This window comes from Xiphias gladius, chromosome 3 (assembly GCF_016859285.1).
Source record: "Xiphias gladius isolate SHS-SW01 ecotype Sanya breed wild chromosome 3, ASM1685928v1, whole genome shotgun sequence".
Lineage (NCBI taxonomy): Eukaryota > Metazoa > Chordata > Actinopteri > Istiophoriformes > Xiphiidae > Xiphias > Xiphias gladius.
The window spans coordinates 18,342,834-18,413,069 of NC_053402.1; the positions used below are offsets into that span (position 1 = coordinate 18,342,834).

Here is a 70,236-nt window from a genome sequence, read left to right on the forward strand (position 1 = left end):
GATTATTTTATGGGATATCTTTCTTTTTTAGTATGTTAGATACTTTGAGGTAAGAGGTAAAGTCCAGAAAATTTACAATACAATGATTACATTGGGCGACAGGAAAAAACTGAAGAATTAGCACGTAGGCTTTTCCAAAATTCACACACGAATTTAATTCCAAAAGCCACATTTTTGTCTCTAATATTACACAAGAAGAAAAACATACTAGATAATGTGTACGAGCCAGTGGAGGTTGGTTAAAGGGATGGTAATGTAATGGGGCTTCTCACGCAGCGTTACCAGCCCATAGTCACTAAATTCTGCTCATTAAAATGACAAACCCAAACACACAGTTACTCAGGCGTGATCTTCAGCTGTGTGTGGCATCTGGCCCTGATGCACCTCCGCCCCCAACTCCCCAGAGCATCACACACAAATACACACGCGCACACACACACACACACACACACACACACACACACACACACACACATACTGACACACGTGCATGCTCACACACACACACACACACACACAGGCTAACCCCAATCAAATTTTAAAACAATCAGCATTCCTTTCATTTCCAATTTAGTCACCTGCCACAGCCTCCTATTAGTGTCCACTATGATACATTATTAGAGGTTTATAAATGAGGACACTGTCTTCCTCCTCTTCAGTCTGAAGGAGTTTTCTACATTTTCCCCAGTCAGCCTCTCACTCCATCCGTCAGCCTCTTCCATCCTGATTATCAGGAGACACCAATTTCAAAGAGACATCTTAATAGTGATGTCAACGTATTAATTAGAAGTGTTAATGAGCTAAAAGCAACCCAAATTAAATTAATGCAGCAATAGACAGAGAGCGAAATTAGCTTCAATTTCTGTAAATGATTCTGAAGTGTGCACAACATATCAGCCTGTCTGAACATTCCCATCCCCCAAAGCTAATCAAGAGCTACATAGCAATTAGCTGCTTAATTAAAGAAACACTCTGCTCGGAAAATCCGGCACAATTAAGTAATGGCTGTTATAGCATGAAGACAGACTGTATTTTTCTTCTGGAGGAAAAAATAGAAAACAACATATTCTACCCCTAATGGCCTGCAGGGGATTGAGCGAGCCAAAATGTGCCAAGATGGAGAGGTTTCTATCTCACGCTTCAATGGGGATCTTTGCTCCAGCTGGAAGCCTTGTGACTCAATGACGGCAAGGCAGATCAAACTGCCGTGCCCAGGGTTGCTAAGACATCTGAATTGGCAGCGACTGGGGTGACTGTGTCCTAATCACCAGCTCTGTTTTAGCGGCTCAATGGCTTCCAGTTGGACAAAGGAGCTCCAGACTATTGACACTTTGCACATATTTCAGCAGTGGACCTGTTACTGATCCCTGTGGTTGTGGACAGAGTTGTCCTTCAGTCCCTGCTCCCTGCTAGCGTGGCTGGAATATACCACAGTGAAGACTAAACAGTCTCAGAGCCAGAGGAGAGTGATTGTAGCTTTATACTTAAAGTTAAAATGTCTCCATGGTTAAATTGGATTCATTTATCATTCAAAAATGATGTAAACATATCGCTAACACAAAGTAGATGCCTAATTAGAAGACTATGTGCCAATTAGTGCCTGAAATTGAAATCTCCAGTATGTGAGAATCCAAAGATTTGTTTGTGGAGGATGTAATCAAAGGACTCTATAGCTAAGGTCATTTAAATGGCTCGTTTCCCATGATGAATTGCAAATGTATATTTTGGCAGCTCAAAGAAGGCAAGAGTTCAGTTTGAATTTGCTGACAACCAGTCCACACACGGATGACAAACAGTGAAACTTTGTAGCAGCGGGCAGGTGTTATTTAACTGAGACTGCGTCCCAATCCCATATACTAACTGTTTATAGTACTATACTAATTACTATAGTACACTGTTACAGTTATGCCATTGTCATTCTAAAGATTCTTACTTTTTTTTGTTTGTTGTCATATATTTCTGGAGTTGTCTCACCACTGGTCGCAATTTCTTTTAATATTTTGCAGCTGTGAGTAGCTCCTCCATTTCCTTTGTGCATTGCATTGTGAGACAATAGTTTAACAATCTAGCATTTTTTATTCTGCATACTGCCGTTTCTGGGTAATCTTTATTTTGTCACTTTGTCAGTGTGAACATACTATAAAACCTGCATAAAATTCACGTCAAGTATGGAATTGGGATAGAAGGACTAGAGGGACCAACAAATGCGGGTAGTGTCCAAATTCACGGATGTTTTTATTCCACTGAAGAGTAACAGCTTTCAGAGCCTCCTAAGTGACTGTAACATCAGATCTCACATCTAACTAACAAAAAAAACCACACGTTCAAGTAAGGAACTCCATGTCACTCATTTATTTTCTGGTATAAACGGTGCCTGAGTGAGTGGTGAGCTGTGATTAACAGCCTTTTTCGGAGGTGGAGTCCAGGGACTGTGGTGTAAACGCCGTCCTTCAGCAGGTGTAGGCCACAGCAGAGCATATGCCGTCAGGTAACCAGGCTGGTTTGCTCTACAGAGACTCCACTGTTATCATTTCCCTTGGCCTGCTTCTGCTGGGAACCAGTGTCACTCACAAACACCATCTGCCGGAAAACAGGTCCGCCTGCTAAGAGCATTTATCAGCGGGTCAAGGAGTGGAGCCGTCTTCTCACAAAAAAGCCCCGCACACCTGCTTGTAAAACAAAGGGAGACAGCACTTTGCATTACTTTTATTGCTCCTAATTTCTTCTTTAGGAATCAGCCATGTAAACATAAAACAGTAGAAGCACCAGGCACAAGAGATAGCTCAGACCCACCAGTGCTCCGGGATACTTTTCCCTTTGCTGAAGAGAGGGGAAAAGACACCTGAAGTGTTTGACGCTAAATTAGCTTTTCAAAGACAATAATTAGACTTCTCCCCCTAAAGGTAAATTACCTGCTAACCAAGTGAACTGTGTTCTAATTATAGGATCTTGCCTCTGAGCCACTGCCAAGGATCCTTGTTCGTAGCAAGAGGATGTAGAACACATTTTAAAAAATACATGCTGAGGTGGTAAAGCCCACAGAATACAGAGTGAAAACATGTTCTGTGCTCCAGTAGCTCTGTAACATGGAGCTGGAAAACTGACGGATCACTTGTGCAACCTTTAGAGGATTTAAACAAGATAATTTCATACGGCGACCAGATGGAGCTTATCGTTCCTTATGTGCATTTTGACAGAGGAGGTTGACTGAGCAACACGGGATGGGTGACAACTAGGTACTTATCTGTGCTTTGCATATTTTGCCGTTGATGTCATGACACTGTAAATTGATTTGTAGGACGCACAGTCAGTGAAAGGACATTGAAAATTTACACTCACCGTGTAACAAAACCCATCATTTCTGCGATGGGGAGTCTTCCGTTGGCCTTTAGGTCCAGGTGATCTCTCATTGTTCTGCTGGTTTAAGTACCGAGCCTCCCGCAAGGCGGCAGTGTGGCTGTGGATCGCTGCAAAGCCACGGCGAAGGGCCACACATTTGAATTCATCACCAGTGCTGATAGTCTGCCACTAATTAATATGTAAATTTAACATTGTTTGTTTGCTGCTGTGTCAAACTTTGATGTGAGAAGCAGCTTCCAGGTTAACAGAGATTTAGTGGAGATTAGGGGCTGGAGACCTGCCACATATCCCAGCCAGCCTGTAATCTAATATTTTATTTAAATACATCTACTAATACTGTACGTCTCCACAGCTTAGAACCTGGGAGACGGGCTAATGATATTTTATTAAGCCAGAGTAATTGAGGATCCCATCAAAATATGTAATTAAACACTTAAGCATAATTATCCAACACAGTAGGAACCCGAATGAATTAATTAAAAAAACGTCAATACATCAATTTATTTGAATTCCTTTGTCCCTTTTATACTTTTAATAATTAACATTTTAATTGCCTTAATTTGTGATGAGTTTAAAAAAAAAATTCACACTTTATTCAACACCAGCAATAAAGCAAGAAATCTGAGCTCACAGCAATGTGTTTGCAGGAAAATGATGATGAATGTTAAAACATACAGCTCATTGCAGCTGAGAGAAGAAAAAAAACGCTAAAATGTCTTTTTTTTTTTTTTTTGGTGGAGTAAAAGTGGGGGTGTGATGGGGTGTATATCCATCTCTGTTTCTGTGTGTGTGTGTGTGTGTGTGTGTGTGTGTGTCTTTGCTTGCTTGCTTGTCTGGGTATATGTTCATTATCAGCAGGCTGCCTGGGTTTGATGCATACCTGGAGAGCAACTTAATATCCTCGGGCCACTACTACATGTCAGGCCATGAGAAAGATACACACGCAAGACAGAGGAACATCTCTGGCCCCGGTGGAGCCATTTACCTTTCTCCAAGTAGGTTCAAGATATTAATTAAGATAAATCTACCTCAATTCACACATCCTGCCATCTGCCTATTTATCAGAATTATGTTAATCATTTCTGTAGGGCAGAAGAATTATTACCCATTTTGTACGTAATTCATATTAACATTCAGAACTAAATGATTTTGCATTCTGCTCCATATGGACTCCTTACACCATGACATCTTTTCAGCATACAGTGGTAAAACACAGGACACGTTCATAATGCTCGCATAGAGCGCACGACAGCGCTTTCCCTGCGGTACTCCCAAAAACAATATGGAAATGTATCCATTCTAATCATATAAAGACTCTCAGGATTTATCCGTCATAATGCACCTCGTGCATTTGAACAGCTTTAAACACAACAGCAATCTTGCGATGATCCGTTCCGTCGCGGTGGCTGCGGTTTGAAGTGATTCAAGGTTGCTTTTTCCTTTCTTTTTTTTTTTTTTTTTTCTTTTGGCCAATAGATGAGCTAGTTAATTAAACTCTGAGGAGATAATTAAGATGAGACGGCTGCTTGAATCATTCCGGTCATTCTGCCATTATCCGGGGCAGGCCGACAGGTGGCAGAGGCCTGCATCAGGTGACTGCTCAGCCAACAGCTCGCACCATATCGCGGTATGTGCACATTTCATAGCATCCCCTGGTGCAAGACACTCCTGAACACCCACGTGTCAAGCAAATCTACAGTAGATCTACTGAGTAGTTGGACTTTATCTCAACTTTGAGTCTGTGGCTGTGCGGGTGCTGATGGCTGATGGAACGTCGGGGTCAGAGTCGGGGGGCTACAAGGAGACTGCCAGGGCTAAAACGGGCCAGATCATACTCCTGCACAAGCCAAGGACTAATGAGGGTGAGAACAGGGCCAGGCAATGCTATGTGATTTAATTTAGATCTGGAGGGAGATCTTGACCCATGGTGGCCTACGTCTAAGTGACATTTACCCAAGAGAAACACACTGCAGCTGAAGCTTATTAACCTTTTATAGATCTAAGCACTGTCGTCTGTCTTAATTGGCAATTGGATTATTAAATAGACCAAATTCAGAGTGATTTGATCCAACAAGGTCTACGATGTGAAGGCTATTTGGAAAGGTCCAGTCGGTGACAATGTGTGCATCCGATTCCATGTAAGAGGTTCAATCTTCTCTGGGTAAATTCTCTGGTAAGATTTTCAGTCAGTTAAACACTTTGAGGCAAGCGTAATTGAAGGCAAGTCATTAGGTTAACTGTGAATTACAATAGTATAGCACAGGGTTGTCAATAGTACAGAGCTTGACTCGGTTCCTAGAAAATATAAGTCAGAGCAAAAACCAGTCATTAAAAAAAGATGATAGAATGATAGAAACTGTCTTGACCTCTTAAAACTGGATCCTTATAAAGTTATTCTTTGCATTGCAAATGTTTCGTTAGTGCAACAAAAAGTAATTCCTGACTTTCAAAAGAAAAACACCGTTTTCGGTTTACTTTTTTCCATTCTAGACCAATTTACAGGGACTTAGACGAAGGAAAAAATAAAATTTTAATCAGGTAAATAATATAAAGGATGAAAGTGTTACTGTAAATATACTGTCTTCTTTTGCAGGTAGCGTGATCACATACAGAATTGTTTATGGAAGTAATTTGTATCGACTCAACTTAAGTCTACACCAGGTTAAAAAGTAAGTGCAAAAGTAATATGAGCACACAAAGTTCCTAACAACGAGAAGTACACATACGTCAGAACTGAGGACTAACCACTGAAATCTATTTACAAAATGAATACTACACAGATTTTTCCATTTAAGTTTTTAATTCTTTTTTAGATTAATGTGCTGTACTTGATGTCATCATAGTTTACGAGTCGCACTTTCCAAAAGTGGTCTTTTTTTTCGTAAAAGCACATTTTTAAAAAGCCTTTAAAAATATTTCTGCATTGATCACGAATATTATGGCGAGTACCACTTAGCATGGATTACCGACGTGTGCGTACACTGATGCAGAGGGGTGACGTGCCTGACGTTGAGGCACGTGTGCATATTTTGAATACTGCATCCTTTTGTATACTGTGGCATCACTAGCTAATTCAAAGCTTAATAATGACCTAAACTGGGACAATCACAGGGTAATTGGAAGAGGAAAGGGTGATTTCTTGGCAGTGTATTATCTTTGCACCAGAGAGAAGTAACCAAAAGGTGTCTTAGTCAACCCATTTTTTTGTCGAGCAGTATGATGCATTTTTTTTTCTTGAACCAAGGGAGTGTGAAATCAGTAAACTCCACCCACTGGAGATTGATGTTTTACATTTGTATAGACACAAGTGTGTTGTGTCATTTGATTCTGCATCACATCATATGTTTTGCAGCAGCAGTGTTTGTTTTTTGATCTGCAAATAGCAGACTATACAACTCCAGATGTCACCTCAGAGTAACTTACTTTATGTATTATTCTGTATTTAGACTGAATTTTGAGAAACCCGCAGAAGCTCTGTGCTCGACTCATCTTAAGTTGCAGGGGGAAAAAAACTTGATCTAGGTTTTCATCATCAGTCTAAATGTGATTATTATTGGTTGAGACACAGTATATTTACTCTAATGCGTCTAATGTAAAATAAAGAAGATGAAGCAGCTGGGCCAAATACCATCACTGCAACAGATTTTCCCAGCAGCTCTAAAACTTGTGTCTGTTTTCTGGTGTTGGTATTCATTCAGCACAAGACGGCCACTTTTATGGACTTCTTACAGTCAGTTAAGATGACCGACAAGCACTGGGAACATTAGTTCTGTGCCACAAGTCCCATACATCAACTGTCTTGTGACGAGTAAGGGAGGGGATCAACATATTCTAAACGAGCAGGCATAATCCCACTGAATGTGGAGTTAAGCCATTTCATAATTAGCAGATTTTCTAATGTATGCCAAGCTTTAATGACCTTTGCAAATGAGACTGGTTGTTTGAATTTCCATCCTTCACATCATTTTATCCCTGCCATATCTGCCTGATAGAATGAGTGCACCAGTTGATGATATGCATAAGCTTAATGAACAAGTGCAGACACTTCTGAATGGAAACTGATGGGCTCAAGCCAGCGAGATTGGAAATGCATTTCCACACCTTGCATATCATCATCATGACCATAAGTGGTGTCTCTCTGACCCATTAACAATGCATTTCAAGCCTTTTCCTTCAATTAGGCACACTTCTCAGTCAGATTTCTCTCATCAAAATGCTATTAGTATACTATGGTATAAAAATATACAAGAATTCTATCACAACATTTTAAATTTAGCAGTGCAGATGACAATCAAAAAGAGCACAGTATGGTCTTCATAGCAAGTTAATATGTTTTTCTGAAGGGCTCCTGTGTAGATATCTAACCTGAAACTGAAACTGTCATATGTCAAGCTTTAAAAGTAGCTGTAATCAATATTTCCATATGAACAAAGGTTCATGTGACTACATATAATGTGAACAAGGACACTCCTAGCGACAAACCCCACAGACAATTCTTCCCAATTCTGCAGTTTCTTGCAGCGCTATAGAGCTTTTCAGCGTCTTCCAGCATATTGTTTTGGTTTTTCAGTCCAAAACACTATCACGGCTCTCAACAGCATTGTTTTAACAACAACAGGCAAAAAAAAAAAAAAAAAAAAAAGCTGTGATAAGCCTTTCGCAGCTGAAGAGCCAGATATTTCTAATATTTTGGAGGAGACCAAAAACCGAGATACTTACATCCACCAGGTGGACACAAACATAACTCAGTCACAAATGAATGCTTATGTTGCTCCATATCTGCAGGATGTGTCGGCAACTGTTTGCTAACAAGCTCGCCAGGCTTAAAAAGGTACATCTTGTTTATGCTTTCCCCAAGTGGCCAAAAAATTGCCAATTATTGCAGGTTTAAACACAAGCTATGAAATCCTGTTAAAGGGTAACTTAAGCCCCAGCTCTGAGCCTAACTCAACCCACACTATAATTTTGAAAAATGCCAAAAAGTGGGCAAGGGGCTGAGGCGAGGGTTGGGGTGCATGGATGTGTGGGGCAGGAGTTGCTCAGTGACCACAAGGCACCTGTGCTAGAGATCTTTGGAGGTGGAGGTCTTTTCCACTCCAGAATCCACTGAATTAAACATCAGTGTGGTGGAGGACCATGCTTGGTTTCAAGCCCTGTCAATTCAAGCCGTTGGCCCCAGACCCAGTAAAGACGGCGCTCTCGGAGTCGAGCATGGGGTTAGAATAGCACTCTCATGAAAAATGCAGATTGCAAATGTACATAGCACTGTGTTGCTATCGAGGGATGTGCTGCCGTCCAAAATTGAAAGATACTAAGTAGAGGGTTAGCAAAAACAAAACGTAAACTCCTGTGAATGAGGAATGAGAGTCTCGATCAGTATATATTTGAAAATGAGCGCCGTTTCACTGAATGCCACTCAAGCACAGGTGCCGGGGCAGGTGGGCCGCCCACCTCTGATTAGAGGGCATAAAAATTCTTTTTTTAGTACATAAATTTCATGACGTAGCCAAGTCCCAAATGGTTGACTCTATGTCATCGTTGGCCTCACAAGGTTCAGAATGATTAAAAAACAGTAGATGGCGTATTGAGCCATCTTTAACCCATGAAATGCCGATAGCATAACTTTGGACTGAACAATGGAATGAAATGTCAATATCAACACCAGCATTGATGTGTTTTATCACAGTACATTCATGTAATTTAGTTTACAGCTCAAAAAACATGTTTTAAGTTGTCAATAATTTCATTATTAATATTCTAGGTAAATCGCACACATTAAAGTTGCTATTTGTAACTTACTGCACACAGAAACTACAACGGAAACGGCAACGCATGTTGTTGTTGGTTGGCAGGGAACATGTCACGGGTTGACCAGGTAACATGAATTACTCCTGCATTGATGATGTTTTTCGAAACAGATGCAACCTTACAAACCAAATCACAACTTTCTCTGTTATTTGTTTCACCACAAATTAGTCCACAGTGGCAATACCATTCCACAGTATTTATGATTTCTATGTAGCCATGAATGTTAATACTGTTAAATCAAGGCTATGAAGTATAATCAGCAATGAGCTGTGTGTATGTCCGTACCTTTGAGCAGGACTGCAACTGATCCCACAGACATCCAGTAGCTTGAGATAAGCTGAGCTCACCTTTCAGGAAACCTCCAAACCGCACCTAAAGACACAAAAAGGTGTTGATAGGTTTGTTTAAGGCTGGATAATTAGCAAAATGAACCCAACCACCTGACAGCGAAAGAAAGATTTTAGATACACAGTCAGCAAACGTACCGGAAAGTTAGGGCCTAAAGTAACAGCATTTTCTTCTGGACAGAGAAGTTCCAGGATATTTAACTTGGTGGCTCACAAAAAAAAGAGAGTTTAATCAAATGACACCATTGATGTATTTAACGTTCCACAGTCACGCTGCCTAACTCTGCCCGCGTCAGATGCCTGTAAGAAGCCACGTGGTGGGCTCTGCTAAAAGCCACCAACATTCAGTGTGGCTTTAATGCTATCAAAGTCTAATCTGTCTGGGATTTCATGTGTGTTAACACAGCTATAAATGCAGAGAGCAAACACTTCAACAGCACTACATAAATGTCTCAATATATTAACTAGACAATAAACAACCTATTCAATTCCAGGGATTTGCATGAGAAACGTGAGCATTAGCGAACAGAGACAAGTCTTCTGCCTTTCTGCTGAGCGGTAGGATGGCTTCAAACATGATCCTTTGTCAGACGGGATGGGAGACACAGACTCACAAGCCTCTCGCTTTTGGCAGATCTGGGCTCACAATGCCATAGATTAGTACCAGCCTGACCACAGAGCTGAAATAAGCTAATTGCTTAATTAGCTGACCCAATTCCATAAGCTTCTTTTGGCATATTAACCAGAGCTATGTAACAAATAGTTATGTTTCACAGAGGCGGTGTTTGTTTATGGAATTACAATAATGAGTATCAAATACAAAACATACGGTCAATGGCACTCCTTTTATGGACTCTTTGCTTTAGAAAATCAAAGCATCATTTGATTTCAGCAGCATCGAGCTACTTTTATTTACGTAAAGATGAATTCAGCCATTGTCTGATCCACATGCAAATGATACTAGTACTCATTTGTATTTAACATCAATTTTACATCTGCAATCCATCTATTTTTTTATGTGCAATGCCCCCGCCCCTTTTTTTTCCTGTTAAACAATTAAGATGCTTCCGGGAACAGTTTGACCGCCCTCTCAATATTTCTGGACATTTGAGCAACGAGGGACAAACAAGAGAAGGGAGAAAAAAATCTTATTAGATTGAATGATGACTGAAATGGATTAATTTACATTTTCTGCATGCATACTTTACATACATGATCTTTGCTCAGCACAGGGAGGTCTGGGCAAAAGAGCACTATTTGTATGAGATGAACTCATCTATATGCTAATTCATTGGCATGTAGACCTGCTTCATTTCTTCCATTCAGGACTGTTTACCTATTAGCTCTTATAAATGCAAAGGGAATTGGAATATTAAAACCAAAAAGCTAAGGAATACAGAGCATTAGCAGTACATCACCTGTTATTATATTTATATTAAGGTGGCATTTCTGGCCTTTGTTTAAGCTCTAACCACGAGCCAACTTCCAAGACACTTATTACAAATAAAATAAGCCAACTCTTTCACTTAAGTGAGACTTGTTGCCCCTGACGAAGGCACGGTGGGTTCTCAAAAGTCCTTTAGAGGACTAGAGAAGACTACACCCTGCTGAAAACCAGATGAGCTCCCCTAATTCAAATGAGGAATGATCTGATGCTCAAAGACGGAAAACAACTTCGACTGTTTAGCATTTCACGAGTCGATTTCAAGGTTTAAAGGTGCTATAAATGTTCTTTTGTGCGGCAGGACACAATTCATAATCTAGCAGAGACTTTGCTGTTGCACAGGGCCACTAACATGGCCTTATAAGGAGATGTTTGACAGATGAAGTTACAAGTGATGCCTAAATGCTAATGTAATTTCATATGAACCAGGCTGAAAGAGATGCAATCAACCACTCCTGATTCAGACGACTGTTGTGTTTAAGAGGATGACAACCCCCTTTCTTATTGTCTATGTAATTCACCAAAATTGCCACTTACAGCCGCTAAGAGCAGGACGTTTCATCTCCAAGCTTCCTCTGGTCTTTGCTACTCATCCCATTTCTACTTCCTCCAAAAGTGCCACCACTTCATTAACCTTGCCAGGCATGAGATAAGAGAGGCAGTGCATCAAAGCTGCCTGCCCACAGAGAGAACAGAGCCCTGCATGTCTCCACTACACAGCAGCAATCACACACACTGGCAGATACACAGTCCACAACTCATCCAACACACAGAAAAGACCTTTTGTGTTCCAGACTGTCATTCAGAAATGTTTTTTTTGTGTGTGTGTGTGTGTGTGTGAGTGCGTTTGCGTGTGTGCACGTGTGCGTGCGTAGGACATCATTAGTTTTAAATATAATTCTAAGTGGGGTGAAAACATTTGCTTGTTCTAAAAGGTTTTAAGGGAGTTTGATTGGGAAGGAATGCAAAATAATTGGTCTGGGTCAGACTCTTCATTGCCTCAGACACTGCAGAGACTTATTTATGGTGTCTCATAGCACTGTTATAAGAGGAGTTCAGGTACACAGCGCTGTCGTCGCTATGACCTATACACTTAAAACTGTGAAAATGAGAAAATTAAACAAGAAAAGCATCAAAGCCAACTTCAGCCCAATGAGTAACAACTCCTGACTTCCTCAAAGCATGAAAGTAGATGGTAGGAAATGTATTAACTGAGTCACAATATTGTTTTACTTGCACCACATACAAATCTCTCTGGTGCATTTAATCCCTCTACCCACAGTTTCTCGGAAAGGAGGATATAAATTATTTTCCTTTGGTGGAAACTGCAAATCCCTGTCTGGATTCTGTTAAAAGGCTTAAAATGTCACTAAATGCCAAGGCTGAGACTCCTGCTAACACGTAGGTCTTTAAGACAAGATGTTAAAGCGTTGAAAGTTACCTGAAATTGATGAGGTTAATATTCTTATCGCAAACTGAGGCTTCTGTGAAAGTGGATATTGAAAATAGCCAGGTAACCCTTCATATTAGAGGCTATCACAAGGATTAGCAGCATAAACACCAATTACACATTTAATTGTTTATTGTCAGTAGGTATTTAGAAAACATGCTACAGTGCACAAATTAAAAGGATTGGTACATAGAGGGGGGAAATGTACCACAATATAATATCATCCTAACTATGTATTTGAGAGAAGACGAGAAAATGTCCCCAAAATAACAAGTCAAACCGCTGAATGCCGGACAGTAAATGAGTAATTTACCATGAATATCCTTCTCTATCCCTTTATGACCATATGAATTTCCAAACCGTGTTATACTAGCATGGAAGGGTCTGTCACTGAAATTTGAAATAGAGGACAAAGGGCCACTGAGCAAATAGGTTTTTTAGACACCATCCTCTGAGTTCTCTGCCAATGTGAATCAGAGGTAAAATACAGTGCATTAAGTCGACCTCTGAGGCAGCGCAGAGGAGGGTAGAGTGAGACATTCTGCTATCTATTAAGACTTGCGTTATGTATATATTGTGTTTTGAAGGAATTTTACTGATCCACAAAACCAGCAGGAAAAGGATAAGAGTGAGTCCCTAAGACCATGTGGTAAGCAACCGCAGTGCAGATTCTCAGGCAAGTTGAAAGTTGCTGTGCCGTTAAGGAGAAAGTCTGGCAGAATCCTGCATGCCCGCTGATAACATGGTTGGATTAAGGATGTTTAAGGGAAGTGAAAATTATTCATTTGAGATGGATGAAAGCTGCACTTGTCAAGTCTACCAGTCATGCACTTTATACATTTCATTTCCACTAGCCAGCATGCATAATTTCCCCTCAATGCAAATTTCTACACACTGAGAATTGTGAGCATATTTACCCCGCTCCCTTAACACATTCTGTGACACAGAAAATGGATCATCTCTATTGAACAGGGAACAAAACAATGCAATTTTGTTTGCAGAGGTGTGAGAATCTAATTTTGTGCAGGAAGATAAAGTCACAAGACTCAGCCGAATACAAACAATAGCTTTCATTTGAAATCATGCCTGAATCAAAAGAGAGACAATGTTTGGTTCCCTGCTCATCAGAATGACATCTATGGAAATGATTTTAGCAAACGCCCAATTATCCAAACAGACTTCATGTTATGAGTGTAATTACTGGTTTTAAGTCACATAAGTCTCGGCCTCACTGTTGGTCTAAGAGCCTTGTAACTGAGTATGTGCTGTATATCTGTCTCTCTATACAAATATTATGATCTCTCTGATGAGAATTAAGTCTCCAGCCTGGATGGCCAATAAATTAGAGGCACGCTTCTCGTTTACTCATCAGAGCTAATGAGCCTGATAAAATTACCTCGAGGATGATAATTACAGGCTAGTGGCAGAGACTCTGGCAGGGACTGGAATAAGACGACACACACACACACGCACGCGCTCACACGCGCACACACACACACACACACGCACACACACACACACACACTACAATCTGAATTGTGTGTGTGTAAGTGGCAGCGTACAACAGCTAACCTAAAACATCACAAAGCACTCGTGTTTTATTAATAGAAAAAAAAAAACAAAAAAAAAAACAGACTGGTGTGCCCAATCAAAGATTATACATTATACGTTTTCATTCCGGCAGCCTAACCAATTTAGCTAATGAGACATATACAAAACCTATAGTTTTGACATCATCACAGTTTAAAAAAAAAAAAAAAAAAATCTACAGGATTAACATAATGTAAGGTGCTACACAATATTACAATTTCCACCTTTCTGTCAGAGCAGTTCAAACAGATTTTACCACCCTTTCATAAAGATTAAGCACTTCATGGGTAATGGCATATTTTAATGAACGATGGCAGCCTGGACACAAGAGCTCACCTCAGAGGATTCCATTTCATCACACATTCACAGGATGAATTGTTTTACTTATGAATATTAATGTCTCTCTAATTTGAGGCTGTTGTTAATGCTTGTCGCTAGGAGCTTGGCAAATCAGGTCCCATTCCTGTTAAAACCATGTATTAGACACCCCCCTGACACTAAGCCCTCGCCTTTGATTCTTAATTGCAGAAGTGCAAGCATTTGCAGTAGATGGGGCGCAAAGCTTTAATTAACTCTAATATCACACATTCAGTCTCGACTGTCACCCACATCACGCATGGCATTTTGTACCAATATCATACCCAACTCTGCTCAGCTAGAAAGATTGTGTTCCAAGTTCATGATCACAATTTCATGCATCTCAAAATGAGGGATGTGTGGTTTCTAAGTAGCTGCAATATATTGACGCCAGTGAATTATCTTGATGCCGCCTTTAAAAAAGCTTTATTAAAAGCATACATGGATGCAGCTCTGATCACTCGCTCAGCCCCGACGCAAAAAGGAGTCGCAGCATTGTTGGCTTCCCGGTGAAGGCAACGTCTGATCTTGGCAGTCGTTGAATCAACAGTCTCTGGTGAAGCTTGGGAACATGGGAAGTGAGGTGATAAAAAGTTCTGGGACGTGCGGAAAAGGGAGGCGTTATCCGGTAAATAATTCAACCTCTCACACCGCACTAATCTTCCAAAGGATTTATTGGACAACAGATTTCAAGTTTAAAAAATATAAATAGGATACAAGCACATACCATTCCATAACATTTCTAAAATGCAACATTACAATACGTGCCTTACAGATACCGTCAATGCCATTTCCACACGTGAGCGACTCCACACGTCGTTTGAACGTTTTAATGGCCCAGGTACAGAGCAATTCTGATGCAGATATTAGTAAAGAGTAATGTTTAATTAAACCAGGTTGGAAGATAAAGAGCTCAATACAACCTATAGTTTATAAGCCTTCCCCGGCCATAAGCTACTGCTCTACCTAATCCTCTTTCACATAACATTATTGCATCAGCACAGCTGAACATTTTTGCAGCATTTATAAAATTAGCAAAGAAATTAACTGTCTGTACTGTGGCAAATTGGATTTCCAAGTTCTTGCCTTGCGATACAGCATACCCAGGCTGCCACCTACAGTACAGTGAGAGAGAGGAACTACACTCTGCAACAAGGCGGTTTAACACGTGTGGCTCTCCATTTTACACTCCACAGCAATTCAAACTTAATTGTCAAGGCTTTTTTTTTTCCCTCCCGCTAATATCCTTACAGGAAATTTGTTAAAATCCATTATTAAATAAATACTGAAATAATGTCATTTTGGATCAAGACTGTCGAAGGATTACACATTCTCCTAATTCCTGCTTGCCTGTGGAAAAGCCAGTGCTCCTTTAGTAATTTACACATCATGATAGTTGATTTCAACTCCCAACATCCAATTTTTTGACCACGTGCATTTTAATTTGCGAAACTTATAAATTAGATACCTCATTCCAATCATTCAATAAATTAACAATATCTTTACATTGCATGCATATCCATAAATGGCGGCATTTTCGTGTGACTACTCCAGTGCCGTTTAAAATCAATTTAAGGAAAACATTCAGAGCAGCGTTTGCCACGTAATTAAACAACTTTTTTTTAACCGTGAAAAAACAATTGAGAAAAAAAACAAGACACCCATTGTGAAAAAAAAAAAACAATATATAGGAGAAATTTCTCACTCCACTTCAACACCACCAAACTAAGAGCTGAAGGTGAATCTTGAACAAAAATAAGATTTTAGCTTAACAATTGAGTTTGAAATTTTTTGAAAAAACAGCAAGAAACAAAGACTGCAGACAAAACAAAACACATGATTTGACCCATTATGCTTCGTAATTTGACATCTTCTCCTTTTCATTAGCACGCTATGTACTGCAGTACTTAAATATAAAAACCTTAAAATGTTTATAAGAAATCTCAATACAATTAGAAGATAATGAAGTTTAGTTAAAAAAAAAAAAAAAATCCCTTGAGGATCATTCCACTTGTCTTTTACTTCTTCGTCTGAACAATTTTGAGATGGAGGATTTCCTCTTATTTTTGGCTTTTACTCCTATTCACCAACAAAAATGTATATTAGACTGAGATTCAGATTGGAAAGCCAAATCTAAAAGAAAGACATTTTAGTCAATACTTACCAAGATTTTTCATCATTTCATTCAACTGCTGATCCTCCTCCACTTCCCTGAAATTGATCAAAACAGAACTTTAGTTACCCATTTAGTCTTCCTTGTATGGGATTCAGATTGTTATATGAAACAGTATTGCTCTATATTAGTGATCACACTTGTAAAGTAAAAAAATGGATTATAAGACGCATCATGTTACCTCAGCCTGTCTTCATCCAGACCCTCCACAATCGCATTCCTGCCGTCCACAATCTCCATCAGTCTCTGCATCAACAACGTCTCCCGCTGATGCTCCTCTCTGGACTTTAAGTGATCTTTAATACCAAGTTGACAAATGACTTCAGTGTTCATTGGGGGAAAAAAAAAAAGGAAGTAGCAGAGCTGAAGCTGAACCTGTGATGTCTTACCTGGCTTCTCCAGCAGCCTGCGAAGTTCCCCCTCCACACCTGGCTGCTGCTGTTCCAGCTCCTGAGTTCTGGCTCTGAGATATGCATCATTAATTACATGCAAAAATAAGCAAACGTAGTTTATCAGTTTATCAAGTTTTGACAGTAATAAGTTATTTTATATAACTAAAAATAAAGTGGCTTTGGCACAACATCAACACAGTGTGTAGTAAAATACTTTCCAAGAGAATCATTTACACCCAAAACTCAGCTGTGTTAAGCTATAAAAACAGCTGCACTCACATGTACACAAGCTCTGATTCCTTCCTAATGTACGTCTGCTTCTTTCGAATCAGGTTGAACCAGTCAACCATCAGTGGGTCCATCAATATATCTCCCTCTCCCTCTGAAAAACATTACAAAATCTTTTTAAAATGTGTTAGTAACACACTGGATGGCACTGATATACAACTTGTGACCCCTGATAATCTTCGATATTGGTTAATATGAAAGCAACAGTGTGTAAATATATTGTGGAGATTCATGAATCAATCGTGATCAGTTGATTTAAAGTATTAAACAACGCATATAATGCCAGGAGAGAGTCTAGAAATTTCTAAAAACATATGCATTTATTATCTATCATCGGATTTGTGAGTAAATTAAATTCTGCAGTTTTGTGCTCTTCTGATGTTAAACAACGCAGCGACTGAGGTCAAAGAGAAAGCTGTAGAATAACTGTTTACATTTACACTGTACTGTTCTTTGTGTTCCCTCAATATAACAATCAAGATGCCTCGTCTCATCCACGATCACGGCTCCTTTTGTGTTCACCAGATCAGCTCTTTGTTTTCACAAGACTGTATTCGTTACACAATAATAAAATTAGGTGCAACAACAAATTTGGTTTTTGAGTAATTTGGCTGGTGGAGGTGAGCTGGAGGGTGACTCACCTCCTGGGACCATGTCAACACTCCTCTGAAGGGGCTGTAGCAGCTCGTCATACACAGCTCTGAACACAGCTCTTATAATCATAAATCTGACACTTCAACTTCACTGTCAATATTACTGTCGTACGCAGCAGAACAAAGATATCTTCAACAGTTGGCGTCATCAGTCATCCCTGCTGTTGTATATACTTCCAAATAGAACAAAAACTTCCTTTATTTTGGAACTTGTGAATATTTCGATTAATCAATTACCAAAAATAGTCTGTCGTCTAATCCCCTAAATCAGTTTTCGTACAAAAATGCCAAACATTCTCTGGTTTTGGTTTTTCAAATGTGAGGATTTGTTGCTTTTCTTGTCATATATGAAAGTAAACTGAATATTTTGGGGGGTTTAAATCAGGTTGTCACACAAAAACAAACATTTTTTAAATGTCCCTTTGGGTTCTTGGAAATTACAGTTATTAAACTTTGTACTAAATTCTGACAAAAACAAAACAAAAAAAAAAACGATAATGAAAATAACTTAGTTGCAGCCGTTCATTAAACACAGAGGCCCCAACATTAGCCGTTCCCCCTTAGTGACCAATCCATCAAAACACACACCAGAGCCACATTTACAATAAGGACTGATCTGGACTGTGACGGAGGACAAGGCCGCCAACATCCTGCCAACACCAGAACAAACCTGATTTTATTCTGCATTTAACCTGAGCGCCAGGGTTTCGTTTTTTAACGCCAGCACATTCCAGTTGACAAGGAAGATGATCTCCTAGGTGGTGTGCATTTGATGTCAAATTCTGGCCAAGTGATTGCATGCTCAGGCTTCCTGGGTGGCACGCAGAGGAAAAAAGAAAAAGGAAAGGGGAAAAAAAAAAAAGTACACAATCGACCAGAATATATATTACTATACCCAAGTCATGTTGACCTTGAGGAAAGCAATCAGGCCCCCTCCTCCCACTCCCTTAAAAGAGAAGCAACATCCCTGTGGGCTGTCTGTGTCTCTCACCTCATTTGGCTGCAGAAACAGTAATAGAAATGGCAGGTAAATCCCCTGCACGCACGCACACACGCACGCACACACACACACGCACAAACCTCCAGCTGACGGCGAGTAAATGTGTCTGTGTGTGTCCTGTATGAAGCAACCAGGACACAACTCTGCACAAGAGATACTGAAGCAGCTGAGGGATTTGGCAGTTCGCACAAATACAATAACGTATCAAAGTTTACGGTGCGGTTATTCACTGCAAGGGAGCAAAATTGACCATTGACATCATCTCCTGCCTCAGAATAAGTGAGTGGTTTGAAGGACTGTTTAGTTTCTAAACTGAAAAGCTTGTTCCTGATTTGTCCACATTCGACTTTATTTCTATCTCTAAACAAGGAAAACGAAGGAAGTGGGAGAAAGTGTTGAGTTGTGGGCGAAGAGTGACAGGAAAAGTAAAAGTACCTTCCTCACAGCTGCGGAGCTTCTTCTCCAGCTCCACACCCTCCTTCTCCAACTGTGCCAAGTTTGTCTCAATATCATTCAGCTCCCTCTCAATCTGCTCCACCCGGATATGATAAGACTTCACCTGATATAAAACAAAGAACTTAAGACTCAGTCAATTAAAGATCAATTTAATTAAAAAAAAATCCTGACTTTGGCAACTTAAATGTAAAGACGGTTGTCCATTTTTTTGCAGAGAGTGTAATGAAAGCATATTTGTAGAGCTGTTAATTAATCTCTTAAGAGACTTAATGGAGGGAACTTACAGAGGGTGACCTCATTTCAGTCCTGGAGGCGTTGGTGGGTGACAAATACTTTCCCTTTTTAGCACCTAAGAGTTAGATAAAATAGGATTAGATAGTACTTTCATGGCAGCTTTTCAGAAAAGCATTGTCACATACGACTTCACCTGATTTATTTTCAGTTAAAAAAAAAAAATTACTGCTCATATGAAATCAACAAGATGGCTGTGGTGGGACATGTGTGTTTGGCTTTGCTGATAAAATTAAAAAAAAACAAACAAAAAAAAAAAACCGAACCAACCTAACGGGTTTCCGTGATTGGCTGGAGCGGTCGTTGAAAAACTTATAGTTTCCACAGCTGGCCGCGTGGGTGGCGATTTCACAGGCGAGTGACTCCCATGTGTAAGACCTAAGGGAGGGACAGGAAGGTTTACATGCCGTAGATCTGCAGCAAGTTCAATCTGTTAATGCCCTTCTTTTCTGTTTTGTTTTTTTTTTTTTGCTTAAAAACAGAAATAAATCTGCAAGAATCACCATAACACAGGGCAGCATGTCTGTGTGGAAATCAGTGTGCCTGGATGTGGCTCCGGGGATTTTTAGCCATGCTACTTGGGACTCAGACTGAAATCTCTCAGTAACTATCGGATGGGTTGCCACATTTTGTACAGACATGCATGGTCCATTGACCCTTTCCTCCTGCGCCACCTTGAGGTTCACAATTTGAGTGAAATGTCTCAACAACTACTGGATGGATTGCCAAAATAAAAGCCAGTCATTCATGTCCTCTTTAGGATGATTTGTAATGTCTTTGATGATGACCCATCATCAGGTCAAAATTTCGGTTTGTCCATTGCTCTGGTTTATGCCCAAATGCCTGCAAAACCGACGACATTCCCATCAGTCTCAGCTGTACTTTGTGTTTAGTACTAATTAACACTAACTACTAATTGCTATCACACTAAACAAAACGGGTGAACATTATACCAGCTAAACATCTTGACATCAGCATGTTAGTACTGTAACTGTGAGCATGCTGATACAAACAGACATTGCTGGTAGACAAATGTCTCTTACAATAATGTGACTTACCCAGGTTTCCAGAGGCAGACTGAGGTTTCTTTGGGGAGACTTCCATGAAGTTCGCGGGCTCAAACAGAGGAAAGCTTACTGGAGGTACTGCACGGGACGAGGGAGGCCTCGTTGTAACGACGGAGACATTAGAGGACATGAATCCAGGCTTATGTTGCTCAGTGGAGGCTTCAGCCTCAGCATCTCTGTAAGAAAGTCACAGTGAAATGAGCCTTTAACTGTGTGACCATTTAAAAAAAAAAAAAAAAGTTAGAGTACAGCTTATCTGACACAGATGTAACAGGCAACAGGATGATCATAAAGAATGGAAATATAGGAAAAAAAGGCCTCACCTTTTTATTTTGAAATGGAAAAAGGTGGGGAGAACAATGGAGGGATCATCAGCCGAGGTTAGAAATGAGAGAGTCTAGTGTTAAGAGTAGGAAAAGTTCAGGCCTGGCACTCCTTGGGGCTTGTTAGGATGGGGGACAGAGCTAGCGGCTGCAATCTGAGCCAGTCAACAACAACAGAGATGGACGAAGCTTGATGTTTCTGCAGTCTGGAGAGCGAACAGGCTGAATGGTCAGGGATGTTGAAAGGCAAAATCTTTCAAGACATTTCTTTCTCCACCTGTGTGACCTCCCCGCTCCCAGCTGAGTGAGTTATGAAGTAATACTGATGATTACGATGACTGAGGATACTTACTTTAGACCTAGCCCGCTTCTCACAGGTTTGAGCTTTGATTGCCCCTGTTGGCAGAATGGATCTGCAGAAAAAAAACAGACAGAAAAACTTAAGTGAAAACATAATGAAAATAAAAGTTATTACCAGCTTTGACAGCATGGCTGGCATTGTTTCACCTTGTGAGTCTGTGTCTGCGTGTGTGTGTGTGTGTGTGTGTCTCTCATCATGGCCAAATGTGGTCCTGGAGACACTTACTGTAACTGGAACTACAACAGAGGCAGTGTTAAGTACTTTATCTGGTGTTTGTTTGTCTCGCTGTCTGTCTGCTGACAGATTTTGTCACCGCGATAGCGTCCCAGCCGTGCAAGATGCAGTCAGGAAACCTTACAGGTGTGTAGCTGAGATCGAAAAGGAGTCCTGAGGGCTGAAGGCTGAGTTCATAGATGGGTGTCAACGTGTTAACGGGCTCCACGGCTGGTGTGATCCCATAACAAAATGGTCTCTAGTTTTGATTTTTTTCCATTATCGATCATTCTGTTGATTGTTTTTTTGTTATTCAATTAATCATTTAAAATGTCAAAAAAAAAAAAAAAAAAAAACTCCTTTGTTTAAGTGTATCACAAGCTTTGAGACCCAGGAATTTGTTTTGTCTCAACAGTCCACTACACAAAGATATTCAAATTTTAAAGTAAAATAAAAAACAGAGGAAAGCAGCAAATTCTCAAATGGATAAATGCACAAACTCACTGTAAAATTGACAAAAAGGTGGTCCTGCTCTCCAAGACAAGTTGGAGTAATGTCCATATGTGGCCCATATATTAGCAAGCCACAGAATTACTTTCCATCATTGGGAGGCTTCTATCAATGCCGATAATATGGTGACGATTTATGTTGAAAAACAACGGTAATTATATTTCTGTCTGAAAAGCTTCTGACTGTCAGGCTGTTGCACCCGTGCAGGCAAATCCATCCCAGGAGAGTGACAGTTCAACTATTAAGGTTCGTTACAAGTGCGAGACAGAAATTAACATGCCAGCTAACAGCATGCTAGATAGATGCCTGGCTGTATAAATGGGGCAAAAATGACAAAAGGGCTTTGTTTTCTATGAATGCATTCTGAGACAGACGGAGAGAATTGTGTGTAGGGGGGGGCGGCTACATGTCAAATAATGGATCAAGAAAAACTGAAATGAATTTACTAGCACTTGCCTTTGGCGGTTGTGTGTACAGTTGTTGGCCTCGTGTTGTCTTTGTTGATGGCCTTCAGACATGGCGATTCCTTATTGTTTGTCTGGCTGGTGGAAGGCTGCCTTGCCCCGTTTCCTGCTGGGCCTTGGCTGCATTTATCCTCTCTCAAACCGGCGCTGTCAGCTGAACTTGGCAGGCCTCCAAACCTACAAACAGAGAAAGCCCTCACCCTCAGCCTTAATAACAAAAGTCATTACAAAACCGCACAGTGGGAAAGACTGGAAATATCCAATACTGCAAAGAAGAATCGATTTGAGTACAAAGCTCACCGTCTTTCTGCTGAACGGACGGTGAACGGTCGTTTGTTATTATTGTTGCGGTTTTCTTCTGCTAGTTTCTTTCCAATTGTGGTCCTGGCTCTGCTCTTCTCATCGTGAGGACTCAGCTGGACCTCTGGCCTTCCTAAAACACTTGAGGACTCTGCGGGCTTGCCTTTGTCTGCTGAGGCCTTTGCGACCGGCGGTGCGGCCTGAAAAAACCTCTGCCGGGCCGCCTGCGTCTTCTGGGCTGAGGCCGTCCAGGACTGAGGAGGTGGAGTAGGACTGGCTGGCTTCAGAACGATATTCTGTGGGGGGGCTGACGGGGCAGAAGAGGGGTGTGGTGCACGCTGGGCCTGGTTGGCACCATTTGATTGCACAGCTGAACTGGTGGGTCCGTTTTTGATCCCAACCTCAGAGGAGGAAGGTTTGCAAATGCTCTGGTGGGCGTTACAGATAAAAGTGTCTGGACTCTTCCCAGGTTTGTAGCCTCCTACATGAAGCACGCTGGAGCATTCACTACATCTGGTGGAAGTTTATTAACATGAAATGGTTAATGAAACAAACACGACACACGACAGGAACGTATCAATGAATACCGATCAAATTCTTACTTGAAACAGCTTCTGTGGTAGAGCTTGCCTTCCACAAAGTGCCTCTGAACCAGATGAACGTGGCTCTTGCATGCAACACATTTGCTACTGAGAGTCCCGTTTTTGTTGGCATTCTCTGCCAAAACCGACTTCTGTGAAAGAAGGCTAAAACTCAGGGAAGACTCTATCCAAAAACGTATTAAACTCACCATTTTACATTTACCTCACCCACTGAAAATAAGCAAAATGCTCTTTATTCTAAAATAGGGTAATCAGAAAAGTAATAGCCTAGGACCAAAAAGATGTATTATAAAACAGAGCCATCATTTCGAATGCATGATAACGATTATGACATTATTACTGACCTGAGCAGCGGCTCTGGCCAACTTGGGTGAGGTCTGGGCTGTGAGAGTGGAAGGTAAAGGATTGTCAAGGGCGGTTTTAGACACAAAGGTCTTGGCAACCACCGGGAGATTTTTCTTCTCGGACGGCTCCTCCTTGGAGCCCTCTGCTGGCCTTTTTACACCTCCCACTGAGGAGAGGTAAAACAACTTAAGTGTCAAACATCACCAGGTAGTACAGGACAGAAACGGTATACCTCAGCCTAAAAAGAAATGTATAAGGAAAAGGTCTGAATTAAAAAAAAAAAAAATGTTATGGTTAGGGGGATGGACAACTCAATCTTAGCTACACAGTTTCTACGGATATTTGACACTGCCATTTTCTCACTTGGGGGCCGTCCCTTGAAGTAGTTGTAGTACTGGGAGACGTAGGTGAGGATGCTCAGCCTGTCTGGGACCCTTAAAGCCACCATGTCGTCTGCATCTAACAAGGCTGGGATCCCCAGCTTCTCCTCTGCAACCTGAAAAGCCTTGAGAAAAAAAAAAAAAAAAAAACAACAGTTTAACAAACGGCCTTCGACTCCTGCCGTGACAACACTTAATGGTAGTGTATGATGGGCCAAGCAAACGGATCCAAAGCGTTTTTACTATATAAGAAAAATCATGGCATTCACCGGCCACACAGACTCTTACAATTACGGCGTGTGTTAAAATGTCAGACAATAGAATTTACTTTAAATAGAGTATTCTGTGGCTGGGCAAAGAGGGGTCTGGAAAGGGTCGTGTAATGAATAGCAAACTTCCTGTGAGCTTGTAGGGATAAGAACGAGGATGGAGGGAGTAGGATGTCAGGGCATTGTTTAGGATCAGCCTGGATATGCTTATTCAAATTAAAGCAAAGCCTTACTGAATACTAAAGTCTCTTGATGTAAAGGAGATCACATTAAAAAAAAATAAATAAAGAATGTGTGGATCTGTGAGGGGTGTTCTCGTCTGCAAACTAACCACAAACATTTTCTTATTTTAAGATCTCGTGAAATAACAAAACACCTGTAGGTAACATGACACTATTCATGAAATATAGAAGGGTGTAAATTACCACACCGGTCACATTCTCATGTTCCAGGTCAGGGAGCATCTTCAACAGCTGATCATGACTTAAACCTGATCAAATGCATTATTCTCTCGCCACAAATCTAGTTTAAAGTTCTTCTTGATTAACCTTTAAAACAAGTGTCTAGCAACAGTGTCTTCCAGCGAAATGTCACCGTGTGAATCAAGCGGCAGATGACAGCAAGCCTCATTCAAAATGAATAGCCTGGAGAGCCTCTCCCCCGAGCTCCGGTTGGCTGCCGACACCGCCAGGCTCATCCAAAGACAACGAGGGAGCCGTGCAGAGTGCACGCCGTAGCACTCCTGCAGGGCCCGTGATCCTCAGGAGGAGGCTGGTGAAATGGAAGACGACTAAATAATGGAAAGGTCCCGGCCTTGCTGCTCGGGTCGTGTGTGGGGGTCAACTAAATTAATTAGGTCAAGTGGACAGAGGGGGAGTACAGACGCAGAGTTCTTGAAGTTTGAGGAGAGTCCGGAGTTGACAGGGAGACGTCGCTTTTGCTTACAATGCTGCGCTGGTACAATGTTGAAAAAGATGAATATTTAACCATCAAGTCAAGAACACGTACTGTGTGTGTGTGTGTGTGTGTGTGTGTGTGTGTGTGTGTGTGCGCGTTGCTAGATGTGCCTTTGTGTGTCTGGGGTTAATGAAGTGGATGTTTTTGCTCCATCAGATCTTGCATCCGGAGTGTGAAGTCTGTTCCGCTCGATGCCACCCAGATCCAACAACTTGACATCTTACCAATCTGTTGTTTTCCAACACATCCTCCTTTCTGAGTGAGTCATAGTCTCTGGGGAAACGGGAATACAATGAACAGAGAGAGGGAGAGAGAGATGTCAGACATGTCGGCGAAAAACCTCATCTAACTTAGGATCAGGACTCTGAGGGGTTATATTAGTAAAAACATGTTGTCATTTTTGCAGGCGATCGTCGTCCCGGTACATGTTAGGTTTCCTCAGAAATAACAGCAGAACTCCAAACTAAACGTAAACTAAAAAGGGGTTAAAACATGATTAGAGTGAAGTCCCTTTCAGGACAGTACCGAGTACAAAAGACAGATGTAAACTCTTGAAGGAAACTACAGGATCTTTCTGTAAGTTAGGAGGGGGCCAGGTTTCACTTGACCCAAACGCTAAAAGCAGTTCAGGCGCTCAGCCAGAGCGAAACACTTACATTAGGTCCGGTCTGTGCTTGTGTAGAAGCGCGCAGAAAGCCAATCCGCTCCTGAATGAGGTCGTCATGTTGGTGATGGCCACATCTCGGTAGCCCTCGCACTGCACTTTACACCACTGCTCCAAAGCCCTGATGGCGGCCATGCCTCCCGCTGCCGCTCGCTCGCCAACGGGCAGAGGGTGTCAGCGCGGAGGAGCCGGGGGCAAGAGGCGTGCAAGACACGGGGACTCTGAGAAGACACGGCAGCCGCGTCCCGTTCCCTCCCTTTTCTGCCCGAGTGGGTCGCGTCGAGTTTCCGCGGGACGGGCGCGCGTTTCTCCGCTCGTCACGCTAATTGACGCCGACCGTTGATTCGTCCTCCACAACCGCTGAGTAAGACTCAGCCGGAAAGGGTTTAACAACGGTCCGTCTGACACGTTCAGAGTTCAGGTGTCAGCCCCAGAGAGTAGATCCTGCAAAAAAAAAAAAAACGAACCGGTGCAGAGTCCTGACAGGGACCACCTACACATACATTTAAATGCAAAGGTCCATAGAAGACGATTCTATGCTGTGATAGGAACATTATTGAATTAAAATTGTCATTTGATATATTAAAGTTACAGATTAAAAGTTTGAGAGCAAAGTCAAATCCAAAATGTGGCCATGACAAAATGTAAATCCACTGAATCTTCAAACTGAAACCTATTTTGTCTGATTCTACATCATCACCCAGCATGGAAGGTACAAGTCCAGTTGGTCCACACTGCTGGGTTTTTGTTTCTATCCAAGAAGGCTACTATAACATGTTCTTTAGAGCGCCTTCTAACGCTGAAAAAACAACCCTCACATGTGACCTTTAAGCAAAATGAAGGTCTACTGTAATTACAGTTACGTCCATTTGGACTCACACAACAACATTTAATTTCCCAAAAATCCAGATGGCTACGTCAGACAGGAGGATTTAAAAATCAGAAGCAAAAACTACAAGGAGCAATAATATATAGTTAGGTCCATAATTATTTGGACAGTGATACATTTTCGTAATTTTGCCACAATGGATTGGAAACGACGCCATCAAGATGTGATTGAAGTTTAGACTTTCGGCTTTAATTCAAGGGGGTTTCACAAAAATCTCACATCAACTGTTCAGGAGTTACGGTCATTTTTATACATAGTCCCTGATATTCAGAGGATCAAAAGTAGTTGGACAATTGATCAGTTTCATGGCCAGGTGGGGCCTGTGCCGTCGATATTTCATGACAAATTAAGCAAATAAAAGGCCTGGAGCTGATTCAGAGTGTTGAATTTGCATTTCATAGCTGATATGTGGTCCAAAGAGCTGTCGATGCTGTCATTGGGCTGAAAAAACAAAACAACCCTGACAAGATAGCAGAACTTTAGGACCGGCAAAATCAACAATTTGGTACATCCTTAAAAAGAAGGAACGAACTGGCGAGCTCAGCGACGCCAAAAGGCCTGGAAGACCACAGAAGACAACTAAAGTGGATGATCGATGATGGATCATGTGAAGGGGTTTTTTCTTTCCTTGTTTGAAGAAAAAACCCCTTCACAACATCCAGCCAGGTCTAGAACACTCTCGAGGAGGTAGACGTATCCTTGTCAAAGTCTACAATCAAGAGACACCTTCATGAATGTAAATACAAAGGGTTTTACCAAGAGGTGCAAACCACTGGTAACGCTCAAGAACAGAAAGGCCAGATTAGGCTTTGGCAGAAATCAATCTAAAAAAGCTGCTCAGTGCTGGAACAAGATTCTTTGGCTGGATGAAAACCAAAGATTAACTTGTACCAGAATGATGGGGAGAGAAGAGTATGGAGAAGGACAGGAACGGCTAAAGAGCCAAAGTATACCACATCATCCGTCCAACATGGTGGAGACAGTGTTATGGCATGGGCATGTATGTCTGCCAATGGAACTGGGTCACCGGTATTTATTGAATACGTGACCAGAATTAGCAGGACGAAGTCTGAAGTGTACAGGGCTACACTATCTGCTCAGATTCAGCCGAATGCTGCTCGACTGATAGGACGGTGCTTCACAGTACAGATGGATAATGACCCAAAACCTGGGTCATTATCCAGCAAAAGCAACCCAAAAAGCAAAAGCAATATTCTTCAATGGCCAAGTCAGTCACTTGACCTCAACCCAACTGAGCATGTTTTCCACTTACTGAAGACAAAACTGAGGGCAGAAAGACCCACAAACAAGGAGCAGCTGAGGGCAGCTGCAGTAAAGGCCTGGCAAAGCAGCTCAAGGGAGGAAACTCAGCATTTGGGGATGTCCATGGGTTCCAGACTTCAGGCAGTCATTGACTGCAAAGGATGTTCATCCGATTATTACAAATAATCCTTGTATTTAGAATTATGTTGGTATGTCCAGTTACTTTTGAGCCTCTGAAAATGAGGGACAATTTATGAAAATTGCCTGCAATTTCCTAAACAGTTAATGTGATCATTTTGTTAAACCCCTTGAAATAAAGCCGAAAGTCTACACTTCAATCACATCTTGATGGCGTCGTTTCAAATCCACTGTGGCGGTGTACAGAGGCAAAAATGATCAAAATTGTGTCACTGTCCAAATACTTATGGACCTAACTATATATTATTGCTCCTTATAGTTTGTGCTTCTGATTATTACATCCTCCTGTCTGAAGTAGCCATCTGGATTTTTGGGAAATTAAATGTTGTAGCGTGCACATGGTTAAAGTCAAACGTCAAACCGAAAGGGAACAAATGCCTCTGTACATTTTATTCTTTTTTGTTTGGTTTTATTTTATATTACATTACTTCTGGTGGAGCATAGAGACTTATTAGACAATTGGTCTGGTTTACTAATGAGCCACTGTGTTGGAATCTGACAAAGGGTGGTGCTGTGATTTCTGTATTGAAATGGTCTGTTGGAATCTCATCTGAGCAGAAAACCATGAGTTGTCATTTCTTTATAGCTTATGTGGACATTTACGATAATATTTTGAATTCAAAGATTCGTGAACTTCATCTTTTTGGGGTTCCAGTGGGGGGAGGCTCTAGGATTTCTGAGGTAATTAAGCATCACAACACTTTGCTATCTCAGCCAGCGTAACAGAATCTATGACATGCTTTTTTTTTAAAATCTCGGTCATCATTGTGTGGGGCCTAATTGGGGCCTAATTGAGGCCAGCTATTGTCACATAAGGATTCTGACCTAATTAGACCATATAATGGTGTCCCACAACATTTTTAGGGAAAACCTGTGACTTGATTTCTCAGCATCTTTCATTTAGTTAACTAATTATGAAGAATTACACCAACTCATTCCAACCTAACAAGAAGCAAAATAAGTAAAATCTTCAAAATGTGCCTCTCTGACCCATTTTGAAACACAGACCTCATCAGTGACTGTTAAACCTTTGACATGGGGAGCGCATTTGGTGTGGGAGTTGAACTTTAGCCTTTGAAATGTGATCGACCCACACTGGCCTCATTTACTAAAATGGGTTACAAATACTGTGGCCATGAACTGTTTATTGACTGTCACAACAACAGGCCTCAGAAAATTGAACCGGAGCAACACAGCTTTAAAAAGTCTCCGCGTATTGCAGACAAAAAATGAGAGCTGTGTGATGACATAACAGGAAAAAAAAAAAAAAAAAATGCATGCAGTTGTTGCATTTTAAAAACTCAGACTGTGTGTTGCCTTGTACCATCTCATCTGTCCTGTCTGAGGACGCCTTGACGCCCAGAAGAGGGCAGTGTCACTCTGCACTGTTTAAAACCTGTTTCGTCACTCACTCCAAACCTTGGGTCAAACGCCTTGAACGACGCACACTCATAAACACCTCCAGTATCAATCCCTTGCTATAGTATGGATGCATGTAGGGACGCTTTGTGTACAAGTTAAAAATAGAATTAAGCCAGCGCACCACCTGCAGACCATGTACATAGTTAAGAACAAACAGTTGGTGTTATGGAAATAAGCAGTTTAATTAACCATTACTTGTATCATCTTATACTATTGTCATTATCAAATGACAGTATAAATGTTATAGTTATATAACATCAGAAGATTAATCATTAGGTTTTCACGTTGTATCATGTTGTATTTTGTTTTCACTGGGTAAAGTATGATGTAAAATTCTGTATGTCGTTGCTAAAGACGCGCCCACGCGATTAGGCAATACTTCCAGACACACAGCTATGTTTTCTTAATAGGTTCAAATGTGTACTCTCACATCACTCAGATTAATTTTGTGCGGTGTCTTGATGTGGCAGTTGATGCGGCCTGCATATCCTGAATCTGGCAAAGCAAAAGTGGTTGTTTGGCCAAAACCGGATCAATGACGTTTCAAAGCAAAACTACAATTGTTCGACGCTGAGTCACATTTATTGACCTCAGCTTTGAAAATCACCATCACCTAAATCAGCTGTCTTCTCTTTAGATTCTTAGCTCTTTGAAGAGTCTGTGTCACTATCAGTGAAAACCAAATGGCTGCGTACAGACTGCGTGTCTGTGCGTCCGTACACAGTTTCAGAAAAAAAACAGACATTTATCATGTAATCTATAGAGTGGAGACTCGCTCTTCATGATTTCATTTTTCAGCTATTTCCATTGTTTCCTGTGAGGACGTGTGGCTGCATGCAGACATCCTGCCTGTCGGTGAGGGTAACCTGAGAGGTCAGGGATAAGCTTTACGTTAGTGAAATCATTTCAAAATTGCTTGAGTGCATACCTTTTCAGCTGCGCCCTGGTAGACTGAAATGATAGGATGGCAACATTTGTCATTTGTCACTGTTATGCTCTCTTAAAGACCCCGGACACAGAAGGTGTATTCAGAGTAAACAACACATTTAAGATGTGATGAAAATCCCAATCAGAATGTAAAGAGACTTTTAAAAACCACATGCCTGTGATGTTAACTAATTAATTTAATTAATGTGGAGTGTAAATACTTTTTACAGTTATACATTTTTTTTGATACATGTTCACCACCCAAACTTCAAAAGAACTTTAAAAGTTCTATTTAAATAAAATGTCCCGAAGATATTAGCTGGAATGTACCATGAAGGCTAAATTTAGAATAGCGACAAGATGACCACTTGTTCATAATTTTATAGAAACATTTTATATCGTAAGAAATATTTAATTAATGATGGCTAAGTAAATCCTCATTCTAAAAAGGTTCAAAAAGTATGTTCCGGCATAGCGATAGTATATGCTGTTCTTTAAAAAAAAATTTTTTATTTTTGGTTATGATAATCTGTACAACCGGGAAGAAGGAAAATAATCAATCATTGAGCATGGCATCAGCTTCCTGTGTTTGCGACTGTGTGTCGCTTCCTGATATGTTTACAGTGCTGTGGATCTCGGCCTCATGCTCTCTGGCTTTGGCCCTCAGTTTGGCGATGCTGCAGGAGCGGAGCTCCTCTGAGCTCGGCCCCTCCGGCCTCTCCCACTTCCCGGACCTCTGGGTCACAGGCTGCGTGCGTACGCTCAGCGCGGCACTCGCAGCTTTGGTCCATGGGTAATTTTCTCCTTCCTGTCGTTTCTCCCAGGGCTCGCTGTCAGAACTCTCTGACTGCTGTTTTAAACCCCTGCTCACTGTCTCAGGTGTTTCCTCGTTGTCTGTTTTCACGTAAGGCCCCGCAACAAGCTGGCCCTGGAGTTTCAGCTGCCGCCTCATCTTGGCACGACGGTTTTGAAACCAAACCTGGAAACAAAGAAAACAGTACCTAATGTTTAAATATAAATATGAATATAAATATAGGGAAATGTAAATAAACAAACTTTGTGTTAAAGTTTCAAAATGTTGACAAGATATCTGGCTAAGATTGCACCTTCAAGGTTATGTAAAAACTTTCCATTACATTTTACGAGATCAATTCTGAATCTACATTTTTTAGCACTTTTGTTGAAGGATAGGGTCACGCCTCAGGTCAACTCACAAGCCCTTATGGACGCTGAAAGAGTTATTGGTCGCTCTAATCATTCGTTCTGTCCGCACAGATTTCTTTCTAACGCGATTTCCAATGTAACCAGACTAAAAATTTCACAAGAAGACGACTGGGACATTGAAAGACACACACTTTATTTGACCGACTCTTAACTGCTGAAGCCTCCTATTCGTTTCGGCTGAACTTTGAAATGCATTTTCGGACAGAACAAGTACTGTAGATGTTGACCCTCATCTCTTACAGTATAGACATATACTGTAAGTAATCTCTCCGCATGCAGTATGGACAGCGGGAGCAAGGACAGAAACCAAATAACTGTGTCAGTGTACATACGGGCATGAGAATCTCGTTTAAAATAGAGAAAATGAGAAAATGTGAACCCATCCAAGCTATGATACATTTACAATGATAGAAATGTTAATTGCTGTGCCAAAATATCGTGCATTTTCCTGAAATTCATTGTGACATTTTGGGTACTTTTGAAAACTTTAAGATCTTGAATGGACACTGAATTAAGAAAAAGCTCTGTGGGTTCAAATGTTTGTCGACACAAGTTGGTAGCGATGGCCCTGCAAAAGAGTCTGTGCTTCGAAGAGCCTAGTCGACACACTGTACGGACAAATTAAAAACACATGGATGAGTATGAAATAAACACTTTTCAGAGAGAGGTCTGTGTGCCATTTACCTGTACTCTGGCCTCAATGAGGTCCAGTCTGAGGGCCAGGGCTTCCCTCATGAAAATGTCCGGGTAGTGGGTGGTCTCGAAGGCCTTCTCCAGCTCCTCCAGCTGCCAGCTGCTGTAGTTGGCCCGTGCGCGACGCTGCTTCACTGGCCTCTGTTCATCTGGAAAGCACAGTGCAAGCACCAATTACACAATCGCCAACGGGTGACAAGGAACTAATGGCTCTAGACTGGGTAATTAGCGCAGCGATCATTAGGCCCACTTTAACACAGCTTGATAATTGATTGTTAGTTACGAGCTGTTAGCCAATCTTTTGTAAACATTTACACTGCAATCAGATGGTGCTCACTGACTGTCTCAGAGACTGTGGTAATACGGTGCCAGTTTGGCTGTGCTCTATCTGCACAAGTCCTGTATCCTACACTCAGTCCTGTTTTGGCCACAGCAGCTGAGGCTTGAACTCACCTATGCCCTCCGTGAGAGGCCCCATCACGGCCGGCTGTGTGGCCAGGAGCAAAACCTCCTTGCATGGCTCCGGCTGCAGGTAACTCCTCAAGGATTCGTAGCTGATGAAGGGCCCTGGGATCAGAATCTGCGGTTGAGAGCCCAGTCTGGTTGGGAATGCTGGGAAAAAGTGAGCTGCGGGTGAATGGAAAACTGCTGGCAGGAGAGTAGAGACCAGTTTCCCTGAGCCAAACATGTCCAAGCTATTAAGGGTCCAATCTTAAGTGGCAGTCCAGTAAAAAGGGCCAGGTTGACTCCTACAGGGATGCTGGTTGAATGGTGAAATGCATCCCAACGTCCAGAGTAAAAAAAGAAATTAAAAGAGTGATGATAAAATCACTTGATCTATCAGTCCAGTTGGTTGTTAGAGCTGCTGCGTGTGCCTCAGTGCAGGTATAAGGTGTTGCCTGGAGAGTAAAAGTAGGACTTGAGCAGTGGAGGTGGTCTCACCTTAGCTTTCTGCTCTTCTCCTCCCAATCATCTCCACCTCCTTTCCCAGTCACATGACCTCCAGACAGACAGCAGGGTTTGGTTTATAGAACAGAGGTGAACATCCAACCTGTGATTCATCTCACAGCAGATTATCATTACTACCCCATTGGTGTCTGCTGTGTTCATCATGACTTTCCTAACCACATATGCCCTATCATATATTTCTATCTCATGTATTTATACTATAGTGATGGTGAATGTTTCCTCTGCATTTCTCTTTTTCTGCCGGGGACAAGTTGCAACATCTTTGGCTTCTAAAGTTGCAATGGACAGGATCTCAGTGTGTGGAAACTGAGTTGCGGACTTCTTTGTGTTCATTTAGACACCATGAAGATTTGCACAACACTTATCTGACTGGTTCAACAGCTGTCAAGTATAATGAGAACGCATTTCTGCAAAAGGGACCTAATGAAAGCACAGGTTGTTCAGTCCTGTTGGACGAAAAGGTAGCAGACGCTGAACAGAAGGTTACGGGGAAAACGTGCAACAACAAAGCGACAAACCTAAAAGCTCATTTGGTAAATGTTTTTAATGCCTACTAGTAACGTCATGTTTACCCTCACTGTTGATTTAACTTCATTGTTTGTCCTACAGTTGTAATGTTTTATTTTTCCACATCACCAAGGCTGGCTCTAAAAGAATATCACGTCAATCCACTTAACGAGGAGTAGCGGTGTACACACACAAATCCCTTCTTTGCGTGACAGTAGCAATCCATTAATGGAGTATTAAACCAGGTAAGCCAGGAGTACCAAAAAACTGACAACTGTAAAGACAATACACAGACGAATTGTTGTGCTTAACTGCAAAAAGTGCAGATGCATGTCATGTCATTTTGCATGTCATGCTTTTGTCTTTATTATATTAGACCAGTACTTTTATGTAATCTTCACTGATTTCAAGGGTGTAGTATTACTGTCACAAAACCAAATGGTGATTTTAGTAATACACTGGTGGAACACATGGTATGCCATGTAGACAGCATATATACTGTATATTGCAATAATTAGCGGGGATGTTTACTTATTGTTGAAAGGCATGCAGTAGTCGGTGTTACAAGACACTTACAGGATTTTTCCATCTCAGATCAAAGCACACACATCAACACAGTAACATCCAAGACAGGAAGATTATTAACACTTTTTTTTTTCTTTGAGCATGGCAGCTGTAGCTAAGTGTTGACGGATCCCTGATGAGATGATGGCCTGCACTGTCTGCGTGAATTAAACACAGGTGTGTCAATTAATCCGAAGACACACATCACCTATCGACACACCTCGCAAACTGCTCATCGGCTCAGGCGGCGGCGAGAACACTCAGCTGTCAGCGTTGTCACCGGTGAACTGGCGGGCTGAGGTGGCTTTGATCAGCCTGGGACCTCTGCAGGAGGCAGCTGGTCAGAGCTGAGGTGAGTCACAGGACGGCCATACCTCTGCAAGCAGCGCGGACCGCAACTCCCTCACCTGTGGCCCTTTCATCTGCACCTGTTCAAACACTACATTAATGCCTTAGTGGAGGCAATAAAGAGGTCAGGATTAGGGTTTGACCGATTTGGATTTCTTTAAAGCTTGTGTTGAGACTGAAAGCCGATATTTAGCTAATTTTACGTGTTTATGTGTCAAAAGAATTACAAAGATCCACCGTTTGACCCCTTAATGTGAATTCCTGTCATTGTTAGGAAATCTCTTTAACAGCATTTAGAACATTAAGGGACACTCCCCAGTAAAACTAAGACTAAAAAAAAAAAAATGCTAAAAAGTTAGCATTAGCATATATTTTTTATCCTTATTCTAGAAATCCTTATTTAGTCTGTATTATTACCATAAAATACACATTACTGAAATAGTACATTGAATTAATAATGTAAATAATTCAGGCTCTGCATCACTTTAATGTAGGCGTAGTTGTGGAGGCCCACCATCAGTGGTAGATGACATAACCAGCTGATAAAACGCAGTTTTTAGCACTTCTCGTGTGTGCATGCATGTGTGTGAGAGGGAAAGGAAGAACTGACAGAGACTGAAAGAAATCATCTCTGGGGTTTGCAAGTTCTACAGGGAAAAGGAAAATAGATTAAAAGTGTCTGGTTTGAGCTGCGGCTAAATAAACACTGTGTGTGGTGGGACTGACGACTGAATAGCTATCTCCGTTTGTCCCTGGCACACAGGTAGTTACAGGGATTTCTGGTCTGTCTGAAAGTAGACCCCTTACCCCACCCCCACCCCAAATTCTGTGTTTGTCTGTGTGTGGGTCCTTTAATGCCCATTGATCCAGATAATCGGGGACAAAATTGGTGAAAAACCGGTGGGGGAGGTTCTGACAGTAGTTGCTCAAAAGAGCTTCTTGTGGATAATTGAAGGAGGCATTAAGACAACAATAGTAATGGCTAATGTCAGGTCTTATTGGTCTCTCAGGTATTTCTAGCTCCCTGGATGACAAGGCAACAGTGGAGATCCACAGCTAAAATGGCAATCATCGTATCATTAGCAGATCTTCAACCGCAGAGACAGAATGTGCATTATCTACAGGTTTAGCAAGCCATCGAGGATACCCTTCAGATGGCTCTAGCTTGAAATTGACTTGTTTGAGCTTGCATTCATTCACTGCAAACTCGAGGAAAAGGGTCACCTGAACGCCTCCTCAAAGGTGTGTTTTTCGATCTCAGGTAACGTAATGACTCTCCAATTTGGAAACACTTAAAAGTCCTCCACTTAAAAATGGGTTTTGCTTATTGTTACTTTACCTGGTTGTTTGACCTTCACTGTACAGAATGAGGTTATGTACAGACACTAGAAGGTTGTTTTCACATTCATCTGCTGACAAGGGAAAATTTCTCACCTTAAATCTGAGTTTAAGACGCAAACATATGATCATGATTTTGTGATATCAAAACTGGTTTGGAAGCAAATCGTGGTCCAGTGTGCAACTTATACAAGTGTGATCTGGAAACTTGAAGCCAGTTGATTTTTTTTTTGTGGGAATACTGAATACAAATTAGCATTCAACGCAGAGTATTTTCATACAGTAGGTCTTAAAAATGTCTGATGAGGATCTTTAAACCTGCAATAACAGATTTTCTTTCGCCACCCGAGTGCAGCGGAAACAAGTTGTGAACACATGTCGTCTTTTAAGTTGATATGGTGAACTTGTTAAACAGTATCAACAAGTTATGGAGCGACATTATCGTTCATTTGGGGTCACGTTTGTGCCCATTCGATGAATCTAAGTCCAATATTCACTCTCTTTTTAGCTCCATTTTTTTGTCTCCACCTCCTTGTAAGGGAAATATCTGGCTCTTTAGCTGCTAAATGCTCTAGTATGTTCAGCAGCTAGTCTCTAACTGTGTATGTCTGCTGTTTGGTGCTGGGTAGGCAGTGCACAGCGGGTTTTAAGAGCTTTTTTTTTTTTTTTTGCTCAAAACAGCTTCCTGCAGCTCTACAAATATTTACATAAAACATTAGATTATTTTTTTAAACTGTTAACAAGGTTTATACTCTGATATAGACATTTCCTTTTTATTTGGGAATTTGTTTCAGTGAGATGAAATTTAAATGAAATGATCTGGGCTATTTACCTTCTTTTTTCTTTGACAGACATGGCTGAAGTGGATTAACTGTCACACTCTGCCCTCAGTGTGATAAGATACAATCTGACATAATGGAGATCGTGAACACAGCACATTATTATTCTCTCTCTCTTCCACTACAATGGCACTTTAGCTCATAAAACAAGAGTTCTGCCAAATGTCATGCGAAGATGGATGATTATTGTCAGCTCCACTGTCATGGGAATATATCTATCTGGTGTAATTTGCAGGCTGGAACAGCAATGAGCACAGATAAGATCAATATTTAATGAAAATGTAAGTGAAGCTTAAGGGTTGTCACTTACGCCTCTGCTGTTAATGACATTTCACATTATCATACTTATCAGATTGGGTCAATCTTAACTGCAATTACTGGCCCTCATTTCTTTTTAATTCATTACAAATGTTGAGTCGTTTCAGTCGTCCACCTTTGTGCAAACACACCAGGAATGTATTCTCTGGCTGCTTGCGTATGTATTTTAGTGTCAACCTGCACAAACTTCACACTAAAATCTATTAATGGGAGTGTGGATTGGCATGATTCAATCAACGCACCTAAAATGTGTTTGTAACTTGGAAGAAAAGTGTATTTCATGGCTGAGGAAACCCCTATGCTTGGTGCCTCACTCTCCCTGGTAATAGTATCCCACAGTGAGCAGGCTGATTGTTTTAGTCCTGGATCACTGGTCATGGGATAAACCTGAGAGCCCAGCCTGCTTTTCATGTCAAAACCTTCAAGGGAAAGCAGCCACAATCCAAGAGCAATCACACTTGAGACATCAAAGTGCCAGGGAAAAGAGAGGCGAGAGACGGTCCACATTTTTTCCACGCAAGCCAAGTGCAACTCAAGCGTGGAGGAAGAGGAGATGATCTAAGGAGAGGGTGCCACTGAGAGGAAGACGGAGAGCAGACAGATGTGCATGGGCAGGTAGCGGCACATCAGGGCCCCTCCTGTAGCTGAGAGAGACACCAAGAAGCCTCCGCTGGTCGCATTCCAGCTTGCTGCTCATTCACTGTCCACTTTCACATGGGCAGGAAGACCCACTGGCAACCATGTGCCAGCGCTTTGAAACAGTATTTCACATGACATTTCTAACAACCTCATGGTCGTTCCTGGAATAAGTATTCAGATCCTTTACTCAAGTTAAAGTACCAATAAAATGATTAGACAAATACTCCATTACGAGTAAAAATCCCGCATTCAAAACTGAACGAAAAAGTACATTTAAGTATGAAAAGTAAAAGGACTCGTTCTGCACAAAAATGTCCCCCTCTCGACGCCCCACTGGCCTAATGTTGAAGGCACATACCAGCAACATCCAAGGTTCGACTCCTGACATTTCCCCATTTCTTCCCACATTTCTGTGGTGGGTGCGGAAAAAAGGAAAAAAGAAAAAAAAGAAAAACTTCTACACAAAATTGTATTCAATTTTTGGACTTTTTTTCCCTCTATTTTTTGTAAAATGTTAGATAAGTTGAAACCATCTGAGATGTTTAGAGAGGAAATTTTAGTGGAACTGCTAACAATTCATTTTTTGTAACGGGTCACAAACCAAAATCAGTGTTTTAATCTTTGACGATGTATTGTATTTTATAACATTAGAATTTCCTTTTTTCAAAAATCATAATCCTTAAAGTAACTAGTAACTATTGTTGTCAGATATTTATTTCCCTTGTACTGGAGTAGAAGTGTAAAGTAGGATAAAAAAAAGATATACTCAAGTACAGTACCTCAACACTGTACTTGAGTAAATGTACTTAGGAACTTTTCAACCACTTGGCATGTTACCTCAATAAACATGTTCTATGAAGATTTTTTATTACCATCAAATAAAACGTTTAGCATGGACAAATGAGCGGTTAGCTCATAGCAGCTGCATTTGAGGGCACCCAGCCTGGTATGATGAATAAAGGCAGAGGTTGTTAACTTGTCAGTGGTCCGTCAGACTACTCAGCAGCAGCACGGCCCCCACCTCGTCCTTCCGCATTAGCTGTCACTCATCTCTGTTCCACCTCACTGCTGCCCAGCCAATAGGATGCTGGCGCCTGACCAAGAGCCCAGGCTGCTAAAGGCTTGTGCAGTAAGTTGATTGATAACCATAAACAGAGCTTTCGGCTAGTTATAGGACACCATACAGGTGCAATTAACGCATTAGACAAAAACAGCACTGAGAGATCAGCAGGTATGGTGCATGACGGGCAGGAAGCGAATGGGTTTACATATGAACAAGTTTAAAATGATAGGAGTGGATGTGTGATTACATTCATTTAAGAGGATTTGGAGGCATCATGATGGTTCAGGAGACAAAGGAACATGTAATTTATTCACAATGTCTTCAGATTGAATCCTGTACATGAGTATTGTCACAGCTCAGCCTGATAAGCTTTTCTTTTCCCCAAACAAGTATAAGAAATATGGTTTTCATTATGTCTTTATTTTACAGAGTGCCTTAAGCAGGCAGTTTTTGGATCAAAGTTTAGAGCACAGTGAGATCTAGTCTTGGCTATTTTTAAAAGAAAAGGCCGCATTGATGTAGTCTGAGAAAACCTGCTTTCCGCTGTCCACATCCAGCCCGTGTATCTCATTGAATACCTGTTATTTCTGAGCGACAGATTCCACTGACCCACCAGTGTAGGCATGTCTCACCCTCACTGAAGATCCTTAACCAAGCTGCGGCTCCGTCTCCATGACCTCCTATGTAACAAAACACCAGCACCAGTCTGTGCTGCAAAATGGCCTACCCACATCACGTCTTCAAAGCAGCCTTTGGTCTATGTGATTGAACAATTACCGCCATGGTTAATTAAACATCAACAGGGACATCCACTTTCCTAGTTTACCGGCATGCACAGACATTGTTTAACTTATCCCTTTGACTCCATCAAGAGGTTTTCAGATGAAGTCAGTAGCACTGGGCAAAACAACTCACACTTTCATGGCAAAATGGTTTCCATCACAGCATGTGCATCACGCCTTTAATTTGTCTGTTACACCCCAGTGAAGAGCAAGCGTACCAATGACAGCTGTTTCCAGTTTTATCAAGATCCAAGAATTAGTGGAATGAAATGAAAGGCCACTAACCTTCTACCGTTTATTTTTTCTTCCACAATCTTGTTTGAGGTGCTAAAATGTTTTTATGAAAAGTAATTATTGGGTCTTGTGACATTTATTTTTTTTAAATTTAAACATTAAATCGCTTTCCAATTAATCAGCGGTAAAATGTCTCCATCAAACCCCTGAACTACAGCCGTTAACTGCTGAAATATGTTAAACTTCTCACTTTCTGTCAGTTAAAGCCGAATGACGTAAAAAAAAAAAAAAAAAAAAAAAAAAAGGTCATTTCCAAAAATAATTTTAATCAGTTTGCATCAAGGTGGTGTTCTCTTCTACTAGAACAGATGGTGTTCTAGTAACAGTAAAGCATCCTGACTTTAAAGCATTCACTTCATCTGTTTAAAGGAATTCACAACATCATTTTGGATGATAAGAACATTTTTGTATTTTGGCTTCTTATTTTTAATCATTTGTAAGTTGCGTGGCAATTCCTAGATAAAAGAGATGAAGAGTTAATAAATTAAAGCCTTTAGTCAAACTGACATGTTCACTACCAGACTCAAAATTTGGGAAAATATCAAAACTGCTCACAAAACTCATAAAAGGGTGGATCATGATCAAAATGTTTAGGGGTTTTTTTTTTGGGATGTTTATTAAAAACATTCATACAAACGTAGCATAAAGAGTGCTTTTTAACTGTTTTTTTTAACAATAATGTTGATATTTCATATTCAAACTATTAAAAATATGAAGCCAAAACCAGAGTGCCATTTTCAAAATACACAATGACATTTGTGGTGCCAAATAATGTAACTGCTGGTAATTTAATAACTGCAGAAATGCAAAAATCTCCCTCTAAAGGCAACCGAAACAGTTTTATATTTCAATTTAATTGAGCTGTTTATTTGTAACATATACTAATTATTATATTACAATTTTCAATTATTATATCTAATGTTTCAATTATTTATCCAGTTTTTTACATTATGTGTTGCCTTTGATGAATTACATAATAACATAACTTAATAATGTTCCAGTTTTTGTTCTTGATCTTTTTTCATTACTGGTTGATGTATTGTTACATTTTCAGTTAAAAAATAATTTACATCCTTTCCAAAGTAATAAATGCACTAATTGTGACTTTATTGCATTAATAGTAATTTCACACTTTTAATAATTACATTTTCAACTCATTTAGAGGGAGTTTTAATACATTCTTTGAAGTCACTAAATTATTAAACTACTGGTAGCTACCAGCTCACTGGAGGATCCTTTAATCTGGACCAATGAAGAGCCATGGAGTTTGTTAATCTGCCGTGATCAAATTAAAGCAACGTTTGAACTAAAGGCAGTAAAGAAATATTATCTAGCTCTGGAATGAAGAGAATGAATGATACTATTTCCAAACAGATGTGGAGTTGTACGCTTTGTTGTTATGTTGTTGCTTCCATGTGAAGGACTTTCATGGACTCTGAGATCACTGAGCTGGTGTCAATTTGTCCGTAGATACCCACTAAAAACGCCTTGTGGAGCAAGATGTCTGCATGTTCTGGAGAGAGAAAAAAAAAGGACTTTACACCATGCAGCTATGGATGTGTGACTGGGACTAGGGCTTTAGTTGCATGCTTCATTAAATCACGTTTTTTTCCAGAAAATATTGCATGGTAATATGACTATAATCCGAGACAGGCAGGGGAGTGACTGCTTCTACCCAGATCACTGTCGACAAGGACGTGGCTAAAGAGCTTCTTCTTACCTTGACAGAGAAGCACATATTCTGGAAGATTCCTGAGAGCGGTCTGTACCACGTCGAAGTTACCACTTCCCATACAGTACATGAAAGTCGGCAGGAAGTCTGTTGCCAGGCTGCACCACAGAAAACATACACTATTACATAGTGAAAAGTAACAGGTAACAAACAAAAATATGTAGACAGATGGACCGAAGAGTGATCGATACACAGATAGGTGTCACTAAAGCATTATTTCTGAAACCCCTGGCTTTCCGTCTTTGCTAATCGGCACATATCTATTCTCAGTTCCATCATAGTTTCTGTAGATGGTTTGTCCTCAAGTGCCGTAAACTTACCAGGGATTATTCTGCATGCAGCGCAGGGCCAGACTGAAGGCCATGTTCCGACACAACTCCTCAGAGGAAACCATGAGTCTCTGCAGATCGTTCTACAAACAGCAAAGCAGGTTGGTGATGGACGTGTTACACACATCGACAGGTACTAAACTTGACCCCTTTTTCTGCTTGTGTATTGTTTATGACTCACAATGAAATACTGGATGATCTCTGGGCTCCTCTTCGACTTCTCATCCACCTCTGTCAACACTTCCAACACATCTAAAACAAAGGGGAAATTACTCATTATGATACAGGATTTATACACGTGACATTTTGGCAGCAGTATGTTAGTTACCCTCTACTGCTTCTCCTCTTGACATCTTTTTCAGGTACAACGTCATGTCAGCTGCACTCAAAGAAATCGAGGCAGATATGTTGACTAGGGGCAGGGAACCAGTGGACAAGTCGTCTAGTAAAGTGAAAAAAAACAGTAACTTAGCAAAATGTTCCAGGTGTATGAGGGTTCCGTAAAGTAAACTCCATGTGCCCAGAAAAAAAGCTGATATGAAAACTGTGCTTACCATCCCTTTCTTCTGTCGTGACCTCTGCAGAGGAGCTTTTAACTGGCAAAGTGAGTCCAGCCAGCAGAGATTTCAGCTGGACCAGGTCTGGGTTTTCTGCGCACAGACCCCTAAAAAGGAGAAACAGCGAAACAAAATGTCGAACAAAACCAGCGTTACTTTAAATACTGTTAAAATTAAAAAAAAAAAAAAACTCATTCATAGCTTTATATTTGTCAAAAATGTATCCTTGAAAGGATTTTGTCACAATGATATACTAACTGTAAGATGTCAGAGTGCTTCTGTAGATAAGGAATGGCTGCCGCTGCATCGTGCGTTATGTACTTCTGTGTGAACTGCAGAAATTTGTTGATGGAGACCAACGGAGAACGACTCCTCTGAAAGTTCTACAAGAAGAAAGATTCAAAAAACACACAAGAACACCATGAATCTAATCTCTATCCTAAATCCTCTAGTGAAGATTTGAAAGCGTGTGAGCCGCCCCACCTGAAGGACTTTCATAAAGGACAGAAGGCAGTCCTGAAGTGCCCTCTGGTGGTCGCTGTGGAAAACGAGCGGCTGCAGCAGCTCGAGGATGGCGAGCACATTGCTGAAGAAGTTCATGTGGTTTTGCTGCCGAAACTCGTGCATGCTTAGGTGAATGCGACCGTGTAGAAGACCTGCAATCATAGGCAGGTGTCTGGCGAGCAAAGCAAAACAGTAATCAGACAGGGAGATACACAGAGATATACAGGGTAGACAGAGTATTTGTCTTTTTCTTGATTTCACCTGAGCAAGAGGACAGGGTGCGACACAGCCAGCTTCCTACAGGCAAGGTTGGCATCAGACACACGGCTCTCAGCAGACTTTGATTCTCCTATATCAGCGAGCAGAGTGACCAGGCGATGGACCAGGACATCAAGCTGGGAAATAAAAATAAATAAAATAAATTCTGTGTGGTGTCATGGTGAATTCATGGTATTTCCAAAAAGTATTCAACAAAAAGCACTTTTTTCTTTGAGTTGACAAGTCTAGACAAAACAGTTCTTCATGAATACGAGAAAAAGATTATAGAATCAGATTTCCAGCACTATGAGTTACACTTCCTGTGGGTAAATTTCAAGATTGCTTAACACACACCAATGAAACTCAGTAAGAGCTGTAGGTCATGACTTTTGACCTACTCTGTGACAAGCAGTGGATGACCTCAGTGTACACTGCTGCTTGTGCTGTTGGGATTTATTATACAGCACTGTCTTCACTCAAATTTATCCAGGAAGCCACAACTAAATCAGAACAGACATTTTACTCGATATGGAGAGCCTCTGGTCTAAGTGACATCTCTGTTATGTTCACAAGAAGGATAAACAAACAGAAAGCACCACGGTAGCATGGAATGAAAAATTCAAGTGTCTTAAATAACTTATATCTGTTGGTTACAACTATGTGATCTGCACGAAATCTTCACCTTGCAGCTGCTGCCATCTGCAGCCCCTCCACGGCTGAAGGTGCTGTCAGGCAGGGCAACGTGCTGGATGACCTCAGGAAAATGCAGATAGATCTGCAGCAGCAAGTTTTGGCACCGCTTGCTCATCGCACTGAAAGACAAAATAAACAACAAGATGAGTATACTGTATGCAATGGTTTAGGGACAAGCCACCAACTACTGAACTATGTCATTCACTTTTGGGAAAATACATGTTATTATTGGCTTAGGACAGTTCAGCTTCTGCGTCTTAAAGCCAGAAGCTTAGTAACAAAATAATCAAGACTGTAATCCCTGATGTTATTGAGTTGTGTGGCTTGAAGCTATTTAATTGACAGTGACTGGTTGACCAATTTTGTGCAGCCATAAAAAGTTTGTTAGAGCTTTTCAACTCAAGTGAGATTTGCTCTATAGTGGTACTAACATTGCGAAGCATACAATGTTCCCAGTTGGGTTTTGTGAAATTCACTTTCTCCATCTCCTTCAACTGATTATCAACAGAGCTGATGTGAGATCACAGATTAGAGAGCACGATGAAGCTCTTCTCTATTGTTTCTGTCTACAAGTGACAATAATTAATGTACATTAATACAAACTACACACATGAATGGCGTAATGTAATTCTGAGGTATTTGCCTTCAAGTCACTGCAGTTTCATAAATCCTCTTACTGACTAAGACTCTTGTCAGGCTCACATGATGCACTCTCCACTAAATGAAAAGTTTATTACAGCTATGCATTAAGGAAATCACAGCGACCTTGACCAAGAGCAAAGAGTCCGCTCCTTGTTCAATAGTGGGTGTGTAATTGGAATAAACACCAGCTTATCTGACAGTGAGCTCTCACAAGAAGAATGCTTAACATACAATCAAGCCTTTATCCAACACAAGGCCAAAACCCTTTACTTTCAACATGTTTTTATCCAGCAATATTTTCACAAGCAACCATTTTACCAGAAAAGCTCAGCTGTACTTAAAATACTGTAATTCGGAAACTAATTTTTCTTGACCTTGGCCAAAGTTTCCTCATTAAAGTGGTTTAATAACCAGACATATTCATGAAAGGAGGGTTTGCCTCCACAAAGAGTTGCACCCTGATCTCTGACAGCTAAGTCAGAGCAGGAATTCACAACACAGGCAAGTTTAGAGCTTCAGCCTTAATCCTCTTGGCTTCATTATAATACACTGAGCTTTTAAAGAGATCACAGTACAGACGACTTTTGCTGGTTTTAATTTCACACCAATAGACCTAATTATCGAGTTTTCCCTGGTCCACAGCATTGTGGCTGACGAAGGAAGTCTGAAAAGTTCATCTGCACCGAGAGGGAAAATCTAGTGCGATTTACCCCAACTTTATCAGCACACCATAACAGGAAAAAAAAAAAAAAAGACTTTCACTGTCAGGGCTGATTAGAAAGAAGAATAAAATGTGTCGAAATGAATGGGCAGAGCACTTTGGTGAACCTTACACAATAAAAATATGATGAACATATGTGTCTTCCGCTATGGAGGGATGAGAAAGAGGAAAGAGTACAGATTTGAAGTGTTGAAACAAGAAACATAATAGATGACAACTAATATACACCTTACCTGTCCTCCCATTTATTTGTGCAGTTGATGAGGTACTCTGAGACTTTCTTGATGTTTTCCAGATCTCCATTGCAGTACGAGTGAAGGAGCGGCAGCCTGGACTGGATGAGGGAGCAGGAGGCCTGATCCATGCTACTTCTGTCATCGTGTTGTGAATCGAGACTGTTGAGCTCCGACTCGGACAGGATCAGGTCCACTAGGCTGATGAGCTCCTCTGAATTGAGTCGCAGCACAAACTTCTCCGTTTTCTTCTGCACAGACGAAAAGGAAAACACATGAGTATGCAGTTTCAGTCATCGGCAGAGTGAACTACCTCCTACATCTGTCTCAATAAAAATGCCGGAAAAATGTCATATCTCGTGACTGTATGTATGGGCTTTTGAGCTTACTTGAGGGATCTTCTGGTCGCGTCCTTGCCAGATGCGCGGGATGTGGCTGCACGCCCACAGGAAATCCAGGGCCGATGATGGGTCCAGTCTGAAAAATGTTGTAGAGATATTAAACATAAGTTATCACTGTAAGAAACATTATACTCAAAGTCTCATTATGTGTTATTCTACTAAAATAACTCTAAAGTTGCTGAAATAATGTTTAATAAAAAAAAAAAGAAAAGAAAAAAAAATACACACTTGTAGTCGCGGCGCTTGCTGAGAAGAGCACTGATACACTGCAGGAGGGTGGACCAGTTTGACTGATGTGTAAGCAAGGCCAAAAGATAGGGTCTGTAGGCAGGAGTGCCTCGTACCTAAAGTAAAGAAAGGATGCATCACTCTGCCAAGCAAACACATAAGTGTGACAAGATGAGAGTAGTATAATATCTACTGCCAATGCTTAACACACCTTGTTGAGGGCAAACAGCAGTTTCTGTTGAAGGTCCGGACACACTGACGTGACCTCAGGGTCAAGATGCTCCAGCCAATCGACGAGCAGCCCAGAGCTCAGTCCTGACTTGGTCACCTCAGAGCTGCTGGCAAAGGTCAGACTGAAAGGTTAACTCTACTTCTATTCAACTCCTGTGGCGTTAATCAAGACCTCAGAGAAAAGTAATGTTCAATAATCCAACATAAAATGGAGCTACAGATCTGATGCACAATGTTCAGAAAAATGCACTGGTTCATTACAAGCAGAAAATCCGCATTTTGTTTGCGTTTAACGTGGCTCAGAATAGCATGACACAAAATGTTTCAGACAGTAGTAACGTGGCTTCTACAGTTAAATCATGAGACTCCATTTCCCAATCATACACAGGCCGTATTCAACACAAATACAGTAAGTGCAATCACTCCATCTACACGCACTTCTCGAACCCGACGCTGCATGTGACAATGAGCAACCTTTCAATGTGTCCCTGCCTCTCTGGCAGTGTTGCTGTGAACCGAATACAAAAAAAAAGATTCTGTAAAGTATTCTGAGATTTTCACAGCATGTGAATCTGTAAGTGTAAAACCAATGTAAAGCTGCAAAACCAATTAAACCTTCCCGAACCAAATCCAATAGCTGTTTACAAGTACAAGGCCACAGACCGCAGGCGCAGTTTTGCCATTTTTGTCACAGGCAGCTGTGTTTGTCATTTAGTCCTGTCTAATATAAATGTTTCTTGCATGACTTGAGAGGGAAATAGAATTTCGGTGCTCACTTGTTAGAATCCGCTTCCTTTTTCACAGCTCGCTCCTCACTTTCCTGAAGCAGCAAGGAAATCACCATGGCAACAGGGCCAGCTGTCCCATTCTGTGTACCCACAGTCATCAACAGAGACAGTAGCTCCTCCAAATACGGCGACTTCACTTCCATCAGCCCCTGTAACACTGAAAAATAATGATAAAACTGCATGCGTAGTAGTAGATCTTGGACTGCCTTAACTGCATCTTTATGTAACAAAACCAAACATTAAATGTTACGGCCGCTTCTGTGCTTTTGTGGCAGCGAAATATGGGTGTAACAATAAACTGTATTAAACAGTTCGTTCAATAAAATTAAAAATGGTTCTGGGGGATTTTTCAGTTTCAAAAATTATACCTTTATATAACTTACTGTTATAATCATTTGAAAGTGGAACTTCATTCTTTTGCTGTATTGAAAACACAAAACCCTTGATGAACATTATTAATATAACTAAGGGGCCAATGCCATGTCACTTTTAAAAATAAAAAAAATGAAATAAAAACCTCTTGTAAAACTGTATAAAATCTTTGGTATTTTTACTTGATAAGTGACTTAAGCAACTAATCAATTATTAAGATTGTAATAAATCAACTTTCTGTACATTTGCTATTCTATTGACTAATCTTTGAAACACCTGATGTGGCAGATGAGTCAGTTCAAAGAAATTCAGTGCACATTCACATCCCTACAATGACTCCATTAATACCTTTGCCAATGAGCTCTGCTTCTGCATTACATCTGTCTCCAGCTTTCAGCATTGCAATGATGGCTCTCAGTGGCACTTCAGTATCTCTGCGATATGCCAAGGCCTCAGCCAGGTGGAGGAAACCTGTCCGCACTGCAGGGCAAAGAAACTTATCACTCATTGCTTATATAAAATAGATTAACCAGCATCTGAAAAGATAAATAGTGGAGGTGCTCACCATCACTGTGCCGGTGTTTGTGAGAGTTCTGACCAGCAAAGGATCTGAGCAGAGTCTTCAGTGGTCCTGCCTCCACAGTTGGGTTGTCTAACCAGATTAACATCTCAACAATGACCTTGAGGAATAGTGAGGAGAAAGCAATGTCCTGGGACACGAGACGCTGAAAAGAAAACGTTAAGCAGGAGAAAACAGAAAGAAATATTATAATTCAGGGTTTGATGAATCTGCATATGGAATTATGGGCTGATTGTCAGCAAGCCTTACCTGGTAGAGGTGAAGTTGGCGCATGAGAGGACAGGAGAGGGCGTGACTGCGGTGCATTGACATAACAATAGGCCCTGCGTGGGCAGAGGTGAGTAAGGCAGCAATGGCCTGTAACAGGCGAAATGCTAGCCCACCCTGCTGAACTTGGCCCTGTTTGGCCCGCATCAGCTCTTTAGCCAGGGCTTGCTGCAGGGCCAGGGAGAGCTGGCTGGGAGGTGGGCCATGCCAACGAGGGTCCACCTTCAAGGGGAATATCTGTCCAGGTAAAGGAAACAGAAACAGGTCAGCTTGACACAGAAGTGAGTTAAAAGTCACAGTAAAAGTCTGGAATAAAGGCAAGATGTTTTGCTTGGAGATGGTGTTTAACCCCATGTTGTCTACAAAGATAAAAGGGGGGGAAAAAAAAACAACAACAACAACTCATACTACAGAGATATGAGAAACAGCTAGCTAGTTAAATCCCACCTGAAGCAACATGCCAGTGAGATCATCGTCAGGCCCGACTGCAGGAAGCTGACTGGCTGCTCTCATCTTCACAGAGCTGTGGGGCGTTTCCACGGTAACTTTGGCCTTGCTTGTTTCAGAAGAATCTATCAGGAGGGGTGAAATCAGGACATTAAGTGGTAATTTAGATCATTTACATTCATTCATTCATTCCAGATATTTGTCAGCTACTTACATTAAAGCCCTATGCTATGTAATATTATGTACAAGTATAAAAGTATAAAGATAAATCTTAATATTGTTAAACGAATTGTTAGAAATCAAAGATTGATGCGAGGAAACATTTAGTAGAGCCACTTATTTCAGTGTGAAAAGTTATAATATAAAAGTTGCACAGAAACATCCATTTGGAAGATAGAGTCACTGACCTCTGCGTGGAGGAAGAGAGGAACTCAGTAATGCATGAAAAGTGTGCCCCCCAGTGGCACCTCGCTCATGCTGCACCTCAACCAGGTGGGCCATGTAGTCTATTGCAGAGGAGATGCAAAATGAGATAAATCATTAATATTTTGAAATCTGAAAATCTTTCAAAAGCAGAATATCTGCAGAAGACTCTCACGCTTGTCCATGATGTTCTGCTCAAGTGTCTGTGGATCATGGGAAACAGCTTGATCCAGGTACTGCAGCAGTTTACTCATGCTGGATACGGGAATGCCAAACGACTGAACAAACAACAGCAGCTGCTGTGGCTCCAGGTCTTGCAAAGCTGAGGGAAACATGTGCATTTATTCATTAAAAAGTGAACAAATATTTATATACATTAACTTGGTGAACAACGCTCATTTTTGGGAACTATGAGAAGTTGTACCTGCATCAACCAATCGAGAGACCTCTGATCGTATCATCCTCAGTTTCAACCAATCAGGCAGCAGAAGTGCCTCCTCCGAAGTGTCAACCAGGAAGGCAGTGGGTAGGGGTTTCTTGTCAGGAAACCAAATGTCCAAAAGAGGGTAGAAATCGCTCTCTCCTGCAAATATTGTTTAAAAAAAATATGCAATAGTAAGCACGTTCTTTAACAATGCAAACACTAAACTGTAACATGAACAGGACGACCTTTGGGAGGCCCCAGAGTCAGCAGGATAACCATGGCATGGACTACAAGGATGTGCATCGTAGCAGTCTCTCCTGTAGTCCACCGAAGAAACACCTGGTCCTGAGATTCTGACTGAAGAAAAACAAAACAAAAACAAAACATGTTTGTCAAGCACAAGTTATCATGTGTATCCACCCTCTTCTGTATAGTTCCCCATTTTCTTGCAGTCACTCTGTCAAGACTTTTTCAGTGATCACCAAAAATTTTTCAGGTCACTAGGTCCAAAACTTTACACTTATTTTTGATTACAACAAGATTCTAGGGTGTGCGGAAGCCACAGTGAGAGGACCCAAGAAAAGATTCCCGTATTGTAAATGGCAACATAGTTCAGTTAGTAGTGCTCACCCAGCTGTAAAGATCCTCGCCCTCTTTGGTCTTCCTCATCCTCTTGATGTAAGTAGAGAAGATGGTGAGGAAAGCAGAGAGCACAGCATCAGACTCAGGCCTGGTGGAGTGTTTGGAGAACAGGCTGTTCATGATGGTGGAACGTTCAACGATCAACCGAGCAACATCCTACAGGGAGCAACACGAAGACCAGATTCATGTCAGCACTGCTCTGTGAAAACAAAACTGGATAAAGAAAAGCATGTCAAGTTGAAATTTAAGCAACTCGCCGTGATTACCAGAGCCAGGTCATTATGAGAAGCCTGCTCCTCCACTGGTGCATGCTGGGATAGGTAGATGAGATAGGCACTGATTGTCTGTGGATCTGTCTCCATGTGAATGGCCTTCAAGGGAGGAGACAGACAAGAAACGTGCTTCAAACCCCTACTGATTACCCACCTACAAGGTTTACCTTTATTTACAGTTATGGACAGTTCACTGTTGAGTCAGACATTGACCTGTTGCAGAGCAGTGGACGTCATGCCCCTGACGCTGTCAAACAGGGGGAGCTTCGGGAGGTCTTGTAGCAGCCACTGGTAGCCTGGCAAGAGCTCAGCATCTGCGGAGTCTTCTTCCATGGGTTGATCCCGCTCATCTCCATCCTTCAAGCCCCCTTCACTCAGCACCAATGACAACCCCTGCATGCAAATATATAATGTGAGTGGGACCAATTTTTTTTTTTGACAGTAACACAATCCTACTAGAGATTATATGATGTTTTCTCTTTCCAATGTGTTACCTTCATAGCTAGGACTCTCGAGGCCACCTGGGAAGAGCTGAGACGACGCAGGAAATAATCTAGCACTTCACATGTTGTCTGTTCGTCAGCCTTAGGACCTAACAAAAGATCCTGGAGTCGTCCAAGTAGCTGCCTTTGCTTTTGTTGTCTCTAAGAGGAAGAGGGGGAATAGTTCAGGATCCAGTCAAGAGTCAGTAAGTACTATTTTTTTATCTAGTTGCAAATATATATAATTGAGTACAGGTATAAATTTAGAATTCCGCATGTTAATTTGAGACCAAATCCAAATAAAGATCAGTCACTCATAAAAATTCAAAATGTATATAAAAGCAGGACAACTTCAGTAATCTTCAACAATACAACAATAAGGTATAATAAAATCTACATACTTGTCTCTTCTTGGCCCTCTGCTCTTTGCTCTCTCCTTCTTCGTCATCCTCTACCGGCAGACTGTCATCTGCAGCATCATGCAGAAGGAATTCACACAGGCACTGCACTGGAAGCACATCCAAGGACCCCTCACTGGACTGAACCAAATCAGCCAACCATGGCATGGACTGAGAGGAAGCCTGTGAAGGATTGAAAATGCACTATACTTATAGGATCACCGGTGACACTACAAAGTCCTATTTCCTCTTACATAGGGCAGGCTAAGTGATGTTACGCTCATTTCGCCTGCCATTTAGTGTACTATATACAGTATGAGACAGTATAAGTGCATGCCACTGAGTGCTCTATCATTCTCAGTTAAGCTTTGATGGGCGCTGGCGTTACCTGTCTCTGGATGATGTTGAGGAGGAAGTCTGGGTTGCGGCTGCGGCAGAGGAGGTGTCCCAGACGCAGAGACTGGTTCAGGCTTTTTACTTGCTCCTGGACCTGTGGTGGAGGTCGACGAGGAGGACCCCTGAACACAAACAAAAAACCATTAGTCCTTCTTCCATCGACACACCTGTACAAACTTGTTTATCTAGAGTAATACAGGACTCCTTGACTGACAGTTATGTTCTGTTGGTAAAAGCTCAACTAAACTGTCGGCTGCATAAAAAGTGGGACAAGGTCAGCTGCCGTCGCCTCTAAGAAAACAAATTGGGGGATTTGACTCCTGTGGCTGTGTACAGCTAGAGTCTGAGGTTCCTAGATCCGACTTTGAGTAACTTTTTTTGCTTATAACTTTTTTAGAGATTACAAATAATCATTCAACTAGTTACAAAGACATGGAACATAACTGATACAAATGGGAACCTGCTTATTATCCTATACTGGTTATTTTCTTGCCAGACTTTATGCTGCCATTCTTTTATAATTTGCCTTGAACTTTAGTGGAATATAGAACCGTGATGGGAATAATGTATACTGTTTAAAGCCGTGTTATATGCAGGGAATTTCATGGTAGATACAAAAAAATTACCAGTGTTAAAATTTAACTTTTTCTTCAAACCAAAGAAGTAATTTCAAAGGTTGTGATTTATGGGCACAAATCTATCCTGCTAGGATGGCTAACTGTTAGGTTGTACACATAATGTGAAATCATTTCTCTTGTTATCTTACTGTGGATCCAGACTGGTGAGCTGAGACAACAGCAAACTGTTGCTCTCTGTGATGGTCTGTTTGGTGGAAGCTGCAGCCAAGTGGCTCTCGAAGGCCAGAATCTCTTGTTTCTCCCTTTGGGAGATCTGCAGCTCCCTGTTGATCATCTCTGTCTTTGTGTCCTCATCCGCAATGGTGCAAGGAGGGTAGGTATAGTTACTACAGACAGAGACGCGTGTTAGTCAAGCATTGTCGATCAGCTTGAAATGATTTAACTCTAATACGATAACCTTTTCCTACTTTGTCATGACCATCTCCATGAGCATTTTCAGCGTAGGATAGCCATCCCAGGCTGCCAAACCTAAAGGAAAATATGTCAGACAATATATCAAAAGAAACTATTTAATGCCTTTGAATACATCACATAACTAATCGTATGTATGAAACATAAATTTGATTGTACCTATCCTCTGAGGATTAAACGCGGCCACCACAAGCAGCAGCAGCCAGGCCTTCCAATAGAGCGTGGATATCGCCAAATTTGGCGGTTGGTACCTTGAACATTAAGAATCACTTGTTATTTTAGACTGTAAACTGTATGACCTGTAAGTGTTTTTAAAAGACGTCTGATGTACCCTGCTGGCAGCTGAATGTTCTCTGGGTGGTGGTATGTACACAGATTCAGCACTGCATCAATGAGTTGGATCCTCTCCACTCTCAGGACCTCCAGATCTGCTTAACGAGAAAAACCGCCAGTCACCTCTACGGCTTCAAACTACCAAGAAGTATTCAAACAATTACAAGAAAAAACGCATTTCCCTTTGTTCATACTTTCCTAAAATTATTTTGCTGATGTGAGAGGATAAGATGTGAAGAAGGAGATGCCCCTTGGCATGCTTAAATTGCTTGCTCATTAAACTGAAGCACATTTGTTTACCAAATGTCCAAACATTCTGCCAGAGAGTAATACACACAGCTTTAACTGGGATCAGAAACAGTTACAGACTAAGTGGATCTTCACACACCATCCGACTGAACTCCAGCAGCCCTCTTAACCAGGTGATCTGCCAGCTCCATGGCATCGGCTGGGCCCAGGGGCAAATCACGTGACAACCCGATCACCAGAATGCGCATCAGTGTGTCCTCCAACAGAGGCACCTCGGAGCAGAGACGAAGGAAGAAACTGACGAAAGAAAGAAATATCAGCTTGGTGAAAGGAACTTGCTAGATGTGGTGTGAAGAAAAAATGCTACATTTTTGAAAATGGAGGGAGACTCACTTTCTGTCACTCTCAGGAGGCCAGTTGTCCCACTTGTAATATGTCTCAGGTTGCTCTGTGAACAGCACTTTGTGAAGGCTGCAGACATGAGAGATGAGATTATAACATCATCAGTTTATGCAGCTTGACACAAAAACTGTTCGGATGCACGCAGATACCGACCAGTGAACGTAGTCTTTTGCACCAACTTTGCTGATGGTAGGAACCACGCTGTGAAGCCACCACACAGCGTCTCTCTGTATGGCAGCTATCTGATTCTGGAACGACCTCAGGACCTCCAGATCTGAAACAAACCAGACACATGTCTCCATAATAACTAATAACACTTTATGGTTAACAAATACACCGATAGGACAAATGAACATTGCTCACTCTTCTTCTCTCCTTTGTCCCATGCAATGCCAGCTTCTTTGACCTGAGCAGTGATGCCCAACATCATGGAGACTGTCAGTAAATCTGTCACTTGGATTACAAAACGCTCCTACAGGAGGGATGCAAATAAACAGTTCAGAGTCAAATGTAAACACATGATGATTACGGCTAAAGTGGCCGAGGGGCGGGGGGGGCTTTCATATTTGCTTACTTTGAACTCCATGTCCACATAGCTGGCCTCCTTTCTCTCCTGCATTAAACCAAAGCAGAAGGACTGGAAGTTAATCTCGTGCTTAGTCTGTTTGATGATCTCTCTCAGCAAAGCTCGGGAGGCACGGAGGTAATCATCCTTATTGGTGAGCAGGTCCTGGAACACCATCGCCAAGAACTACAGACACACAGAGACAGGAAGAATGCTGATTTTGAAAAAACAAAGGAATTCGAACACAGAATTTAAAAGCCTAACAATTAAAACAGATGCTAATGATGACGAATAACAATATCATTTATGTTGTAAGAAAATTTCTAGTTTCACCTTTGGAGCCTGTTCTGGGCTGTGCTGGAGCACTGTATGGAGGACTTGCATATTGTTGGGATTCCTGGCATTGGACAGCTCATTGAAGATCACCAGCTTCACCATAGTGCCCAGGTTGTCTCTGTGTGCGTTTAGCAACTCCCTGGAGAATCACATCCAAAGCACCAGTTAGTGTGAGTCACTGAGTGTGGTAATAAGTTAGCTGTAAGACAAAATGAGTAAGACTCCTCACCTGACACACAGCATGTAGTGGTTGAGGAGGACTTTGGGTTTGAGCCGGATCTTGATCAGGTTGGAGATCACCTCCATGTCATCTGCTCCGTGGCTGTTGCAGTTCATACACAAAGACATGAGGAGGTCTTGGGCTGGTCGAGTCAGCTGCACGCATGAAAACAAAGTGAGTGAGTAAAGACTCAATTCAATACAAATCATGTTCATAGTCACAGTGAGGTACAAAGGTGAGGAAAAATTTTACACACAGTATAATTGCAATATTTCACCATGAAGTCTCTTCACAACTGATAAACTGGCACTATTATTACATAAGAATGTATTGTGAAATTGATGCCGGTGTGAAAAGTTTATATTGATTTTTTAATGGATTCTGTAACCATTAAGGGCTATGTTTTACTTTCCATTACAAGAATATTGTGACAAATTATCTGTAACCGCAAGGCTGTTTTTGTTTGTTGGCAACTTATCATGGAAGAATACAACACAGCATACAATACAATTACCAGTGAGATACTGTGAAATAAAGCCTTGCAGATGATGGTTTATTCCTGGATCGGTTTTACACTTCTTACCTTCGGGTTCTGGAGCCACATCTCCAGCCTCTGCACAGCCATGAGTCGTGCCTCTTTGTAGCCACACGTGGCTGTGAGCAGACGCAGCAGATTTCGGGACACGTTGTCCATCGGCTGCCTGCGGTTCAACTGATCCCTGAGGACGTCGAGCACATAGTCTTCCACACTCTCTGCCAGTTCGTCATACCTACAGTAAAGCAGACGTTGGGACAGAAAGGCAAAATGTTCCAGCAACTCTTAATAGTTTTTTGCAGAAATCGTAAATAATTTAGCTGCGATAAATTCATGAAATAGTAAAATATCGTCATTTAGAATTTAAAAAAAAAATCTGAATTGTATCTAAAACTTAAACAGAAATCTGACAATTTCGAGTGATGTCTGCTGGACTGTACATGGTAGCCTCCCATCTAGGTGGGCAGTTCTCTTACCTCGGCATCACCTGCCCCTCATCCTCGGGGCTGAGTTTCTCCTCTGCTATCAGCAATTCAGTCTGGCTGTCATCCTCATCAGGGGTTGAGGGGTGGGGGCTGCTTCCTAAAAGACCCAGAAGCACCACAACCAATCAGCACTTGTTTCATGGAAGAGCAATTCCAACCCCAAAACCCCAGTGTGTGTTCTCACTGTACGGCACCTGCACTAAGATCTCCACCAGAGCGGCCAGTGTCAGCCTGCAGCAGCATACTCTTTGGAGGCATCTTTGTGCCAAAAGCAGTCTGGACGTTGTCAACGAAATTCTTACAGTGAGAACTGTCTACCCAGATTCTTTCCCCCAGAGAGTCCTCAATGTAAACCTGCAAATACATTTTAGATAGAAAAAAAAAAAGTTCATACATGGCTAAAACAAAACCTTGTGAAAAAAAAAAAAAAAGGAATTTGTAACATTTATTTGATCATTTAGGAGATTCTTACTTTAACAAAGATCTCTGGCCAGTTCTCATCCTCCTCGTAGGCTGCCATCAGCAGATTGCAAGCAAGAACGGACACCAGGCTGTTCCCCTTTGCTTTGAAGTTGATAGAAGCATCCCGGCGCAGGAGGCTACACAAGGCCTAGAGACAAGAGCAAGTATAAAATCATTGAGCAAGTTTTAAATATCCAGTCACATTCCAAGATCTGTGAGGTTTACTTAAGAAAAACGTTCATGTTCCACACATTTATTTTGCAGTACTGACAAAACCTGTATGTAACAAGTGTTTTAGTTTTATATGCCAACTCTGAAGTTATTCTTTTTTTGATTAATACACACACACACACACACACACACACACACACACACACACACACACACACAAATTAAAAGTCAAATGATAGTTAGACATAAAAGAAGTAATCACTGGTCTAATTCATCGGTAAATATTTGACTTATCTGCATGACTGCTTCCATCTCTCTGTTTTATTATATATTAAAAACAACTCACTTCTGTGCTACTTTGTGATTTGAAAAAAAAAAAGCAAAGGCTAAGGGAGAATGTATATTACATCATTATAACAGGCCCTTTCATCTTTCCTGGGTATACATATTACAGCACTCAGAAATCTCACCTCAATAATTCCTTCAGTGGCAAAAACGTTGGGCTTGATTTTAGCCAGGAACATGAGACTGAGGTACAGCGTGATGTCAGGCTTGGCTCGGTTCATCTTGAGTTGTTTCACAGCTCCACAGAGCAGTCCCTCGATGCGATCGTCATTTCCTTCGGACTCCGCAGCTTCAATCTCATCCAGCAGCACTGCCGGTGACACTACAATAAAAAGGAATTTTTAACTTTCCTTGTAACTGACTGAGTGAACGTTTGTAGCCATTTCTATTTACATGTCTTCCAGAAAAACAGACACAAAGCCAGTGCTTTACCCTCAATAGGTACCACTGATGGCTCCTTTATTGAGGGTGATATTGCCCTCTTGTCCACAGCTGCTACATCAGCTAGTCTTCCCAGGGCACTGACTGGAGGGGTGGTGGATAGTTTGGGACGCTTGGCGAGGCTGGACAGACCCGATGAGGAGGGCAGAGTGGAGGAAGTCTCTCTCTTACGGTCAGCTGGTAAACCCGTGGATGCTGGTTTCAGGAGGACAGCGGGGGCTTTGGGCTCTCCACCCTGGCTCTTTGATCCGAGGGCAATGAAATCTCCTGGTGGTGGGTGACCTGGGAAAAGCAGACATCGCAGTTGTGATTTTATCCTGCTTTGCTATCATCTTCAATATTTGCTGGGGGAAAAAAAAAAAAAAAAATCCAGGATGACACTGGGGATGGCATCATACCTGATGGTTTTGCAGCACTGGGGCGTCTGAGAGTCGTGGGTTTTGGACGATTCATCTTGACTAACAGGCACAAGTCAAAACCAAAGTCACGGCAGGTTGCGCAGGTGTCATTACCTAACTAAAATTAGTCTGTTTGTGCGAAAAACACAAGGAAACACAGAATGAGCAAACGCAAAACCCATATTTACCAGCTAAAGTTAGCAGCTAGCATCGTCTAGCTAGTTGCGGTCAGTAAATCACAAAAGCTAATAACCTAACCTTAGCGTTGCCGACAAAACGTAGCAAAACGGTTGCGTTCGGTCTCTGTTGACAGCCTGTAATGTTAAATTATGTTGTTACTTATAGTTGTGATACATAACAATAAGGGACATAAATATGGCTGTTAGCACCTTTATTTAGCCTACATGTATCAAGTACTGACAGTAACCGAGCGTTAACCTTCCAGCCCATAAACAAACGTGAATTAACTTAAAAGTAGCTCACTTTTTTTAATCGGCTTCATATAACGGATCGTTGTCAAACTGAACGCTGCTCTTGGGACAAAATGTAACGTTTATGCAACTCAAAGCTAGCAGATACACCGAGCCGTGGTAGCGCCGTCTTCTCGTTCCCTGTTATTGAACCTAATTGTGCAACACCGCCACCTAGTGCAAGGGCGTGCCGGGCAGAGCCGTGACACTGGAGGCAGACTACAGAGAACACGCGACACGGTTTTATTTTGAAATTCTTTACCGGAACCAATCTCTCTGTCGTTGTAACAAACCCGACGCCGGCATTAAGTCTACACCTTAGCTGCAGTGGCATCGGGGGCAGACACAATACCGTTGTTTTAATTCAGTTTTATTAATTTAGTTGGTTTACTTTTAGTTCAGTGTATTTAGCTATTTTCCCCACACTTGGTCACAGTGTTTTACTGTGTATGGTAAAAGTTTACCAGAAGTATCCCTGTTGGTATGCCAACGGCAGACAGAGATGTAACCGTGCACTACGGCCACCAGGGGGCAGTGTAAATGGTGTAAGTCATGGGCCGATGGGTCGTCAACAATGCCCTCTGGTGGTCATAGAGGGTAACTGTAACCGCAAAGTTACACACTAAGGCGTATTAAAACGTCCGGTCAAAAAATTTCGAGGAAAAACTTTCAGAGCTGAGAGATGATTTTTTTTTTTCTTTTACACTGCACCACATATAACATATGTACAAATCATATGTACATATGACAAAAAAGAATATCCTATGTAATATAATGTGGAATTGAAAAGCCTAAAATGTCCAGTTGAAGTCAGACTGGTTTCCCCCTTTTTTGTTTTTTTTTGTAAGCATGTGGAATTTCCAGTTGTACAAAGAAAGTAAAATCTCCCTCAGACTTGTTAACGTAAAAATACAGGAAGTCTTTGTCTTTTAGTTGGATCATTTCCTCAGTCTTTCTCCCAATGAAACGCTCAGTGTAACACTTGTGACGCTCCAACGTAAACGCTCACCCTCAACCCCACGGGCGTCAAGGCAGACGCCCATACCAACACCTCCAGTTAGGATCCATTCAGAAGAAAACTTAATAAATAAACAGAAGTATAGTTACACTGCCAGTGTACTATCAAAGGTGAAGCGCTCTGTTTCGAAGTGTTCACTGTATGGAATATGACCTTTACTGAAAAAAACGCCAGGCCTGACGGCACTGAGGTCACTTGTATTCTGACTCACAGCTTTCTTCATGGGGTATTGCATTTTATACGCGGCGCCACGAATTGCCCAGCGTATGTCATCATTTTGACTGGCTTCAAAACAGTGAATCATTTTACGCTTTACAGCTGCTCTAGGGTGATTCAGTCGGTGCTTGCGAAAACTTCAGTTTTCTCCATCACTAGTGTTAGTGCCGGCAGGTATTTTGCCATCTCGTAATCCTAATGATAGTCGCCATTTCTCTGTATCTGTCTCAGTTCTCCTTCCTAATAATAATGCTTCTCACATCAGGTGTATTAGAGTCAGTATTCCTGACACTTTGTTCTTTAATTCTACACAGGGTATAACAATCTGTCTTAACAGTAGTGTCTTAATAATGTAAGTCTGATAAGGAAATATTTTTGTTCCAAAATGGTTTTTGACATAGATTACAATCCGTGAGATGGGCTCCATGAATAAACCATCTATTTTTCTGATTACATTTTGGATGTAGTCCATGGGAACTAAAATCAAATTCTACAGACAAATAAATCACAGGCGTATCTTGCATTTGAACCAGTAGCTTTATGAGTTATACGTCGAATTAAGGAAGCACGGTAATCCTCATCGAGTAATCGGATTCTGATAATCAATACAAGAGAAAATAACTCCTCAAGATAAGAATGATTCCTGTGTAAAAACTCAGCACGTGTGGTTTTATGGCATAGTACAACTACATACAGAAAAAGCTCCGAAAGTAGTGAAAAGAGACTTGATATAAAGATAAGCTGTGACAGAGATAATCATTTCACGCACCGTTTTCACCATATTGCTTCACCGGATTTACTTTCTTACTCAGCAGAAGCAGACTACCCAACATTTGCATACTGGTTTTAAACCCAAGGCCTTTAACACAAGGTGGCAGCAGAGTCCATTCTACTGCACTGAATTATTATTATTTCGTGTACAGGGTGGGATATTACTTATATTACTCACCAGAAAAGAAATTGAAATGACCAAATAAGTATGAAATGAAATGAAGTCCAAACGGAATGATCAGCAATGATAAAAGTAGAGCGTTTTGGGGACGACTCTGTCAAAGGACCGTACACCTGAAGAGGAGCAGCACCGAGACAAAATAAGAGCAATTCAACCCTAATACTGCACACTTCAATACAGATGACACAAAAGATGCATTGCATTCAACAGCACAGCAGCCACGAAGCACACGGTCAGATCGCCTCTAAAAGGGAACAAGATGCAGATTGTTTCAGTCTGACGTCATCAAGAAAGTTGTATATCTGGGACTCATGATGAGTCATGCACTAAAGCAATGTAGATACAAGGTGAAATTACAGTATGCAAATGTTCATCCTTGCAGCTGTTTTGACTCTCTAAAAAAAATGCCCCGTGACTCGAGGAAAATGAAGTAAGAGCATCAAAACTTCAACACTCTTAATGATATCCATATTTAGTCCCACCCATGGACAGCGGCAGTGATTTGCTCATTCCTTGAACATTACTTAGCTCTGACAAGACTATCAAGTATAGAAATGGGTAACTCTCAAGTATTATGTTTAACAGGCCGCCATATACGTGCCTGCTCCCCTTAAAATCCCACACTTTTAATTTTGCAACAAGACAGTTTTTCAGTGTGGCGAAGCCATTAGGGAACACTGGGCTCTGGGCAGTCCACCGTGCCCTGCTCCAGCCGCTGCCACCACTACCGCTACTACTGAAACTTCACCATGTTCGTTTCCATGCAGCTCTGACCTTCCAGCCGGTTACGTAAAGTGTTTTCATATGAAACACATTTTGGTGAAGTCAGTGGAATGTTCGGTCAATGTTCCAAAGTAGGTCTTGTGTCATAGTGGAAGTCTACAAATCTGCGAAAACAATTCTTTTACTTTCGAAATTACCTACGGCCCCAAACTGCGCCAGAGGCTACTGTCTAATGTGTCAGGCATTCTCCGTAAGCTGCCCCTGAACAATGTGAAGACACTTGGAGGGAGAAAAATGTAATGTATAATTCAATGTTTTTATCCGGTGGGATTTATTTGGCCGACTGTTCACGCCATGACTTCGGTTAAAGAAATCCTGCGCGGCCAATATCAACCTTTAACTCACTAATAATTCAAAGCATTTGGGAGAAAAAAAAAAAAAGATCCCCTTACGACAGTGGGCCTCTCTGTGCCAGATCAGATTTCTGAGTTCAACAGTCTGAGTCAGAAAGAAGCAAGATTAGTCACTCAGTGTTACTTCCTGTAATCCAAAACGGCCTGTGAGAGCCCAGACCCCACAGCACGCTGATCTAATGAAAACGCCGACGACTCTGCTGCACATGGTCCACTGTTTTTGTTTTGTTGGACGCAACGGGCGTATTTAAGGTCATCTCTGTACACTGCTGCCAGGTGGACAGTAATTGGGCGGTATGGTGTTGACTGAGCAGCTGGATGTCTGACTGATCTGGAATATCAATGGTCATCCTGTAAAGACTTTCTTTCACCAGCTTTCCTTGTTCTTTGCCGAGTCCTGGCACGTTCGTCAGGAAACAGAAAACATACATTCACTCTATCAGCATTATAGTCTTGTTTCTATTTTATTGTTTATCTTTATTCTATTCTATTATATATAACATATAATACACTATTATATATTTATTATATTTCACCCCACTCTATCACATTACCATCTCCTATAATTTCATTTCATTTTACTCTAAATATAATTTAATCTCCTCTGTAATTTTATCTAATCTCACACATCTCATCTCTAATCTAATGTAATCTGATCTAATCTCATTTATTCTCATTACATCTCATTTTGTCACCAACGTTATGTAATGAAATGTAATCTAATCCAGTCCAAACTAATCCAATGTCATCCATGCTCGTCCCTTCTCATCTAATCCCATCCCTAACATAATGTATCAAATCTCATCTAATCTCTAATCTAATTTTATCTAATCTCATTTCATCTCATCTCCACTTTGATAGAATATGATTCTCATCTAAACCCATCTCATCTCTATTCCAATCTAATTTAACAGTTTCAACTCATCTAATTTATTCTCTTTACACCCAATTTTATCTGAAATGTAATCCATTGTCGTCTAATCTAATTTAATGTCATTTTATCTCAACTCTATTTTAATGTCATTTAATCTCATTCTCATGTAGTCCCATTTCAACTCTATGACAATCTAATTTAACCCAGTCTCATCTCATTTCATTTAATCTAATCGATAATTTAATGTAATCTAATATAATATCATTTCAACTCCTCTAATCTCTATTATAGTGAAATCTAATTCCATCACATCCAGTTTTTTAATCCAAACTCACCTCTAATCAAAGTAAATGTAATACACTCTCATCTCATTTAATTTCATCTATAGTCACCCTCATCACTGGTTTAATATATGTAATCTAATCTCATTTCATCTCAAATCTACTGTAATTTAAATTAATCTCACCCCATCTCATCTCTAATCTACTTTAATCTAATTTTCTTGCATCTCATTCATTCTCATCTCATCTATAATGTAAAATAATCTATTCTAATTTAATTGAATGTAATATAATTGTATTTTATCTGATCTAATATCATCTCATCTCATCTAATCTAATCCCCAATTCATCTAATTCCATCTCATGTAATCCCATTGCACTTCTATTCTAATCTAATGTAAGCAAATCTCAGTTGATTTAATCGAATCACATCTCATCTCATTTCTATCTCACTTTAATGTAACCTAATCCCATCTCATCTCTCGTCCAAACTATTGTAAATCAAATCTCATATAATCTCATATCTACCATAATTTATCTCGTCACATTTCTCATCTAATGTAATCCAGTCTCATACAATCTAATTTAATCTCATCACATGTGTAATGTAAAGTGAGCTATTCTAATCTAGTGTAATGGAATCTTATTTAATCTCGTATCATCTAATTTCATGCAAATTGTATCCCCCGTATTCTAGTGTAGACCAGTCTCACGTCACATCATTTAATCTCCTCACATCTCATCTCTATTTTAGTGTAGTGTAGTCTAATTTCATTCATCCAATCTCAGTTGCCTTTTAATCGAAACACGCTCAACTGCAGATGAAAGAATTTGGGCCCGTCATCTCCAGTAAACGACGATTCCACATGCGATTTCAGGGGTAGAGGAACGGTCTGTTGAGTCAGTGGCTGTAAAGCATGATAGGAACCTAAATCTAAGACAATCTGGGTATTTGGCTTAAAGCCTAGGCAAGAGAGATGAGGTCAGTTAGCCGGTTTTGCTGGAAGTACACCTTTGTAGTTTGTACAAACGTGACTCAGAATAGTCGATCATTTTTTTTTGTCTAACGTCAATACTTTGGAAAAACAGTAGAATAAAAACCTACTCACACGGGAGGCACAGCTTTACAGTGAGTGTTCAAACTGTTTGTTTCTTTTGGTATAAATAGTCCCACTACTGTCATACACTCGACATTTATCATTTGTTTACTAGACATCTACTAGCCACACTTTATCTAAAGGTCCCAATTACATCATGCGTCTGATGTGTGTGCCTTTACTAACGTGTCCCTGTGTTTCCTCTTTTGTCTCTCCAGTGGCTAAATATAGCGGAAACCATCATGGAACAAAAAATGATTCAGTGATGAAGCTGTTTTTCTCCTGTGACATGGTAGATTTAAAAAACTACAGCTAATTCCAGGGAAACCACCGGTCCTTGGGTGACAATAAGTTCATACTGGTCTTTGGGCGATATATCTGGTAGACAGACCATTACAGTTCATTACGGAAGTATTTTGATAGTTTAACTTTTTTCACCGTTTGCGCTATCAGCATACATCTTGTCTACACTACTTGGCTGACAGAAGTGAATAAACTGTATAACCAACACTAACTGCTGTATTTCACAATGGTAATGGTCTGTGATTAAAGGGAAGGGATGCCTCGCCTAATTTCATCGCTGCGGGTGCACAGGTTCCAGATCCAGATGTTTACCTTCTCCGTGCATTTGTTTTGAGGATGCAGACATTTGAGATCTATGCTAAATGTTGTGAAGAAAAAAAGAAAAAAAAACATCACCTCCGCCAAGGTTAGTTTGTCGGCAGGATTAGGGGAAAAAAGCACTGAATCGATTTGCACTGAACTTGGTGGAGGGATGGGGCATAAATTTTTGGGGCAGATCCTGATAAATTACTGTGAAATGTTTTTGTTTTGTTTCCTCTGAAGTTTGGTGTATGTTGTTTGAATTTCTAAAGGCTATGCTGAAAAGTGATTCACGTCTGCCTGAGACAGCAATTCCTGAGAGAAACTTATTGGTATTTCACATAATCTTGGTCTATTCAGCAGAAAAAGAAAAAAAAAAAAAAACCAAACAGAAAGGAAAGTGCATTTTCCTCTTCTTTTTAGCCGTGTCTGAACTTTGTAACCCACAGTGTTTATAGTGTAAAAACACTCTGCATCTGTTTGCGCATCTGTTGTCATTCAACAAACACCACAGTCTGAGGCAGCCTCAAAGCGGAGGTCTTCCTGCATCGGATAAACGAACAGGGAAACCCGTGCCCGTGCAGCCCTTAAAAAGGTTACTCACTTAACATATTTACATTCAGTACTTAATTACCCAGAATAACCTGTGACGTTACTGGCAGCAGCGCAGTTAAAATAAGAGAAATCCTGTGACTGCTGGGCTACTACACCACATACTTTCCTCAGGAATGGAATGCTGCTGCTGCTGCTGCTGCTGCTGCTGCTGCTGCTGCTGCTCCCAGCTCAGATGGAAGGAGAAGGTGGGTTTTTTTTTTTTTTTTTCCCCTCAAGTTAATGCACATTTTTGAATACCTTGTAGTGTAGACCTGGCCTCAAAAGAGTGAGTAAGGGGGGGGGGGGCGATGGGCATTTATGTCTTCCTTTTGAAAACTTAAAAGTTAAAAGAGTGCTGTTTCCTTGGCTAATATTGGCACCACCGAGGGACTTTGTACAGATCAGTTTTGTAAAGTAAGCAAAAGCAGTGGCTAGCGGTATCTATCTTCTATTTATGGCACCAGCCCCCCTTCCCGGACTGACGTCAGCAGAAAGTTATTTTCATGAATGGAGGGGGCGGTCACGAGGAACCGGTGACGTGAGCGCTTGCGGAAGCGGAGCGTGGAATGTTGGTACATTGTTGTTGTTTTGGAGTTAATTTAGTACGAGGATACGCCGCTGCCCGTCTGCTGGACGCGCTCTACGCCAGCCGTGTCAAGTTACTTCGTCTCCGCTGTCGGAAACCTACTCTGCCGCTTTTTACGCATTCCGGTCCAGAGATACCCGCGTCCACAGAGGTGAGTTTGTGTGTGTGTGTGTGCGCGTGTGTGTGTGTGTGTGTGTGCGCGTCTGTGTGTGTGTTATGTGTGTGCGTGTGTGTGTTTTTATGTTTTTTTTTTTTTTTTTTGGGGGGGTGTGTGTGTGTGTGTGTGTGTGTGTGTGAGAGAAGATGTTTTGACATTCCTCTCGAAATCGCTCGAGTTTCTCTGCGGTGACATTACCGGAGCACGCAGACGCAAAGTGTGTTGCGGCCACGTAGACCCGTCGCGTAGGACATAAGTTGTGATCCCGGCCGTGGAGGCGAATGTTGACTTTTGTCGGTTGTTTCGTGCGGACACGTGTTGTGTCGGTGTAACATCACAACGCGCGCAAAAAAAAAAAAAAAAAAAAAAAAAAAGTGGCCCAGAGCTCGGTGTAGTCGCGCAAAAGAAGTGAAGGAAAGTAGGCAGAAGCAGTAAAATAATAATAATAACTAGGTAGGCTGTAACTCCTTTCTTTGTTTCTACTTTCTTCATTTCCTGTTTTGCCGAATTTCAGTCATTTGAATCCGCCTGGTATGTTTTTTTTTTTTTTTAAATCCGTTTAAGTGGGTTGATGTGACAGAGAGTGAAAGCTATCCCGTTTTAAAAAAAAAAAAAAAGAAAATATGTTCATAAATTTGACAGAGTCTGTAAGTGGCACAGAAAAATGCGACCATACGCGTATCCAACACATTTAATTAAAAAAACAAAAACAAAAACAAAAAACGTAATATTTATTCACAGTATTTCGCCGAACTAGATAAACATCGATCTTCATGTGACGGTTACAGTGTTAGATACTTAGTGCTGTTAAGGTTCATGCGGCAAAAACCTCATGATAGCATATAGCCTGTTTATTACTGAGTGCCGGATATTATAAGATATAGATTTTTTTTCTCTGTTGGCGTTTGATTTTTTTTTATAGCCTACTTTCTGTCACTCAAACGAGCTTTTTTTTTTGGGGGGGGGTGATGGAAGTGAAATAAACGTATTGACTGGCATGTTGAAAAAAAAAAAAAATTCACATGAATCATTTTCACATCCCCTTTTAATTCTTGCACTGTTGTTCATTTCAAGGCGGGATTTATCTTAGGCTGCTATAATGCAAAAAAAAAAAAACAACAACAACAAAACAACAAAAAAAAAAAAACAACAGCCTACTTTTGACATTGGAAACAACACGTGGTCTGCATTTTAGACATGTGGGGCAAAGGGCACGATGTGAAGCCAGACCACCAGGGCTGACTGGCCTACACAGGAGAAACAAGCAGTGACTAAACAGCAGGAGGAGTGCATATTTCCACAAACAATAAATCACCCTGGAGAAAGAAAAAGGCTTTAGCTTATCTTTCTGTTTAGCTATCGTGTCTGGTTAACATTAATCTTCATGACTTGGGGGGGGGGGTAAGGAAACCTGACCTGTCCTGAGAGTACAATGAATTTTTTTGATAATTACCTAGTAATAACAGCACAATTTTTACCTCATAAATATCACCGCTTGGCTATCTTGCATGTCCATGAGGTTTGTCCTTTGGCCTTTATTGAATAACTTGGACGTGAGACCTTTTAAGGGGCCATTGTGATTAATATTTGGAAAATATTTGTCTTTGAGACATTTGTTCCACTTAGATGGGCACAGATCTGTGCCCGAGAGGCATTTCTGATTCACTGTTTGTTTCTGGTGGGTGTACAGTGTCTGCTGCTTTCAGAGAGGCGGTGGGAGCAGACGCGCTCCACTGTCATGAGGTTAACATGTGGTTAAATCTCCATAGTGATGATGTCTTCTTTGGATGGAGAAGTTGCAGTGGCTGACTCATTTCACCGCCACGGTAGTGTGTGACAGTGACAAGGCACATCGGGAGAAAATCCCCCGAGGACACAGAATTTAGTATAATTGTCTCCAGTTTTATACTGTTTCTCGTTTTTTTTGGCCGGTGGTGGCCGATGAAAATGACACGGAATGCAAAACGTTTTTGCGGTGGAGCATTGTGAAAGTGAAATAGCTGTGGTTAGTAATGCGATGACTCACGGGGAGCACGTTCGCTACGGTGTGTTGTGCTCCTCCTTCTGGAAATAATATGTAGAGTTTTGATTACTGATTATGAAAGCTGTTGATTTTTATACACAGCTGATCGTGCCAAGCAGACTGCATAGAGGCAATAACAGAGGAAAGTGTGAACAGGCCTGTGGTTCATCCATCCAAAGTGACTCCCTGACAGTGAGTCTGCTCGCTCTGCCACCCACAGCGCATTTGCATCGTGCCTTTTCCTGCTTTTCTGTCAGAATGACTGGATCTCGACCCGTCGATTTCACCTCATTATGGTCAGAGGTGTGGCGAGTGTCAACTTAACTCGTGTGTTTATTTTGTGTTATTGGGAATTCCTCGTTGGTCCTCAACGAGGCTGACTTGCTGAATCAATTGTTAATCTTTTTCCTCGGCAACTTCCTGATTCCACCGTGACTCAAACGGCATGTTGCCAGCAACACTTTACAGCTCCGCAGCATTCATAATGTATGGTTTGCTGTCGCATCCTGTCTGCCCATATGCCATTGCCTCAGCTAGCTCTTTTGAAGGAGAATCAGTGAAATCTGGATAGTACTGGATTATTATTGGCAGTATTTTCAACTAAAGAGCTTTGGTTTGTTTTGGTATGTCAAGCTGGAAAGTGAGAACTGTGATGTTATGTAAGCTTTTCTGAAATAGAATATTAATCTTTCCCCTATGGGTCCCACATTTTTGGTTCCCACGTAGTAAAAACTAAGACAGGTGTGTTCCTATTTTTTGCATTGTTGACATTTCTCTGAATCCCAATGTCCTTGGTTGGGAGAAAATCTTTGCTCAGATATTCGGCATGTTCTCCTCCCTTTCCGCACAAAAGTTCCGGTGGTCATGCCAACCATTTCCAAGGTTCTCTGTACTTTTCCTTCCTCCCAATGAAACAACGGGATTTTCCAGGAAACGTCAGATCGGGAGGGTGTGATTCCCTACCGCTGGTCGTCACTTTTACCAGTAAACAGCATGACTCACTGCTTAGCTATGCTCTCCATTTCCTTCACATAATATCCCACCAAATGTGCTGCGCTGGAGAAAGAGCAGAGTGCTGCGTGCCCCAGTCTGTAGAGAAATCTCCCCACCTCCCTGAGGAAAACGCTAGAAAAGCAAGAGCTTTCTCAGAGGAATGTTTCAGATCTTCAAGGGCAGCAACTAGTCTGCTTTCTGCTTAACCTACTGCCAAACCGAGACAAAAAGAGAAGGAAAACAAAGAGCCCAAACGAGCCAACTCTCAATTTATCACTACAGCATGAGCGTATAGGTCTCTGATATACTGTTTATTTTAGGAGAAGGCTGGGCCCCACAGTTACCTGCTGTAACTGAAGCGCAGCCTTGAACTTGACCAGATGCCTGCCTTTCAAAATATAAACATTTGGCATCAGTGAACTAAAAGGCACATAGGTTTATATGGTGTTAGTATATGCCGAATTTCATTAATTCGCACTTAAACAGCTGTTTATAGTTTTACGCTGGTTTGTGCAGATGTAGATTTCAGCTTTTTCTTGTTTTCCTGCTTCCTGAAAAATAGTCTTGAAATGGTCCAAAAACATAGTCTTGAAAAGGGTCAGTTCGACTTCTAAGAAATGTGTGCACCCAAAAGAACAAAACGGGAGACAACATTCTGCTTTTCACATCAAATATAACACTTGCCTAACAATCGAGCATGACCACGAAATGTGTGTATATTGTTTGTAATAGACAGTTAGTTGAGAAACTACTCTCACTTTATCCCTTGGCTGAAATATGCCTTTTAATGGTTAGTCATAAAAGAGTGATAACATTAATGCTGTGTAAACAGTGAATTTTTGGTTATTAGTCATCACAGCAGCATCTTGAGGAATGCGGCATTA

At 41.2% G+C, this 70,236-nt stretch overlaps 4 protein-coding genes across 19 annotated transcripts in view; 1 reads left to right on the top strand and 3 right to left on the bottom strand.

The window, feature by feature from the left end:
• Positions 1-2,343: 2,343 nt before the first annotated feature.
• Positions 2,344-26,417, bottom strand: micall2a (mical-like 2a). 4 transcript variants are annotated; one of them, XM_040123899.1, is made up of 19 exons: positions 26,057-26,417; positions 25,625-25,673; positions 24,158-24,299; positions 23,794-23,960; positions 23,450-23,580; positions 22,848-23,360; positions 22,540-22,724; positions 21,352-21,412; positions 20,668-20,852; positions 19,880-19,987; positions 19,603-19,667; positions 19,298-19,421; positions 17,201-17,303; positions 16,919-16,992; positions 16,711-16,825; positions 16,521-16,567; positions 9,454-9,540; positions 3,340-3,467; positions 2,344-2,666 (listed from the first exon to the last, which is right to left on the bottom strand). In XM_040123899.1, exons 1-17 carry the CDS (start codon positions 26,197-26,199, stop codon positions 9,512-9,514), a joined length of 2,241 nt encoding a protein of 746 aa, XP_039979833.1. In that variant the 5' UTR covers positions 26,200-26,417; the 3' UTR covers positions 2,344-2,666; positions 3,340-3,467; positions 9,454-9,511. The 4 variants fall into 4 exon arrangements, with proteins under 4 accessions (XP_039979833.1, XP_039979832.1, XP_039979835.1 ...); XM_040123898.1 differs by lacking the exons at positions 2,344-2,666; positions 3,340-3,467; positions 9,454-9,540 and adding an exon at positions 15,013-16,435 and having other exon boundaries at positions 26,057-26,416; XM_040123901.1 differs by lacking the exons at positions 2,344-2,666; positions 3,340-3,467; positions 9,454-9,540; positions 25,625-25,673; positions 26,057-26,417 and adding exons at positions 15,013-16,435; positions 25,511-25,616.
• A 4,588-nt stretch (positions 26,418-31,005) lies between these two features.
• On the bottom strand, positions 31,006-35,051 carry si:dkey-43p13.5 (visual system homeobox 2). 5 transcript variants are annotated; one of them, XM_040123279.1, is made up of 5 exons: positions 34,733-34,853; positions 33,623-33,680; positions 33,134-33,292; positions 32,672-32,829; positions 31,007-31,742 (listed from the first exon to the last, which is right to left on the bottom strand). In XM_040123279.1, the coding sequence occupies exons 3-5, from the start codon at positions 33,156-33,158 to the stop codon at positions 31,320-31,322; spliced, it is 606 nt and encodes a 201-aa protein (XP_039979213.1). In that variant the 5' UTR covers positions 33,159-33,292; positions 33,623-33,680; positions 34,733-34,853; the 3' UTR covers positions 31,007-31,319. The 5 variants fall into 5 exon arrangements, with proteins under 5 accessions (XP_039979210.1, XP_039979213.1, XP_039979206.1 ...); XM_040123272.1 differs by having other exon boundaries at positions 33,134-33,464; XM_040123276.1 differs by lacking the exon at positions 33,623-33,680 and having other exon boundaries at positions 31,006-31,742; positions 34,733-34,861.
• Positions 35,052-40,587: 5,536 nt separating this feature from the next.
• Positions 40,588-58,987, bottom strand: ints1 (integrator complex subunit 1). 9 transcript variants are annotated; one of them, XM_040120480.1, is made up of 49 exons: positions 58,836-58,976; positions 58,611-58,666; positions 58,353-58,481; positions 57,946-58,236; positions 57,639-57,835; positions 57,008-57,145; positions 56,730-56,889; positions 56,527-56,632; positions 56,099-56,285; positions 55,525-55,670; positions 55,293-55,434; positions 54,969-55,145; positions 54,758-54,866; positions 54,548-54,668; positions 54,386-54,463; positions 54,132-54,289; positions 53,742-53,841; positions 53,570-53,661; positions 53,407-53,467; positions 53,128-53,325; positions 52,354-52,483; positions 51,969-52,148; positions 51,580-51,729; positions 51,299-51,478; positions 51,071-51,184; positions 50,802-50,969; positions 50,417-50,528; positions 50,172-50,330; positions 49,923-50,069; positions 49,732-49,830; positions 49,325-49,449; positions 48,860-49,114; positions 48,596-48,755; positions 48,379-48,510; positions 47,647-47,815; positions 46,851-46,977; positions 46,640-46,755; positions 46,400-46,487; positions 46,011-46,261; positions 44,404-44,533; positions 43,725-43,858; positions 43,443-43,635; positions 43,218-43,342; positions 42,957-43,066; positions 42,731-42,844; positions 42,584-42,654; positions 42,394-42,485; positions 42,062-42,171; positions 40,588-41,854 (listed from the first exon to the last, which is right to left on the bottom strand). In XM_040120480.1, exons 3-49 carry the CDS (start codon positions 58,405-58,407, stop codon positions 41,739-41,741), a joined length of 6,573 nt encoding a protein of 2,190 aa, XP_039976414.1. In that variant the 5' UTR covers positions 58,408-58,481; positions 58,611-58,666; positions 58,836-58,976; the 3' UTR covers positions 40,588-41,738. The 9 variants fall into 9 exon arrangements, with proteins under 9 accessions (XP_039976414.1, XP_039976380.1, XP_039976371.1 ...); XM_040120446.1 differs by lacking the exon at positions 58,611-58,666 and having other exon boundaries at positions 51,080-51,184; positions 58,353-58,412; positions 58,836-58,987; XM_040120437.1 differs by lacking the exon at positions 58,611-58,666 and having other exon boundaries at positions 46,851-46,974; positions 58,353-58,412; positions 58,836-58,987.
• A 7,111-nt stretch (positions 58,988-66,098) lies between these two features.
• mafk (v-maf avian musculoaponeurotic fibrosarcoma oncogene homolog K) overlaps positions 66,099-70,236 on the top strand; it is an 11,950-nt gene continuing 7,812 nt past the window's right edge. Inside the window, 2 exon segments of the mRNA XM_040115450.1 lie at positions 66,099-66,290; positions 66,292-66,330. Of these exon segments, the coding sequence (XP_039971384.1) occupies positions 66,160-66,290; positions 66,292-66,330 (170 nt within the window). The 5' untranslated portion in view covers positions 66,099-66,159.

Coding starts and splice junctions, on each gene's coding strand:
- micall2a (XM_040123898.1), bottom strand. CDS start 26,199: ATGGCCGCCATCAGGGCTTTGGAGCAGTGGTGTAAAGTGCAGTGCGAG. Junction 24,300..25,624: donor TGTTGGAAAACAACAGATTG/GTAAGATGTCAA, acceptor TTTTTTCTCAAG/GCTTTTCAGGTTGCAGAGGA. Junction 23,961..24,157: donor CTTCAAGGGACGGCCCCCAA/GTGAGAAAATGG, acceptor ACCTCTCCTCAG/TGGGAGGTGTAAAAAGGCCA.
- si:dkey-43p13.5 (XM_040123264.1), bottom strand. CDS start 33,368: ATGTTTGGCTCAGGGAAACTGGTCTCTACTCTCCTGCCAGCAGTTTTC. Junction 32,830..33,133: donor GCCTCTCACGGAGGGCATAG/GTGAGTTCAAGC, acceptor TGTGCTTTCCAG/ATGAACAGAGGCCAGTGAAG. Junction 31,743..32,671: donor TCATTGAGGCCAGAGTACAG/GTAAATGGCACA, acceptor CTTTGTTTCCAG/GTTTGGTTTCAAAACCGTCG.
- ints1 (XM_040120422.1), bottom strand. Junction 52,149..52,353: donor TCAACATCATCCAGAGACAG/GTAACGCCAGCG, acceptor AATCCTTCACAG/GCTTCCTCTCAGTCCATGCC. Junction 49,450..49,731: donor CTCTCTTCCTCCACGCAGAG/GTCAGTGACTCT, acceptor CCCTCCTGATAG/ATTCTTCTGAAACAAGCAAG.